The sequence below is a fragment of the Salmo salar genome, chromosome 01 (assembly GCF_965601325.2).
Source record: "Salmo salar chromosome 01, fSalSal1, whole genome shotgun sequence".
Lineage (NCBI taxonomy): Eukaryota > Metazoa > Chordata > Actinopteri > Salmoniformes > Salmonidae > Salmo > Salmo salar.
The window spans coordinates 24702695-24774783 of NC_138291.1; positions in this window are offsets into that span (position 1 = coordinate 24702695).

Sequence of the window (72089 nt, forward strand, 5' to 3'; positions counted from 1 at the left end):
CCTCCACTGTTACTAAAGGGTAGATGAACCCCCCCCCCCTCCACTGCTACTAAAGGGTAGATGAACCCCCCTCCCCTCCACTGCTACTAAAGGGTAGATGAACCCTCCCCCCTCCCCTCCACTGTTACTAAAGTGTAGATGAACCCCCCCTCCACTGCTACTAAAGGGTAGATGAACCCCCTTCCCCTCCACTGCTACTAAAGGGTAGATGAACCCCCCCCTCCCCTCCACTGTTACTAAAGGGTAGATGAACCCCCCCTCCCCTCCACTGCTACTAAATGGTAGATGAACCCCCCCTCCCCTCCACTGATACTAAAGGGTAGATGACCCCCCCCCCCTCCACTGCTACTAAAGGGTAGATGAACCCCCCCTCCTCCACTGCTACTAAAGGGTAGATGACCCCCCCTCCCCTCTACTGCTCCTAAAGGGTAGATAAACCCCCCCCCCCTCCACTGCTACTAAAGGGTAGATGAACCCCCCCTCCTCCACTGCTACTAAATGGTAGATGAACCCCCCCTCCCCTTCACTGTTACTAAAGTGTAGATGAACCCCCCCCCCTCCACTGCTACTAAAGGGTAGATGAACCCCCCTCCCCTCCACTGCTACTAAAGGGTAGATGAACCCCCCCCCCCTCCACTGCTACTAAAGGGTAGATGAACCCCCCTCCCCTCCACTGCTACTGAAGGGTAGATGAACCCCCTCCCCTCCACTGCTACTAAAGGGTAGATGAACCCCCCCCCCTCTACTGCTACTAAAGGGTAGATGAACCCCCCCCCCTCCCCTCCACTGCTACTAAAGGGTCGATGAACCCCCCTCCTCCCCTCCACTGCTACCAAATGAAACCCCCCCTCCACTGCTCCTAAAGGGTGGATGAACCCCCCTCCCCTCCACAGCTACTAAAGGGTAGATGAACCCCCCCTCTACTGCTACTAAAGGGTAGATGAACCCCCCCCTCCCCTCCACTGCTACTAAAGGGTAGATGAACCCCCCCCTCCCCTCCACTGTTACTAAAGGGTAGATGAACCCCCCCTCCCCTCCACTGCTACTAAATGGTAGATGAACCCCCCCCTCCCCTCCACTGATACTAAAGGGTAGATGAACCCCCCCCCTCCACTGCTACTAAAGGGTAGATGAACCCCCCCTCCTCCACTGCTACTAAAGGGTAGATGACCCCCCCTCCCCTCTACTGCTCCTAAAGGGTAGATAAACCCCCCCTCCCCTCCACTGCTACTAAAGGGTAGATGAACCCCCCTCCCCTCCACAGCTACTAAAGGGTAGATGAACCCCCCTCCCCTCCACTGTTACTAAAGGGTAGATGAACCCTCCCCCCTCCCCTCCACTGTTACTAAAGTGTACATGAACCCCCCCGCCACTGATAGTAAAGGGTAGATGAACCCCCCTCCCCTCCACTGTTACTAAAGGGTAGATGAACCCCCCCTCCCCTCCACTGTTACTAAATGGTAGATGAACCCCCCCTCCCCTCCACTGATACTAAAGGGTAGATAAACCCCCCCTCCCCTTCACTGTTACTAAAGTGTAGATGAACCCCCCCCCCCTCCACTGCTACTAAAGGGTAGATGAACCCTCCTCCCCTCCACTGCTACTAAAGGGTAGATGAACCCCCCTCCCCTCCACTGTTACTAAAGGGTAGATGAACCCCCCCTCCCCTCCACTGCTACTAAAGGGTAGATGAACCCCCCCCCCCCTCCACTGCTACTAAAGGGTAGATGAACCCCCCTCCCCTCCACTGCTACTGAAGGGTAGATGAACCCCCTCCCCTCCACTGCTACTAAAGGGTAGATGAACCCCCCCCCCTCTACTGCTACTAAAGGGTAGATGAACCCCCCCCTCCCCTCCACTGCTACTAAAGGGTCGATGAACCCCCCTCCTCCCCTCCACTGCTACCAAATGAAACCCCCCCTCCACTGCTCCTAAAGGGTGGATGAACCCCCCTCCCCTCCACAGCTACTAAAGGGTAGATGAACCCCCTCTCCACTGCTACTAAAGGGAATATGAAACCCCCCTCCCCTCCACTGCTCCTAAAGGGTAGATGAACCCCCCTCCCCTCCACAGCTACTAAAGGGTAGATGAACCCCCTCTCCACTGCTACTAAAGGGAATATGAAACCCCCCTCCCCTCCACTGCTCCTAAAGGGTAGATGAACCCCCCCCCCCCCCACTGCTACTTAAGGGTAGATGAACCCCCCTTCACCCCACTGCTACTAAAGGGTAGATGAACCCCCCCTCCCCCCCACAGCTACTAAAGGGTAGATGAAACACCCCTTCCCCTGCTACTAAAGGGTAGATGAACCCCCCCTGCTACTAAAGGGTAGATGAACACCCCCCCCCCCCCTCTACTGCTACTAAAGGGTAGATGAACCCCCCCCCTCCCCTCCACTGCTACTAAAGGGTCGATGAACCCCCCTCCTCCCCTCCACTGCTACCAAATGAAACCCCCCCTCCACTGCTCCTAAAGGGTGGATGAACCCCCCTCCCCTCCACAGCTACTAAAGGGTAGATGAACCCCCTCTCCACTGCTACTAAAGGGAATATGAAACCCCCCTCCCCTCCACTGCTCCTAAAGGGTAGATGAACCCCCCCTCCTCCACTGCTACTAAAGGGTAGATGACCCCCCTCTCCACTGCTACTAAAGGGAATATGAAACCCCCCTCCCCTCTACTGCTCCTAAAGGGTAGATAAACCCCCCCTCCCCTTCACTGTTACTAAAGTGTAGATGAACCCCCCCCCCCCCTCCACTGCTACTAAAGGGTAGATGAACCCCCCTCCACTCCACTGCTACTAACGGGTAGATGAACCCCCCTCCACTCCACTGTTACTAAAGGGTAGATGAACCCCCCCTCCCCTCCACTGCTACTAAAGGGTAGATGAACCACCCCCCCCTCCACTGCTACTAAAGGGTAGATGAACCCCCCTCCCCTCCACTGCTACTGAAGGGTAGATGAACCCCCTCCCCTCCACTGCTACTAAAGGGTAGATGAACCCCCCCCCCTCTACTGCTACTAAAGGGTAGATGAACCCCCCCCTCCCCTCCACTGCTACTAAAGGGTCGATGAACCCCCCTCCTCCCCTCCACTGCTACCAAATGAAACCCCCCCTCCACTGCTCCTAAAGGGTGGATGAACCCCCCTCCCCTCCACAGCTACTAAAGGGTAGATGAACCCCCTCTCCACTGCTACTAAAGGGAATATGAACCCCCCTCCTCCCCTCCACTGCTACCAAATGAAACCCCCCCTCCACTGCTCCTAAAGGGTAGATGAACCCCCCTCCCCTCCACTGCTCCTAAAGGGTAGATGAACCCCCCTCCCCTCCACAGCTACTAAAGGGTAGATGAACCCCCTCTCCACTGCTACTCAAGGGAATATGAAACCCCCCTCCCCTCCACTGCTCCTAAAGGGTAGATGAACCCCCCTCCCCTCCACAGCTACTAAAGGGTAGATGAACCCCCCTCCCCTCCACTGTTACTAAAGGGTAGATGAACCCCCCCCCCCTCCACTGCTACTAAAGGGTAGATGAACCCCCCTCCCCTCCACTGCTACTAAAGGGTAGATGAACCCCCCTCCCCTCCACAGCTACTAAAGGGTAGATGAACCCCCTCTCCACTGCTACTAAAGGGTAGATGAACACCCCCCCCCCCCCCCCCCCCCACTGCTACTTAAGGGTAGATGAACCCCCCTTCACCCCACTGCTACTAAAGGGTAGATGAACCCCTCCTCCCCCCCACAGCTACTAAAGGGTAGATGAAACACCCCTTCCCCTGCTACTAAAGGGTAGATGAACCCCCCCCTGCTACTAAAGGGTAGATGAACACCCCCCCCCCCCCCCCTCTACTGCTACTAAAGGGTAGATGAACCCCCCCCCTCCCCTCCACTGCTACTAAAGGGTCGATGAACCCCCCTCCTCCCCTCCACTGCTACCAAATGAAACCCCCCCTCCACTGCTCCTAAAGGGTGGATGAACCCCCCTCCCCTGCACTGCTCCTAAAGGGTGGATGAACCCCCCTCCCCTCCACAGCTACTAAAGGGTAGATGAACCCCCTCTCCACTGCTACTAAAGGGAATATGAAACCCCCCTCCCCTCCACTGCTCCTAAAGGGTAGATGAACCCCCCCTCCTCCACTGCTACTAAAGGGTAGATGACCCCCCTCTCCACTGCTACTAAAGGGAATATGAAACCCCCCTCCCCTCTACTGCTCCTAAAGGGTAGATGAACCCCCTCTCCACTGCTACTAAAGGGAATATGAAACCCCCCTCCCCTCTACTGCTCCTAAAGGGTAGATAAACCCCCCCTCCCCTTCACTGTTACTAAAGTGTAGATGAACCCCCCCCCCCCCTCCACTGCTACTAAAGGGTAGATGAACCCCCCTCCCCTCCACTGTTACTAAAGGGTAGATGAACCCCCCCTCCCCTCCACTGCTACTAAAGGGTAGATGAACCCCCCCCCCCCTCCACTGCTACTAAAGGGTAGATGAACCCCCCTCCCCTCCACTGCTACTGAAGGGTAGATGAACCCCCTCCACCTCAACTGCTACTAAAGGGTAGATGAACCCCCTCCCCTCCACTGCTACTAAAGGGTAGATGAACCCCCCCCTCCCCTCCACTGCTACTAAAGGGTCGATGAACCCCCCTCCTCCCCTCCACTGCTACCAAATGAAACCCCCCCTCCACTGCTACTAAAGGGTAGATGAACCCCCCCCCCCTCCACTGCTACTAAAGGGTAGATGAACCCCCCTCCCCTCCACAGCTACTAAAGGGTAGATGAACCCCCTCTCCACTGCTACTAAAGGGAATATGAAACCCCCCTCCCCTCCACTGCTCCTAAAGGGTAGATGAACCCCCCTCCCCTCCACAGCTACTAAAGGGTAGGTGAACCCCCCTCCCCTCCACTGTTACTAAAGGGTAGATGAACCCCCCCCCCCCCTCCACTGCTACTAAAGGGTAGATGAACCCCCCTCCCCTCCACTGCTACTAAAGGGTAGATGAACCCTCCCCCGTCCCCTCCACTGTTACTAAAGTGTAGATGAACCCCCCCTCCACTGCTACTAAAGGGTAGATGAACCCCCCTCCCCTCCACTGCTACTAAAGGGTAGATGAACCCCCCCCTCCCCTCCACTGTTACTAAAGGGTAGATAAACCCCCCCTCCCCTCCACTGCTACTAAATGGTAGATGAACCCCCCCTCCCCTCCACTGATACTAAAGGGTAGATGACCCCCCCCCTCCACTGCTACTAAAGGGTAGATGAACCCCCCCTCCTCCACTGCTACTAAAGGGTAGATGACCCCCCCTCCCCTCTACTGCTCCTAAAGGGTAGATAAACCCCCCCTCCCCTTCACTGTTACTAAAGGGTAGATGAACCCCCCCCCCCTCCACTGCTACTAAAGGGTAGATGAACCCCCCTCCCCTCCACTGCTACTAAAGGGTAGATGAACCCCCCTCCCCTCCACTGTTACTAAAGGGTAGATGAACCCCCCCTCCCCTCCACTGCTACTAAAGGGTAGATGAACCCCCCCCCTCCACTGCTACTAAAGGGTAGATGAACCCCCCTCCCCTCCACTGCTACTGAAGGGTAGATGAACCCCCTCCCCTCCACTGCTACTAAAGGGTAGATGAACCCCCCCCCCCCTCTACTGCTACTAAAGGGTAGATGAACCCCCCCCCTCCCCTCCACTGCTACTAAAGGGTCGATGAACCCCCCTCCTCCCCTCCACTGCTACCAAATGAAACCCCCCCTCCACTGCTCCTAAAGGGTGGATGAACCCCCCTCCCCTCCACAGCTACTAAAGGGTAGATGAACCCCCTCTCCACTGCTACTAACGGGAATATGACCCCCCCTCCCCTCTACTGCTCCTAAAGGGTAGATAAACCCCCCCTCCCCTTCACTGTTACTAAAGGGTAGATGAACCCCCCCCCCCCCCTCCACTGCTACTAAAGGGTAGATGAACCCCCCCCCTCCACTGCTACTAAAGGGTAGATGAACCCCCCTCCCCTCCACTGCTACTAAATGGTAGATGAACCCCCCTCCCCTCCACTGCTACTAAAGGGTAGATGAACCCCCCTCCCCTCCACTGTTACTAAAGGGTAGATGAACCCCCCCTCCCCTCCACTGCTACTAAAGGGTAGATGAACCCCCCCCCTCCACTGCTACTAAAGGGTAGATGAACCCCCCTCCCCTCCACTGCTACTGAAGGGTAGATGAACCCCCTCCCCTCCACTGCTACTAAAGGGTAGATGAACCCCCCCCCCCCCTCTACTGCTACTAAAGGGTAGATGAACCCCCCCCCCCCCTCCCCTCCACTGCTACTAAAGGGTCGATGAACCCCCCTCCTCCCCTCCACTGCTACCAAATGAAACCCCCCCTCCACTGCTCCTAAAGGGTGGATGAACCCCCCTCCCCTCCACAGCTACTAAAGGGTAGATGAACCCCCTCTCCACTGCTACTAACAGGAATATGAAACCCCCCTCCCCTCCACTGCTCCTAAAGGGTCGATGAACCCCCCTCCTCCCCTCCACTGCTACCAAATGAAACCCCCCCTCCACTGCTCCTAAAGGGTGGATGAACCCCCCTCCCCTCCCCTGCTACTAAAGGGTAGATGAACCCCCTCTCCACTGCTACTAACGGGAATATGAAACCCCCCTCCCCTCCACTGCTCCTAAAGGGTCGATGAACCCCCCTCCTCCCCTCCACTGCTACCAAATGAAACCCCCCCTCCACTGCTCCTAAAGGGTGGATGAACCCCCCTCCCCTCCACAGCTACTAAAGGGTAGATGAACCCCCTCTCCACTGCTACTAACGGGAATATGAACACCCCCCCCCCCCCCCCCCCCCCCCCCACTGCTACTTAAGGGTAGATGAACCCCCCTTCCCCCCACTGCTACTAAAGGGTAGATGAACCCCCCCTCCCCCCCCCTGCTACTAAAGGGTAGATGAACACCCCCCCCCCCTCCACTGTTACTAAAGTGTAGATGAACCCCCCCTCCACTGCTACTAAAGGGTAGATGAACCCCCCTCCCCTCCACTGCTACTAAAGGGTAGATGAACCCCCCCTCCCCTCCACTGTTACTAAAGGGTAGATGAACCCCCCCTCCCCTCCACTGCTACTAAATGGTAGATGAACCCCCCCTCCCCTCCACTGATACTAAAGGGTAGATGACCCCCCCCCCCTCCACTGCTACTAAAGGGTAGATGAACCCCCCCTCCTCCACTGCTACTAAAGGGTAGATGACCCCCCCTCCCCTCTACTGCTCCTAAAGGGTAGATAAACCCCCCCTCCCCTCCACTGCTACTAAAGGGTAGATGAACCCCCCTCCCCTCCACTGCTACTAAAGGGTAGATGAACCTCCCCTCCACTGCTACTAAAGGGTAGATGAACCCCCCCCCCCCCTCTACTGCTACTAAAGGGTAGATGAACCCCCCTCCTCCCCTCCACTGCTACTAAAGGGTCGATGAACCCCCCTCCTCCCCTCCACTGCTACCAAATGAAACCCCCCCTCCACTGCTCCTAAAGGGTGGATGAACCCCCTCCCCTCCACAGCTACTAAAGTGTAGATGAACCCCCTCTCCACTGCTACTAAAGGGAATATGAAACCCCCCCTCCCCTCCCCTGCTACTAAAGGGTAGATGAACACCCCCCCCCCCCACTGCTACTTAAGGGTAGATGAACCCCCCTTCACCCCACTGCTACTAAAGGGTAGATGAACCCCCCCTCCACCCCATAGCTACTAAAGGGTAGATGAAACACCCCTTCCCCTGCTACTAAAGGGTAGATGAACCCCCCCCCTGCTACTAAAGGGTAGATTAACCCCCCCCCCCCCCCCCCTCTACTGCTACTAAAGGGTAGATGAACACCCCCCCTCCCCTCCACTGCTACTAAAGGGTCGATGAACCCCCCTCCTCCCCTCCACTGCTACCAAATGAAACCCCCCCTCCACTGCTCCTAAAGGGTGGATGAACCCCCCTCCCCTCCACAGCTACTAAAGGGTAGATGAACCCCCCTCCCCTCCACAGCTACTAAAGTGTAGATGAACCCCCTCTCCACTGCTACTAAAGGGAATATGAAACCCCCCCTCCCCTCCCCTGCTACTAAAGGGTAGATGAACACCCCCCCCCCCCCCCCCACTGCTACTTAAGGGTAGATGAACCCCCCTTCACCCCACTGCTACTAAAGGGTAGATGAACCCCCCCTCCACCCCACAGCTACTAAAGGGTAGATGAAACACCCCTTCACCTGCTACTAAAGGGTAGATGAACCCCCCCCTGCTACTAAAGGGTAGATGACCCCCCCTCCCCTCTACTGCTCCTAAAGGGTAGATAAACCCCCCCTCCCCTCCACTGCTACTAAAGGGTAGATGAACCCCCCTCCCCTCCACTGCTACTAAAGGGTAGATGAACCTCCCCTCCACTGCTACTAAAGGGTAGATGAACCCCCCCCCCCCCTCTACTGCTACTAAAGGGTAGATGAACCCCCCTCCTCCCCTCCACTGCTACTAAAGGGTCGATGAACCCCCCTCCTCCCCTCCACTGCTACCAAATGAAACCCCCCCTCCACTGCTCCTAAAGGGTGGATGAACCCCCTCCCCTCCACAGCTACTAAAGTGTAGATGAACCCCCTCTCCACTGCTACTAAAGGGAATATGAAACCCCCCCTCCCCTCCCCTGCTACTAAAGGGTAGATGAACACCCCCCCCCCCCCCCCCCCCCACTGCTACTTAAGGGTAGATGAACCCCCCTTCACCCCACTGCTACTAAAGGGTAGATGAACCCCCCCTCCACCCCATAGCTACTAAAGGGTAGATGAAACACCCCTTCCCCTGCTACTAAAGGGTAGATGAACCCCCCCCCTGCTACTAAAGGGTAGATTAACCCCCCCCCCCCCCCCCCCCCCCTCTACTGCTACTAAAGGGTAGATGAACCCCCCCCTCCCCTCCACTGCTACTAAAGGGTCGATGAACCCCCCTCCTCCCCTCCACTGCTACCAAATGAAACCCCCCCTCCACTGCTCCTAAAGGGTGGATGAACCCCCCTCCCCTCCACAGCTACTAAAGGGTAGATGAACCCCCCTCCCCTCCACAGCTACTAAAGTGTAGATGAACCCCCTCTCCACTGCTACTAAAGGGAATATGAAACCCCCCCTCCCCTCCCCTGCTACTAAAGGGTAGATGAACACCCCCCCCCCCCCCCCCCCCACTGCTACTTAAGGGTAGATGAACCCCCCTTCACCCCACTGCTACTAAAGGGTAGATGAACCCCCCCTCCACCCCACAGCTACTAAAGGGTAGATGAAACACCCCTTCCCCTGCTACTAAAGGGTAGATGAACCCCCCCCTGCTACTAAAGGGTAGATTAACCCCCCCCCCCCCCCCCCCTCTACTGCTACTAAAGGGTAGATGAACCCCCCCCTCCCCTCCACTGCTACTAAAGGGTCGATGAACCCCCCTCCTCCCCTCCACTGCTACCAAATGAAACCCCCCCTCCACAGCTACTAAAGGGTAGATGAACCCCCTCTCCACTGCTACTAAAGGGAATATGAAACCCCCCCTCCCCTCCCCAGCTACTAAAGGGTAGATGAACCCCCCCTCCCCTCCACAGCTACTAAAGGGTAGATGAACCCCCTCTCCACTGCTACTAAAGGGAATATGAAACCCCCCCTCCCCTCCCCTGCTACTAAAGGGTAGATGAACACCCCCCCCCCCCCCCCCCCCCCCCACTGCTACTTAAGGGTAGATGAACCCCCCTTCACCCCACTGCTACTAAAGGGTAGATGAACCCCCCCTCCCCCCCACAGCTACTAAAGGGTAGATGAAACACCCCTTCCCCTGCTACTAAAGGGTAGATGAACCCCCCCCTGCTACTAAAGGGTAGATGAACACCCCCCCCCCCCTCCACTGCTACTAAAGGGTAGATGAACCACCCCTCCCCTCCACTGCTACTAAAGGGTAGATGAACCCCCCTCCCCTCCACTGTTACTAAAGGGTAGATGAACCCCCCCTCCCCTCCACTGCTACTAAAGGGTAGATGAACCCCCCCTCCCCTCCACTGCTACTAAAGGGTAGATGAACCCCCCCCCTCCACTGCTACTAAAGGGTAGATGAACCCCCCTCCCCTCCACTGCTACTGAAGGGTAGATGAACCCCCCCCCCTCTACTTCTACTAAAGGGTAGATGAACCCCCCCCCTCCCCTCCACTGCTACTAAAGGGTCGATGAACCCCCCTCCTCCCCTCCACTGCTACCAAATGAAACCCCCCCCTCCACTGCTCCTAAAGGGTGGATGAACCCCCCTCCCCTCCACAGCTACTAAAGGGTAGATGAACCCCCCTCCCCTCCACTGCTACTAAAGGGTAGATGAACCCCCCCCTCCCCTCCACAGCTACTAAAGGGTAGATGAACCCCCCTCCCCTCCACTGCTACTAAAGGGAATATGAAACCCCCCCTCCCCTCCCCTGCTACTAAAGGGTAGATGAACACCCCCCCCCCCCCCCCCCCCCACTGCTACTTAAGGGTAGATGAACCCCCCTTCACCCCACTGCTACTAAAGGGTAGATGAACCCCCCCTCCCCCCCACAGCTACTAAAGGGTAGATGAAACACCCCTTCCCCTGCTACTAAAGGGTAGATGAACCCCCCCCTGCTACTAAAGGGTAGATTAACCCTCCCCCCCCCCCTCTACTGCTACTAAAGGGTAGATGAACCCCCCCTCTACTTCTACTAAAGGGTAGATGAACCCCCCCCTCCCCTCCACTGCTACTAAAGGGTCGATGAACCCCCCTCCTCCCCTCCACTGCTGCCAAATGAAACCCCCCCTCCACTGCTCCTAAAGGGTGGATGAACCCCCCTCCCCTCCACAGCTACTAAAGGGTAGATGAACCCCCTCTCCACTGCTACTAAAGGGAATATGAAACCCCCCCTCCCCTCCCCTGCTACTAAAGGGAATATGAAACCCCCCTCCCCTCCACTGCTCCTAAAGGGTAGATGAACCCCCTCCCCTCCACTGCTACTAAAGGGTAGATGAACCCCCCCCCCCCTCTACTGCTACTAAAGGGTAGATGAACCCCCCCCTCCCCTCCACTGCTACTAAAGGGTCGATGAACCCCCCTCCTCCCCTCCACTGCTACCAAATGAAACCCCCCCTCCACTGCTCCTAAAGGGTGGATGAACCCCCCTCCCCTCCACAGCTACTAAAGGGTAGATGAACCCCCTCTCCACTGCTACTAACGGGAATATGACCCCCCCTCCCCTCTCCTGCTCCTAAAGGGTAGATAAACCCCCCCTCCCCTTCACTGTTACTAAAGGGTAGATGAACCCCCCCCCCCCCCCTCCACTGCTACTAAAGGGTAGATGAACCCCCCCCCCTCCACTGCTACTAAAGGGTAGATGAACCCCCCTCCCCTCCACTGCTACTAAATGGTAGATGAATCCCCCTCCCCTCCACTGCTACTAAAGGGTAGATGAACCCCCCTCCCCTCCACTGTTACTAAAGGGTAGATGAACCCCCCCTCCCCTCCACTGCTACTAAAGTGTAGATGAACCCCCCCCCCTCCACTGCTACTAAAGGGTAGATGAACCCCCCTCCCCTCCACTGCTACTAAAGGGTAGATGAACCCCCCCCCCCCCCTCTACTGCTACTAAAGGGTAGATGAACCCCCCCCCCTCCCCTCCACTGCTACTAAAGGGTCGATGAACCCCCCTCCTCCCCTCCACTGCTACCAAATGAAACCCCCCCTCCACTGCTCCTAAAGGGTGGATGAACCCCCCTCCCCTCCACAGCTACTAAAGGGTAGATGAACCCCCTCTCCACTGCTACTAACGGGAATATGAAACCCCCCTCCCCTCCACTGCTCCTAAAGGGTCGATGAACCCCCCTCCTCCCCTCCACTGCTACCAAATGAAACCCCCCCTCCACTGCTCCTAAAGGGTGGATGAACCCCCCTCCCCTCCACAGCTACTAAAGGGTAGATGAACCCCCTCTCCACTGCTACTAACGGGAATATGAAACCCCCCCTCCCCTCCCCTGCTACTAAAGGGTAGATGAACACCCCCCCCCCCCCCCCCACTGCTACTTAAGGGTAGATGAACCCCCCTTCACCCCACTGCTACTAAAGGGTAGATGAACCCCCCCTCCCCCCCACAGCTACTAAAGGGTAGATGAAACACCCCTTCCCCTGCTACTAAAGGGTAGATGAACCCCCCCTGCTACTAAAGGGTAGATGAACACCCCCCCCCCCTCCACTGTTACTAAAGTGTAGATGAACCCCCCCTCCACTGCTACTAAAGGGTAGATGAACCCCCCTCCCCTCCACTGCTACTAAAGGGTAGATGAACCCCCCCCCTCCCCTCCACTGTTACTAAAGGGTAGATGAACCCCCCCTCCCCTCCACTGCTACTAAATGGTAGATGAACCCCCCCTCCCCTCCACTGATACTAAAGGGTAGATGACCCCCCCCCCCTCCACTGCTACTAAAGGGTAGATGAACCCCCCCTCCTCCACTGCTACTAAAGGGTAGATGACCCCCCCTCCCCTCTACTGCTCCTAAAGGGTAGATAAACCCCCCCTCCCCTCCACTGCTACTAAAGGGTAGATGAACCCCCCTCCCCTCCACTGCTACTAAAGGGTAGATGAACCTCCCCTCCACTGCTACTAAAGGGTAGATGAACCCCCCCCCCCCCTCTACTGCTACTAAAGGGTCGATGAACCCCCCTCCTCCCCTCCACTGCTACCAAATGAAACCCCCCCTCCACTGCTCCTAAAGGGTGGATGAACCCCCTCCCCTCCACAGCTACTAAAGGGTAGATGAACCCCCTCTCCACTGCTACTAAAGGGAATATGAAACCCCCCCTCCCCTCCCCTGCTACTAAAGGGTAGATGAACACCCCCCCCCCCCCCCCCCCCACTGCTACTTAAGGGTAGATGAACCCCCCTTCACCCCACTGCTACTAAAGGGTAGATGAACCCCCCCTCCCCCCCACAGCTACTAAAGGGTAGATGAAACACCCCTTCCCCTGCTACTAAAGGGTAGATGAACCCCCCCCTGCTACTAAAGGGTAGATTAACCCCCCCCCCCCCCCCTCTACTGCTACTAAAGGGTAGATGAACCCCCCCCTCCCCTCCACTGCTACTAAAGGGTAGATGAACCCCCTCTCCCCTCCACTGCTACTAAAGGGTAGATGAGCCCCCCTCCACTGCTACTAAAGGGTAGATGAACCCCCCTCCCCTCCACTGCTACCAAATGAAACCCCCCCTCCACTGCTACTAAAGGGAATATGAAACCCCCCCTCCCCTCCCCTGCTACTAAAGGGTAGATGAACCCCCCTCCCCTCCACAGCTACTAAAGGGTAGATGAACCCCCTCTCCACTGCTACTAAAGGGAATATGAAACCCCCCCTCCCCTCCCCTGCTACTAAAGGGTAGATGAACACCCCCCCCCCCCCCCCCCCCACTGCTACTTAAGGGTAGATGAACCCCCCTTCACCCCACTGCTACTAAAGGGTAGATGAACCCCCCCTCCCCCCCACAGCTACTAAAGGGTAGATGAAACACCCCTTCCCCTGCTACTAAAGGGTAGATGAACCCCCCCCTGCTACTAAAGGGTAGATGAACACCCCCCCCCCCCTCCACTGCTACTAAAGGGTAGATGAACCACCCCTCCCCTCCACTGCTACTAAAGGGTAGATGAACCCCCCTCCCCTCCACTGTTACTAAAGGGTAGATGAACCCCCCCTCCCCTCCACTGCTACTAAAGGGTAGATGAACCCCCCCCCTCCACTGCTACTAAAGGGTAGATGAACCCCCCTCCCCTCCACTGCTACTGAAGGGTAGATGAACCCCCTCCCCTCCACTGCTACTAAAGGGTATATGAACCCCCCCCCCTCTACTTCTACTAAAGGGTAGATGAACCCCCCCCCTCCCCTCCACTGCTACTAAAGGGTCGATGAACCCCCCTCCTCCCCTCCACTGCTACCAAATGAAACCCCCCCTCCACTGCTCCTAAAGGGTGGATGAACCCCCCTCCCCTCCACAGCTACTAAAGGGTAGATGAACCCCCCTCCCCTCCACTGCTACTAAAGGGTAGATGAACCCCCCCCTCCCCTCCACTGCTACTAAAGGGAATATGAAACCCCCCTCCCCTCCACTGCTCCTAAAGGGTAGATGAACCCCCCTCCCCTCCACAGCTACTAAAGGGTAGATGAACCCCCCTCCCCTCCACTGCTACTAAAGGGAATATGAAACCCCCCCTCCCCTCCCCTGCTACTAAAGGGTAGATGAACACCCTCCCCCCCCCCCCCCCCCCCACTTCTACTTAAGGGTAGATGAACCCCCCTTCACCCCACTGCTACTAAAGGGTAGATGAACCCCCCCTCCCCCCCACAGCTACTAAAGGGTAGATGAAACACCCCTTCCCCTGCTACTAAAGGGTAGATGAACCCCCCCCTGCTACTAAAGGGTAGATTAACCCCCCCCCCCCCCTCTACTGCTACTAAAGGGTAGATGAACCCCCCCCTCCCCTCCACTGCTACTAAAGGGTCGATGAACCCCCCTCCTCCCCTCCACTGCTACCAAATGAAACCCCCCCTCCACTGCTCCTAAAGGGTGGATGAACCCCCCTCCCCTCCACAGCTACTAAAGGGTAGATGAACCCCCTCTCCACTGCTACTAAAGGGAATATGAAACCCCCCCTCCCCTCCCCTGCTACTAAAGGGAATATGAAACCCCCCTCCCCTCCACTGCTCCTAAAGGGTAGATGAACCCCCCTCCCCTCCACAGCTACTAAAGGGTAGATTAACCCCCTCTCCACTGCTACTAAAGGGAATATGAAACCCCCCCTCCCCTCCCCTGCTACTAAAGGGTAGATGAACCCCCCTCCCCTCCACAGCTACTAAAGGGTAGATGAACCCCCTCTCCACTGCTACTAAAGGGAATATGAAACCCCCCCTCCCCTCCCCTGCTACTAAAGGGTAGATGAACACCCCCCCCCCCCCCCCCCACTGCTACTTAAGGGTAGATGAACCCCCCTTCACCCCACTGCTACTAAAGGGTAGATGAACCCCCCCTCCCCCCCACAGCTACTAAAGGGTAGATGAAACACCCCTTCCCCTGCTACTAAAGGGTAGATGAACCCCCCCCTGCTACTAAAGGGTAGATGAACACCCCCCCCCCCCCCCCCCCCCCCCACTGCTACTAAAGGGTAGATGAACCCCTCTTCACCCCACTGCTACTAATGGGTAGATGAAACCCCCCCTCCTTTCGAATGCTATGAAAGGGTAGATGAACCCCCTCCCCACTGCTACTAAAGGGAATATGAACCCCCCCTCCCCTCCATTGCAACTGAAGGGTAGACTTTAATAAATGTCACATCGTTCCAGGCGGAGCAAGTTCCGTGGATAAGACACTGGTGCAGAGGAGGAGACGGGAGGCAGAGATGATCTCTTCCTAGGCTCATCTCTCCCTAACCTCAATAGAAAGGTACAGCAGAGGGGACCCAGAGAGCAGTAAAGTTAGCTTGGTTTGTCTCCTCTTTGTCTTTACCTTGTACTCCCCTGTCACAGATCAGACTCTTTATCAATCCATTTTCTTCTTTCTTTTTTGTATTTCACTGTATGTCCCTTCCTCCCTTTCTCTGTTCTGGTGTGGGTCTGTTGAAGGGGAGGCGATGAGAGTGAGGTTAAAGTTGAGTTGAGGTATAGAGCAAGGAGACCTTGGAGAGTGGGATGTATCAAAAAGACAGAGATGGATGTAGGCAGAGTAGTGCTGACATAGATGGCTTTAAAAGGTGTGGCTGGGGATGTAGAGTTCTCAAAGGAGTATGTGTTTAGGTCCTTTTTTCCCCCCAAGATGGCGTAGCAGTGCAGACGTGGTGTGTCGTCCTCTCGTGTACTTTTTGTATTTTTCGTCTTTTTTGTATATATTTCAATTTATTTTCAATCTCTTTTCCATTTTTAAATTAAATATACCTTCCGGCAACCCGCCTCACCCAATGTGACACGGATCCGCACATTTTTAGACCTTATAGCCAGAACCTCCATCAGCAGCTAGCCATCAGAAGCTAACTAGCTAATTAGCTACTAGCTATTTAGTCATTGTTAGCCACTGCTAGCGGCCTTTACCTTCTGCACAGACACCAGACATTTTTAATTTAAAAAAATTTTTTGGCCTTGATAATACTCGCCAGCCTGCCAGTATTGGACTGTTTTCTCCACTACAACGCAGGATTCCTGCCGTAAATCCTGGACCATTACTCCTGATTATCACAGCTAGCTAGCTGCCACGAGTGACCCAGCCCCGAAGCTAGCCCTGAGCCATGCCCGCCTCCCGGCCTACTCTGTGATCACTCGGCCACACATCCGATGCCTCCCGGACTCTACCCCAACACGGCTAGAATCCACTACTCCACCGGATTCTTGCCGTAAGATCTGGACCTTTGCATTGGATCATCGCTGCTAGCTAGCTGCTATCTAGTGGCTATAGTGGCTAACGCCCCTGCTCCGAAGCTAGCACCAGTTAGCCGTGAGCCAGGTACATCTCCCGGCTAGCAAACGAAATTACTACAACTACAATACCTCTTACTCCATCTGGCCAGGACCCTTTGTCGACACGGCACCCCGCCGTACCACCACGACTGGTCCGCCGACGTAACGCCATCCGCTGTGCCCTCAACCCGCCTCGGACAACGGAGCACACGCTTCTACTTACCCCGGTCCGCTAACTTTAGCCGCCGTGTCTCCCGCATGCTAGCATAGTAACGACTACCCCGCGGCTTTCCTGTTCCATCTATTGCTGTTCACTGGACTCTCCGATCACTTGGCTACATAGCTGATGCCTGCTGGACTGTTCATTAATCACGGTACTTCATTTTGTTTATTTTTTGTTTATCTGTCGGCCCCAGCCTCGAGCTCAGGCCCTGTGTGTAGCTAACTGACCCTCTCTGCCCATTCATCGCATTTTACCTGTTGTTGTTGTCTTAGCTGATTAGCTGTTGTTGTCTTACCCGTTGTTGTCCCACTCAACACGCCTCAGATACCTCCTTTGTACCACCTCCCACACATACAGTACAGTGACCTCACCCAGCATAACTAGCGCGTCCAGAGATGCAAATTCTCTTATCATCACTCAGCGCCTGGGTTTAACGCCACTGTACCTGCACCCCACCATACCCTTGTCTGTACATTATGCCCTGAATCTATTCTACCACGCCCAGAAATCTGCTCCTTTAATTCTCTGTCCCCAGCGCACTAAACAACCAGTTTTGATAGGCTTTAGCCGTACCCTCATCCTACTCCTCCTCTGTTCCTCGGGTGATGTAGAGGTTAACCCAGGCCCTGCATGTCCCCAGGCGCTCTCATTTGTTGACTTCTGTAACCAAAAAAGCCTTGGTTTCATGCATGTTAATATCAGAAGCCTCCTTACTAAGTTTGTTTTATTCACTGCTTAAGCACACTCCGCAAACGCTGATGTCCTTGCCATGTTTGAATCCTGGCTTAGGAAGGCCACCAAAAATTCTGAGATTTCCATACCCAACTACAACATTTTCCGACAAGACAGAACTGCCAAAGCGGGCGGTGTTGCAATCTATTCCAGAGATAGCCTGCAAAGTTCGGTCATACATTCCAGGTCTATGCCCAAACAGTCCGAACTTCTAATTAAAAAAATTAATCTCTCTAAAAATAAGTCTCTCACTGTTGCCACCTGTTATAGACCCCCCTCAGCTCCCAGCTGTGCCCTGGACACCATATGTGAATTGATTATCCCCCATCTATCTTCAGAGTTCTTTCTGTTAGGTGACCTTTGAGGATACCCTAGGATAGGGGGCGCCACAGTGCATTTTGAAAAAAAATCGTTCCCATTTTCAATGGCCTACTAATCAAACTCAGAAGCTAGGGCATGCATATACTTATTATATATGGATAGAAAACACCCTAAAGTTTCTAAAACTGTTTGAATGGTGTCTGTGAGTATAACAGAACTCAAATGGCAGTCAAAACCCCGAGACCGATTGAAACAGGAAGTGGAATTCAGAATTGTGGACTCGACTTCTCATCTTTCCCTATAAATCACACCGTTAACCATGGTTCAGTGAGCACTTCCTATTGCTTCCACTAGATGTCGCCAGTCTTTTCACAGTGGTTTGAGCCTTATACAGTCGAAACTCAGTGAATGAGAGTCATTGGAAATTGGTCACAGGGGATGGGCCATCACCATTATGACGCCGGCGGCCATGTCTACCCCCACCTTTGGAAACGGTTTTAAAGGCAATGAAATCATCCCCCTCGAATCTTATTGGCTCTCTTGGTGTTACAGGTCCTGAAGATTAATGTTTTACAACGTTTGACATGTTTGAACGAACCTACAGGCGGGAGAATCTCATTTTATCCGGAACTTCAGCCCTGCGCTTGGAGAGAGCCCTAGGACGCGCTACCAACAGCAGGCTAATGGAACGTGAAGTATGGACTTTTTCGACCGAAAATACATCTGTTGTGGACCTGGGATGCTTTCTGATGAAGACAACTAAAGGTAGGCGATTATTGACAATATTATACAAGATGAGATGTGACATGCGATTGTTCCAAGATGGCGCCGAGCTCTGTATATTAGCTCATTTTCTGAGTATCGCATCTCCTTTTATCGCAAAGTGTGATTACCCAGTAAAGTTAATTTAAAATCTGGTATGACAGGTGTTCTCAAGAGATATTCATCTATAAATGTTAGATTGACAATATAAATTTAAAAAATCGTTATCCGATAGTAATTTCGGGAATTGTAGCATTGTTTACCGGGACGCATTTGAGGGGAAATGATTTAGTCAACGTCAGACGCCAATGTAAAATGCCGTTTTTATATATAAATATGACCTTTATTGAACAAAAGAATCCATGCATTGTATAACATGATGTCCTAGGTGTGTCATCTGATGAAGTTTGTAAAAGGTTAGTGCTGCATTTAGCTGTTTTTTGATTATTTGTGATGCAAGTGGTTGGTCGGAAAATGGCTCTGTTGCTGCTTTTTACGATGGACTCATCTAACATAATCTAATGATTTGCTTTTCCTGTAAAACCTTTTTGAAATCGGACGACGTGGGTCGATTCAGGAGAGGTGTATCTATAAAAAAAAAAATATATATATAAAAAAATGTTTGTTGAAATTATGATTTTTTTTTAATGCTAATTGGCGATATGATTTTTCGCTGGATTTTGATCCCGCTGACGGGATGAGACGCTGAAGAGGTTCCGGCAGTCCTACAATCTAAGGTAGATGCCCTCAAATTCACACAAATTATCTAGGAACCCACCAGGTACAACCCTAAATTCGTAAACATGGGCACCCTCATAGATATTATCCTGACCAACTTGCCCTCCAAATACACCTCTGCTGTTTTCAATCAGGATCTCAGAGATCACTGCCTCATTGCCTGCATCCGTAATGGGTCCGCGGTCAAACGACCACCCCTCATCACTGTCAAACGCTCCCTAAAACACTTCTGCGAGCAAGCCTTTCTAATCGACCTGGCCCGGGTATTCTGGAAGGATATCGACCTCATCCCGTCAGTCAAGGATGCCTGGTCGTTCTTTAAAAGTAATTTCCTCCCCATCATAAATAAGCATGCCCCTTTCAAGAAATGTAGAACAAAGAACAGATATAGCCCTTGGTTCACTCCAGACCTGATTGCCCTCGACCAGCACAAACACATCCTGGGGCGTACTGCACTAGCATCGAATATTCCCTTCGATATGCAACTTTTCAGGGAAGTCAGGAACCAATACATGCAGTCAGTCAGTAAAGCAAAGGCTAGCTTTTTCAAACAGAAATGTGCATCCTATAGCTCTAAATCCCCAAAGTTCTGGGACACTGTAAAGTCCATGGAGAATAAGAGCACCTCCTCCCAGCTGCCCACTGCACTGAGGCTAGGTAACACTGTCACCACCGATAAATCCACGATAATTGAGAATTTCAATAAGCATTTCTCTACGGCTTGGCATGCTTTCCTCCTGGCTACCCCAACCCCGGTCAACAGCTCTGCACCCCCCGCATCTACTTGCCCAAGCCTCCCCAGCTTCTCCTTCACCCAAATCCAGATAGCAGATGTTCTGAAAGAGCTGCAAACCCTGGATCCGTTCAAATCAGCTGGGCTAGACAATCTGGACCCTCCCTTTCTTAAATTATCCACCGCCATTGTTGCAGCCCCTGTTACCAATTTGTTCAACCTCTCTTTCGTATCGTCCGAGATACCTAACGATTGGAAAGCTGCCGTGGTCACCCCCCTCTTCAAAGTGGGTGACACTCTAGACCCAAACTGTTATAGACCTATATCCATCCTGCCCTGCCTTTCTAAAGTCTATGAAAGGCAAGTTAATAAACAGATTACTGACCATTTCGAATCCCACCGTACCTTCTCTGCTGTGCAATCCGGTTTTCGAGCTGGTCACAGGTGCACTTCAGCCACGCTCAAGATACTAAACAATATCATAACCGCCATCGATGAAAGACAGTACTGTGCAGCTGTCTTCATCGACCTGGCCAAGGCTTTCGACTCTGTCAATCACCATATTCTTATCGGCAGACTCAACAGCCTTGGTTTCTCAAATGACCACCTCGCTTGGTTCACCAACTACTTCTCAGACAAAGTTCAGTGTGTCAAATCGGAGGGCCTGTTGTCCAGACCTCTGGCAGTCTCTATGGGGGCACCACAGGGTTCAATTCTCGGGCCAACTCTTTTCTCTGTATATGTCAACGATGTCGCTCTTGCTGCGGGTGATTCCCTGAGCCACCTCTACGCAGACGACACCATTCTGTATACATATGGCTCTTCTTTGGACACTGTGTTAACTAACCTCCAAACGAGCTTCAATGCCATACAACACTCCTTCCGTGACCTCCAACTGCTCTTAAACGAAAGGAAAACCAAATGCATGCTTTTCAACCGTTTGCTGCCTGCACTCACCCGCCCGACTAGCATCATTACTCTGGACGGTTCTGACTTATAATATGTGGACAACTACAAATACCTAGGTGTCTGGCTAGACTGTAAACTCTCCTTCCAGACTCATATTAAACATCTCCAATCCAAAATTAAATATAGAATCGGCTTCCTATTTCGCAACAAAGCCTCCTTCATTCACGCCGCCAAACATACCCTCGTAAAACTGACTATCCTACCGATCCTCGACTTCGGCGATGTCATTTACAAAATAGCTTCCAATACTCTACTCAGCAAACTGGATGCAGTCTATCACAGTGCCAACCGTTTTGTCACCAAAGCCCCTTATACCACCCACCACTGCGACCTGAATGCTCTAGTCAGCCCTCGCTACATATTCATCGCCAGACCCACTGGCTCCAGGTCATCTATAAGTCTGTGCTAGGTAAAGCTCCGCCTTATCTCAGCTAACTGGTCACGATATCAACACCCACCCGTAGCACTCGCTCCAGCAGGTATATCTCACTGGTCATCCCCAAAGCCAACACCTCCTTTGGCCATCTTTCCTTCCAGTTCTCTGCTGCCAATGACTGGAACGAATTGCAAAAATCGCTGAAGCTGGAGACTTATATATTCCCTCACTAATTTTAAACATCAGCTATCTGAGCAGTTAACCGATCGCTGCAGCTGTACATAGCCCATCTGTAAATAGCCCACCCAATCTACCTAACTCACCTCTGTATTGTTTTTATTTTAATTTTCTGCTCTTTTGCACACCAGTATTTCTACTTGCACATCATCATCTGCACATCTATCACTCCAGTGTTAATGCTAAATTGTAATTACCTCGCTACTATGGCCTATTTATTGCCTTACCTCCTCACGCCATTTGCACACACTGTACAGTGGGGGAAAAAAGTATTTGATCCCCTGCTGATTTTGTACGTTTGCCCACTTACAAAGAAATGATCAGTCTATAATTGTAATAGTAGGTTTATTTGAACAGTGAGAGACAGAACAACAAAAAAATCCAGAAAAACGCATGTCAAAAATGTTATAAAATGATTTGAATTTTAATGAGGGAAATAAATATTTGACCCCTCTGCAAAACATGACTTAGTACTTGGTGGCAAAACCCTTGTTGGCAATCACAGAGGTCAGACGTTTCTTGTAGTTGGCCACCAGGTTTGCACACATCTCAGGAGGGATTTTGTCCCACTCCTCTTTGCTGATCTTCTCCAAATCATTAAGGTTTCGAGGCTGACGTTTGGTAACTCGAACCTTCAGCTCCCTCCACAGATTTTCAATGGGATTAAAGCCTCGAGACTGGCTAGGCCACTCCAGGACCTTAATGGGCTTCTTCTTGAGCCACTCCTTTGTTGCCTTGGCCGTGTGTTTTGGGTCATTGTCATGCTGGAATATCCATCCACGACCCATTTTCAATGCCCTGGCTGAGGGAAGGAGGTTCTCACCCGAGATTTGACAGTACATGGCCCCGTCCATCGTCCCTTTGATGCGGTGAAGTTGTCCTGTCCCCTTAGCAGAAAAACACCCCCAAAGCATAATGTTTCCACCTCCATGTTTGATGGTGGAGATGGTATTCTTGGGGTCATGGGCAGCATTCCTCCTCCTCCAAACACGGCGAGTTGAGTTGATGCCAAAGAGCTTCATTTTGGTCTCATCTGACCACAACACTTTCACCAGTTGTCCTCTGAGTCATTCAGATGTTCATTGGCAAACTTCAGACAGGCATGTATATGTATTCTTGAGCAGGGGGACCTTGCGGGCGCTGCAGGATTTCAGTCCTTCACGGCGCAGTGTGCTACCAATTGTTTTCTTGGTGACTATGGTCCCAGCTGCCTTGAGATCATTGACAAGATCCTCCCGTGTAGTTCTGGGCTGATTCCTCACCGTTCTCATGATTATTGCAACTCCACGAGGTGAGATCTTGCATGGAGCCCCAGGCCGAGGGATATTGACAGTTCTTTTGTGTTTCTTCCATTTGCGAATAATCGCACCAACTGTTGTCACCTTCTCACCAAGCTGCTTGGCGATGGTCTTGTAGCCCATTCCAGCCTTGTGTAGGTCTACAATCTTGTCCCTGACATCCTTGGAGAGCTCTTTGGTCTTGGCCATGGTGGAGAGTTTGGAATCTGATTGATTGCTTCTGTGGACAGGTGTCTTTTTTACAGGTAACAAGCTGCGGTTAGGAGCACTCCCTTTAAGACTGTGTTCTTAATCTCAGCTCATTACCTGTATAAAAGACACCTGGGAGCCAGAAATCTTTCTGATTGAGAGGGGGTCAAATACTTATTTCCCTCATTAAAATGCAAATCAATTTATAAAATTTTTGACATGCGTTTTCCTGGATTTTTTTGTTGTTATTCTGTCTCTCACTGTTCAAATAAACCTACCATTAAAATTATAGACTGATCCTTTCTTTGTCAGTGGGCAAACGTACAAAATCAGCAGGGGATCAAATACTTTTTTCCCCCACTGTATATAGACTTTATTTTTTCTGTTGTGTTATTGACTGTACACTTGTTTATTCCATGTGTTCCTCTTTTTTGTTGTTTGTGTCGCACTGCTTTGCTTTATCTTGGCCAGGTCGCAGTTGTAAATGAGTACTTGTTCTCAACCATCTTACCTGGTTAAATAAAGGTGAAATAAATAAAAAATGTAATAGAAATCTTCATAATCATACATCAGGGCATCACATGTATCTGTCGTTGGAGCTTGTACTGCAAACATGTTCAAATGTATAGACAGTGCTGTGTGTATGTGTCTATGTATGTTTGATTGTCAGCATGTGTGTGCGTGTTGCAGTGTTTTCGAAACTTGGTTGCGTGCCTGAGCCCCTGACTCTCCTAGCGCTCTCCTCACACAAAAACAGAGAAGCAATTTTACCCACATGCATCAGCGGATTCTATCCACTCCACTGAGCCAGGTAAAGGTTTTCATGTTTGTAGTTATTTCAAAGTGATCCTTTAAAACTGACTCATGCATTGGTAATTGTCCGTCCTCATAGGAGAGTTGCATCGCAGTAGCGTAGCTTGCTTGACCTGTTCGCCCCATATAATGTGCTGCCTGTCAAGGCTATGTCTGATGCTACAGGAGTTGAATGTGCAACTTTACGATGGAAAACATTTTACCCTTCCGTGCTGCACTGCCTTTGTAGAGAACATGAATAGGCTTTGTATTCAGATCAAACACCCAGTGCTATAGCTACAAACATTGTCAATACATAGAGAATAACCACTCAGAGAATAACTACTCAGAAAACAACCACTCGGAGAATAACTACTCAGAAAACAACCACTCGGAGAATAACCACTCAGAGAATAACCACTCAGAGAAATAACCACTCAGAGAATAACCACTCAGAGAATAACCACTCAGAGAAATAACCACTCAGAGAAATAACCACTCAGAGAATAACCACTCAGAGAATAACCACTCAGAGAATAACCACTCAGAGAATAACCACTCAGAAAACAACCACTCAGAGAATAACTACTCAGAGAATAACCACTCAGAGAATAACCACTCAGAAAACAACCACTCAGAGAATAACTACTCAGAGAATAACCACTCAGAGAATAACCACTCAGAGAAATAGCCACCACAGTCACTTACATAATTACATCCAGGACAAAGTTTTGACATGATACATAGCTAGACTAATATTTCACATTAAATATTGCCAGATGTCATCCCCATTCAGATGATATGAATGACACAGACCTGGGAAAGGACAGTGCTTGGAAAAGTACATTTTACTCTTTATTGGATGTTCTTCAGACTCCACATGTTCCTGTATGGAGGCAGACAGCCAGGGTGGAGTGGGTCAGATGAAGGCGGCAGCTTTTAATTAGGCTGTCTCTGTGACAAGTGAATATCCAGGACAGCGCTCCGCTGCCACGCCACGCCACGGGCTTAACTGAGCCAGTAATAGGCACCCAGAGATAGAGTTGCAACCTGCCACCCCGCGGCTCGCTGCTAAATGAGGGACTGCTGGGTAATGGCTGTGTGTTTGTTTATCTGGGTGTTGATTGGGGCCAGGCCCTTGCCACCTGCTCATGAACAGTTTTCAGGGTTGTGTGTCAAACGAGGACGCAAGACGCTATGATAGAATGCATCACGGTCAACAGGCAGTCCACAGGGGCTGAACATCACTGCAGAAGTCCATGAATCCATACTTACTCTATTATAGGCTAAATGTACGTTGTCAAAGACTGTGTTTCCTCTGTCAGGTGGGGTTATTTCGGCTTCCATCGTTATCGCCTCTCTATCGACTGACTCTGTCATCACTCTGTCACGTGTTCATATTGTACCCATCAGACCCCTCTGCACACACACCTATACCCACCCCTCCTTATGGATTTGCTCATGGGCACAGGAGATAAGCAACACCTCTGAACACACACAGCTTCCCGGCTGCACCCCTCAGCAGCTAAGTAGCTAAGCAGGGTGCTTAGCAGAACCAACACCAGGGGAAGGGAAACAAACAGAGGGGCAATGAGTAAATCACCTCCATCTGCAGCGGCTCACTGGGGATAGGATGGCACTGGGAGGCCTGGGAGAAACTGTAGGCTCCCAACCCAGGGGACCCACCGCCGGCCCCAGAGCCCCAAAGTCCCAGAGCTCCAAGACCCACAGCCTAGGGTCCAGACACTAAGCCCCAGAGGAGATGAAAGCATTGATGCTATGTGCCCCTGTGAGGGTTGCATGGACAGGTGAGAGGGATCGCTGGCACTTAAACAGAAAGAGGAGACGAGCTAATGTTCCACGAGGGAAAAACGGGCAGGATGGGGCTGTTGGAGGGGACTGAGGGGAAGGGCACATTCACCATTGCACCAAACAACAGCAGTCCCCCTCCCAGCTTCCCCTTCACTCCCCCCTCTACTCCCCTCACCCGGACAGCAGGAAGTTGAATGTTTGACCTCTCACCTCCAATGCGTATTTCCCCGTCTGTGCCGACAGCAGCTGTGGGCTCACGCAGCTGATAGTGGCCAAGTCACGCAGCTGATAGTGGAGCCTGTGAAAGGCTCAGCGCTCGACACACAGGCTCCTCTGTGACCCCCTGGCCTGCAGCGCCCAGGCAAACATCAGGAGAGAGAGAATGGTGACAGGTCACAGAGACAGACGTGAGAGGCAGAGGCATGCCAATAAGTATGTAACAAGCCATTATATGGTATTTAAACTGTTGCTTGATGTAATCCCTACTCTTGGGTAAAGAAAATATGTTCTAGTGGATGTCACAGAACATACCCCCTTCCTGGTCTGACAGGTTCAGATAGAGGTCTCTCCATTTCTCACACAGATGCTAGAGGAGAGGTAGAGTGGTTTCTCCTACTTATTCCCCATGCAGTATGTGGCTTTGTGCCAGTATTGAGCGGTGAGGCTGGGCTGCCCGTGGTGATGAGTGTCCATTACTCCATGGACCCAGGCACAACACTGCCCAACAGCAGCACTGTGATGCAGACAGATATAGGTGAACTTTTGGGTTGACACTGATGAGGCTTTCAGCAGTACCCTTCCCTATACTACAACACACTTATTTTGGTCCATTCTGTCTGAATGGCTAACTCTGGGCCTCTCTCACTGGGCTATTACTAAACAAATTGGCCAATATAATGTCTTACTTACTTAGCCTATCCAGTAACATCCGTTGGACCAATAACCATCAACTGAACATATAATGGAGATTTGGCATTGTTGATATTTTCTACATATTATTTTGTCCATCCTCTCCCTGTTGAATGGTCTGCCACCCCATGAGAAGGACAGGTAAGGGCCTGTCTAGAGACAGTGTAGCTACCAATTCTATTCTGAGACCTATGGTTGGAGTATGTGGATGTTTTTAGTAATATTGTTTCCGGTGGTAATCTCGTCACTTACGAGATGAGCAGAGGACAATATGATAAGAATGGAAGACTCCAGTGATTTGCTGATGTTGTTGCTTAAGCCGACAACACCGGGGATTATGAAGCCTTACAATCATGACGGGGTGTGATGTTACGAATCACATCGCAGCACAGCATTGTCTCTCCAAAATGTACCTTACGTAACCTAGCCCTCATGTAACAGTCATAACTCAGTGTTATGTGAAGGTGAGATGTCTCCCTCCGTGACCAATCTGGCTGTGGGCCTTCAGGGTTCCAGGGCGGCTCAGTTTCCTCTCATCACCTATTAGAACCAGATGAGCCCCCAGCCCCAGTTCTCAGCCCTCAGCCCCCCTTGGCCCCTAGCCCCCAGCTCCAGCCCTCAGCCCCAGCCTCCCTTAGCCCCCAGCCCCCTGCTCCAGTCCTCAGTCCCAGCCCCCCTTAACCCCTAGCCCTCAGCCCTGGCTCCAACCCTCAGCCCCCCTTAGCCCCCGGCCCTGGCTCCAGCTTAATCATTTGGAGCTTGTGGAACTCAAACCAGATGTGAGCGAGCTACTTTCACCAATGAGGTAGAGCCAACTGGAGGAGCACTCTAACGTGCCTGTGGTGTGTTTGTCATGACTGGGGCATGTTGTGCTTGCTAACACACATTTCCCATTATTAAGTCAGCGTGATTGCATGTCTCTGGTCGTAAAGGAGAGCAGAGGCTCATATACCGGCATTATAGTTTGATATAAAAACATGGATCCGAGTGCTGTTTTCATTATTTTTGCGTAGCGGAGCCTATCACTCACGATTAGACTGGGATCTATAGCCCAGGAGTGATCTCATAAAGATACTGCTGTAATGAGAAACAGAACAGGGAGGACCACACCCGGAGGACACACACACTGGCCCTGGGTGTAAACATGACATAAGACCCCAGACCTCCATCTCCCAATGATAATGACTATTGAAAGCTTTCCTCCTTTCAAAATAAAGATGCATCTGAACACACAAGGCACACTTGTCCCCCCCCCTCTCACTCTATCTCCCTCTCTCTCTCTCTGTGCGTGTCTCTCTCTCTTTGACTCTATGTCTGTCTCTCTGTCTCTCTGTCTCTCTGTCTCTCTCTCAGTCTCTGTCTCTGTCTCTATCTCTGTCTCATTCTCTCTCTGTCTCTCTCTCTCTGTCTCTCTCTTCTGTTTTCTCCCTTTGCATCCCGCTTGACACCCCTGTCCCCTCTCCCAGGCATCCTGTTTGTCTGTGTCTGTGCTGGCGGGCCTGTTACTGACAGGCCAGGGGTCTCAAGTCTCTAATCTCTTTTTGCGTTGCCTAATCTCACCGGGCAGTTCCAGCCCCATGATATCGTGAGCAAAACTTCCTCTGACCTTGGTGACCGAACAACCTTTGACCCCTCATCCGTCACCCAAAAATACAGCCGTTGTTATGTAGTCCAAGGTTGGCTGTGTATATTTTTGGGGAAGAGTTAAACAGTTAAGCTTTTGTAATGGGAGCTATATAGAGCTGTTGTAATTAGTCTATATCCACCCTGCTGATTATTACATAATCAAAGTGTGGAAGTGAGCCCTCTGCCATTAGGGCCTCTTTATAATATCTCCATCCTCAACGACATCGTAACAGTCCTGTTTTATAAATGACCAGTCAATGGTATGTTCAATGGTATGTTCTTTTCCCTTAGAGCTGAAATACATCTGTCCAGTTGTTATGATATAGCTAGGACTATTGACATCTCTTCTCTCCTCTCTGAACAGCTCTCTCATCTCTCTTGGTTTTTCTTCTCTGTTACTCTCTTTCTGTCTCACTCACATAGCCCTCTGTACACAATCTCTACACCCTGCATCAGTTTCCAATGAAGATTATCCCCTACAATGGAAGATGGCCAAACCTTTAGTCTGGTTGAGGGGACCTGCGCCGCGATAAATGAATAAGATTAAAGAGGCTGTAATAAATAAAAAGTAATGAGGACAATAAATAAGATAGCATATCGCATGTTTCCATATAGGCCTCCTGGGCTTATGCAATAACCAATTCCAAATTGATCTTGATAGAAGTCCATTTTCTTCCATTTACAGATTAATTTTGTGGTCAGTTTACAAAAAGGTCCAGCGCTGTGACCACTTTATTTATTACCTCACAAACCTTGTAAATTACCCTGTGATTTTGTCTTGTGTGTGCATGCTTGTATGTATTCCTCTACATTTCTTTGTTTCTGCATGTGTCTGTGTGTGTGCTTGTGCATAAATATGAAAGTGTATATCTGTATTCTGAATACATTACTGTGTTGTTCTCAGCAGTCTGAATTCCAATGTGGCATATTCTACTAAATGAAAGCATTCCGAAGCTTAGCTGTGAGAATGCATTTCCATGGACCAGGGATATGGTCCTGTCCTCCTCTAGATTGATATGATACACTTAGAAAAAAAGGGTTCTTCAGCTGTCCCCATAGTAAAACCCTTTTTGGTTCCAGAAGAGCCCTTTTTGGTTCCAGGTTGTCACGTCCTGACCATAGTGAGCTCGTATTTTTCTATGATAGAGTAGGTCAGGGCGTGACTGGGGGGTTTTGTCTAGTTTATTTATTTCTATGTTTGGTTCTAGTTTCTTTTTTCTATGTTGGGGGTTTTGTCTAGTTTACATTTTCTATGTTGTGTTCTAGGTTCTTTTTTCTAGGTTGGGGTTTTTGTATGATTCCCAATTAGATGCAGCTGGTCATCGTTGTCTCTAATTGGGGATCATATTTAAATTGTTGTTTTTCCCACTAGTGTTTGTGGGAGATTATTTTGAGTTTATGCATGTAGCACCGCTGTCATTGTTTGTTGTTTTTGTTTATAGTTTATTGTCTGTCTTGCATAGTTTCACATAGAAATAAAGATGTGGAACGATACGCACGCTGTGCCTTGGTCTCTTTCATACGACAGCCGTGACACAGGTAGAACTATTTTGGGTTCCATGTAGAACCCTCTGCGTAAAGGGTTCTACATGAAACTCAAAAGAGTTCTACCTGGAACCAAAACGTTTCTACCTCAAACCAAAAAGTGTTCTTCAAAGGGTTCTCATATGGCAACAGCCGAAGAACCCTTTTAGGTTCTAGATAACACGTATTTTTGTAAGAGTGTAGGGGTTTGTTGGTCTCTGACGCTCAGCATTTCAACAAATAGATGTTGCACTCTAATTTGGTGTGAATATCAGAACACATCCATATTCATTCATTTTGCCCTGTCATTTTCAATTTGTACATCTTTTTTTCTAAACAGTTGCATGAAGAGAAACTAAGACAGAGACTATGGTGTCCATTAATAAACTGTGTAGTAATTCTCGCTCCCTGCCCGGCGGCTGCGCCTTTCAGTCATCAGAATGGACTTTGTCATCAGAATGGACTCCCTCAAACTCCCCCACTCAGAGGCAGCACTATTCATCGTGCCGTCAGTCGGAGACAGAGTTATTCATTCCATCACAGACAGAGAGAGTCGAGTTTATATCGACGGCGGAGCTGGACAAAACTGAGTTTCAAGAGACATCGCTGCTCTCTCACGAACTGCAGACCAAAGGAGGTCAGACGTATCATATCTGCTCATTTGTGGGGGAGACATCAGAAGCCGACCTGCCTGAGTATGCAGTCTGTGTACGTGCCAGACTCCTGCATTGAGACTCCTGCATTGATTGTGTCCTAAGCGATGTGGCCTGTAGCTGATGGATGTCTAGTGTTATCTGAACTCCCTGACCTATGTGTGGCTGACTGACGGGAGGAGAGAGGATCAGAGAGGAGATATAAGGAGCTAGACCATCGCCCCAGAGCCCATGGCCACCCTATGGCTTTTCCTCACAACTTAGGGAGACATGGAGATCGGATTCCATTGTTCTCAGACACAGATGTGGCTGGGATCTAGGAGAGAGGGATCTGATTAGTCTGAAGGAGTGATTGAGGATGAAGGGAATCCCCATATTGTAATTTTTTTTTATACATATTATATATATATTTAAAAAATTGCTCTTTTGCACCACGGTATCTCAACTTGCACATCATCATCTGCACATCTATCACTCCAGTGTTAATGCTAAATTGTCATTATTTCGCCACTATGGCCTATTTATTGCCTTACCTCCCTAATCTTACTACATTTGCACACACTGTATACAGAGTAATCTATTGTGTTATTGTCTGTATGTTTGTTTATCCTATGTATAACTCTATGTTGTTGTTTTTGTCGCACTGCTTTGCTTTATCTTGGCCAGGTCGCAGTTGTAAATGAGAACTTGTTCTCAGCTGGCCTACCTGGTTAAATAAAAGTGAAATAAAAAAATACAAAAAATGAGAAGGAGAGACATAGAAGGAGGATGGTGATGAGTAGGAGACAGACAAGGGTTGGATTTGATGTATGAAATGGGGCATGATAGCTTTAGATTTGTGGAGCATAATGCTATTAAATTTGTTGTAATGGACTACATTTCATATTCTGCTCATGCACTGTACATTGTGTAATATGCTGACTAATAGAATGTGGTTTACCTTCATTTCAAACACTGACCAAAATGTTCTGGTTATGTGGAAGTCTATTTACTTTATAGGAGTGTTTATGTTTCCATGTGTTTAAGCAGGGAGCAGCCTTCCCAGCAGAAACATGAAGGCAGCTTATGTTTCTGTGTGTTTATTCTTCGTTCCCACTGTGGCAGACCACAGAGACAGTCCCCTGGTGGCCTCACTCCGTCTGAGACACCATCTTACATTCCACAACAATGCATGATGGGAAGGGATATCAGCCGAGGGAAGAGAAACAAACTGAGTCACTCTCATATGGTACCTCACTGCCAGCCCTTCCAACCACCCACCGTGAGAAATTTCCCATGGAATTCCCCCCCTTCCGACATGACCATTTGCACACTCCACCACCACAAAGAATGAGATCCATATGTCGGGCCCTCCATGTTCACATTGCTCAGCTGTTTCCAATGATTCATGGTCATGGTGTACACATTATGTCCGTATGATTGCATCTGGCCCCAACATCTCACTCCCTTTCATGACCAAGACTTCCCACAATGCCGCTGAAACAGCCGTATAAGCAGCGACATACACCATACACGGTTTGGTAAGTGAAAAGGCAGCCAGTGGGCCACCTAATGAAACCGCTTTTATTGCTCACATTTCCTTTCTTAATCATTTCTGTGAAAGCGGTAGGTGGGTTTTAAGTCATAAAATAAGCTCTGGTGTAATATCAAGTTTCCATTTATAGATGTTCATTTCTGTCTACTGTATGTTTGTACTGTACAACATTTGGTATGCATCTGCCCTCTAGGGAGTGCTTCAGTACTATGTCTTTTCATGAAATCTCCATCACAGTAAGACAGTCACAGTATCCAAACTCTATCACCAGTCCCATCCCACTCCGCTGGTGGAGCCAATCTCTCTGAGGAAATGAGAATACCACATTTAGTTTTTTCTGAGTTTCGATTTTCTTAAATTACCCCAAAATAAAGAAACGTGTATTCATGACAAAAAGGGAAGTGAGGACAGTGATCTTTGCTCCAGTCAACTTCCTTGCCTGTAATCAGCTTCTGACATTATAATAACAGTGTATTTCCTGTTGTGTGTTTCATCAAGACACTATTGACTGGGTCTGTGGTGTTGGTCGGTTTATGGTTGAGTCAATACGGGAAAGAAAACACTTTTCCTGTAATCGATCTCAGGCTGCAGTTTCCTCAAACAATCCCTTATGCCGGGGAAAAACAACAACACAGCGTGTAAACAACTGCAAAATATTTTATCTGTATGTGTTATGTGGGTCGTTCCAAGAAATGAGGGCCTTTTGCATCCCTTTGATATTTTAGGTAGAAAGTGTGCACCAATATTATTATTTATATTTTTTAAGCCTGTTATATTCAATGAAGTGCCCTTTAATACACTGCTCAAAAAAATAAAGGGAACACTAAAATAACACATCCTAGATCTGAATGAATGAAATAATCTTATTAAATACTTTTTTCTTTACATAGTTGAATGTGCTGACAACAAAATCACACAAAAATAATCAATGGAAATCCAATTTATCAACCCATGGAGGTCTGGATTTGGAGTCACACTCAAAATTAAAGTGGAAAACCACACTACAGGCTGATCCAACTTTGATGTAATGTCCTTAAAACAAGTCACAATGAGGCTCAGTAGTGTGTGTGGCCTCCACGTGCCTGTATGACCTCCCTACAATACCTGGGCATGCTCCTGATGAGGTGGCGGATGGTCTCCTGAGGGATCTCCTCCCAGACCTGGACTAAAGCATCTGCCAACTCCTGGACAGTCTGTGGTGCAACGTGGCATTGGTGGATGGAGCGAGACATGATGTCCCAGATGTGCTCAATTGGATTCAGGTCTGGGGAACGCGCGGGCCAGTCCATAGCATCAATGCCTTCCTCTTGCAGGAACTGCTGACACACTCCAGCCACATGAGGTTTAGCATTGTCTTGCATTAGGAGGAACCCAGGGCCAACCGCACCAGCATATGGTCTCACAAGGGGTCTGAGGATCTCATCTCGGTACCTAATGGCAGTCAGGCTACCTCTGGCGAGCACATGGAGGGCTGTGCGGCCCCCAAAAGAAATGCCACCCCACACCATGACTGACCCACCGCCAAACCGGTCATGCTGGAGGATGTTGCAGGCAGCAGAACGTTCTCCACGGCGTCTCCAGACTCTGTCACGTCTGTCACATGTGCTCAGTGTGAACCTGCTTTCATCTGTGAAGAGCACAGGGCGCCAGTGGCGAATTTGCCAATCTTGGTGTTCTCTGGCAAATGCCAAACGTCCTGCACGGTGTTGGGCTGTAAGCACAACCCCCACCTGTGGACGTCGGGCCCTCATACCACCCTCATGGAGTCTGTTTCTGACCGTTTGAGCAGACACATGCACATTTGTGGCCTGCTAGAGGTCATTTTGCAGGGCTCTGGCAGTGCTCCTCCTGCTCCTCCTTGCACAAAGGCGGAGGTAGCGGTCCTGCTGCTGGGTTGTTGCCCTCCTACTGCCTCCTCCACGTTTCCTGATGTACTGGCCTGTCTCCTGGTAGCGCCTCCATGCTCTGGACACTACGCTGACAGACACAGCAAACCTTCTTGCCACAGCTCGCATTGATGTGCCATCCTGAATGAGCTGCACTACCTGAGCCACTTGTGTGGGTTGTAGACTCCGTCTCATGCTACCACTAGAGTGAAAGCACCGCCAGCATTCAAAAGTGACCAAAACATCAGCCAGGAAGCATAGGAACTGAGAAGTGGTCCCCACCTGCAGAACCACTCCTTTATTGGGGGTGTCTTGCTAATTGCCTATAATTTCCACCTGTTGTCTATTCCATTTGCACAACAGCATGTGAAATTTATTGCCAATCAGTGTTGCTTCCTAAGTGGACAGTTTGATTTCACAGAAGTGTGATTGACTTGGAGTTACATTGTGTTGTTTAAGTGTTCCCTATATTTTTTGGAGCAGTGTATATACACCACATGGAGAATTCAATAAATCAGATTTTTTAAAGTTGACTCGTGCAATGACGTGCAATGACATTGCACGAGCAGCACTGCAATGCAAGACTTCGCTCTCACACAGTCACCCACAGTATCTGCGCATGTGCACTGGTTTGCTTCACACTGTTCAAAGCGTGGTAGCCAGGACACCAAAATGGAGAAGTGGAGCCTTGCGTTTCAACACTCGTAGTTGTTGTGAAAATTGACCCACTATGCTGTTTACTTTCTGCATCCACATCATATCACTGAGTCTACATTTAATATGAATAAAGACTTGCTAAAGTGCCATAATTTTGGGCATGCTCTGATTTCCAGGATGATTTGTACCCACTTAACCCCAAAATGTCTCAACATTTTCATCATAATTAACCATGTTTCTATCCACAGTTTTTATGCCAGTAGTCATACCGTATAAAACAAATCACGACAGCTGCGATAGAAAAATTACGTCTCAGTAAAATTTCATGAACGCTGACTATCATTTGTTCGTTCGAGATGGTGGGATCTTTTTGTGTCTGTAAAGTTAATTATGGAAGAAATGTGCAAATATTGATAGAATAACCATCATATCCAAGTAAACTTGGAGTCACGCTACGACTTGGGAAATCATGCAGTTTATTTGGCTACAGGGTGGTGAAAAGGCACACTGATGAGCTTCATACTCCTTTTCAATAAATATTGGGGTTCTTTTTCTGGTGACATGAAGATCGTTGCTTGACTGCCGTTTAACAAATAAAAAAATTCTCGCTCTTATCCATAATAATCTCATCATGTAGACGAGCCTACCCACGAAACCTACCGCACTGTATCTGCGAGTTGTTGGCTAGAAGGCACGTGCCAAGACCAGAGTATAGGCACATTTGGTAGAGTGGGCACTATTGGTACATAAAAACAAAAGCGAAAAAGTACATGTCATCACACACTGATTTTTATCCTCAACAAATCAGTTTGGTGGAGACACCACTAGTACTTTTTCCGGATTTTAGAATTTTGCATGAAAATTTGTTACCAATTGGCTGGAAACCTAGCCGTTGTAAAGCCCTAGTTATTTTGTTGCTTTAATAGTCATTTCTGAAGATAATTATTTATTTAATGTAATTAGTGATTCAAGGTCAACCCTGTTATGTGAAGTGAACTCTCAATTTAATATGGTGAAACTATTCCTTTTTAAATATTTTTTTCAAAAGAAACATTGAACATCTAATAGTCAAATTATAGTGTAAAAGCAGGCTCTACTCTTTTTTTTGCTATTTTTAGGCGTTTTGTGGTGGAAACTGAGAGGATCAAGCACGCCAACCCTGTTACCCATAGATAGGCTAGAAATGTAAAAACATATATACACTGCTCAACAAAATAAAGGGAACACTTAAACAACACAATGTAACTCCAAGTCAATCACACTTCTGTGAAATCAAACTGTCCACTTAGGAAGCAACACTGATTTGCAATACATTTCACATGCTGTTGTGCAAATAGAATAGACAACAGATGGAAATTATAGGCAATTAGCAAGACACCCCCAATAAAGGAGTGGTTCTGCAGGTGGGGACCACAGACCACTTCTCAGTTCTTATCTTTCCTGGCTGATGTTTTGCTCAGGTAGTGCAGCTCATCCAGGATGGCACATCAATGCGAGCTGTGGCAAGAAGGTTTGCTGTGTCTGTCAGCGTAGTGTCCAGAGCATGGAGGCGCTACCAGGAGACAGGCCAGTACATCAGGAGACGTGGAGGAGGCCGTAGGAGGGCAACAACCCAGAAGCAGGACCGCTACCTCCGCCTTTGTGCAAGGAGGAGCAGGAGGAGCACTGCCAGAGCCCTGCAAAATGACCTCCAGCAGGCCACAAATGTGCATGTGTCTGCTCAAATGGTCAGAAACAGACTTCATGAGGGTGGTATGAGGGCCCGACGTCCACAGGTGGGGGTTGTGCTTACAGCCCAACACCGTGCAGGACGTTTGGCATTTGCCAGAGAACACCAAGATTGGCAAATTCGCCACTGGCGCCCTGTGCTCTTCACAGATGAAAGCAGGTTCACACTGAGCACATGTGACAGACATGACAGAGTCTGGAGACGCCGTGGAGAACGTTCTGCTGCCTGCAACATCCTCCAGCATGACCGGTTTGGCGGTGGGTCAGTCATGGTGTGGGGTGGCATTTCTTTGGGGGGCCGCACAGCCCTCCATGTGCTCGCCAGAGGTAGCCTGACTGCCATTAGGTACCGAGATGAGATCCTCAGACCCCTTGTGAGACCATATGCTGGTGCGGTTGGCCCTGGGTTCCTCCTAATGCAAGACAATGCTAGACCTCATGTGGCTGGAGTGTGTCAGCAGTTCCTGCAAGAGGAAGGCATTGATGCTATGGACTGGCCCGCCCATTCCCCAGACCTGAATCCAATTGAGCACATCTGGGACATCATGTCTCGCTCCATCCACCAACGCCACGTTGCACCACAGACTGTCCAGGAGTTGGCGGATGCTTTAGTCCAGGTCTGGGAGGAGATCCCTCAGGAGACCATCCGCCACCTCATCAGGAGCATGCCCAGGCGTTGTAGGGAGGTCATATAGGCACATGGAGGCCACACACACTACTGAGCCTCATTTTGACTTGTTTTAAGGACATTACATCAAAGTTGGATCGGGCTGTAGTGTGGTTTTCCACTTTAATTTTGAGTGTGACTCCCAATCCAGACCTCCATGGGTTGATAAATTGGATTTCCATTGATTATTTTTGTGTGATTTTGTTGTCAGCACATTCAACTATGTAAAGAAAAAAGTATTTAATAAGATTATTTCATTCATTCAGATCTAGGATGTGTTGTTTAAGTGTTCCCTTTATTTTTTTGAGCAGTATATATACAGTGCATTCGGAAAGTATTCAGACCTCTTGACTTTTTTCACATCTTGTTCTGTTATTCTAAAATGGATCAAATACAAAAAAAATCTCAACAGTCTACACCCAATACCCCATAATGACAAAGGAAAAACTTGTTTTTAGAAAATGTTGAAAACATTTAGAAAACAGAAATACCTTATTTACATAAGTATTCAGACCCTTTTCTATGAGACTCGAAATAGAGCTCAGGTGCATCCTGTTTACATTGAGATGTTTCTACAACTTGATTGGAGTCCACCTGTGATAAATTCACTTGATTGGACATGATTTGGAAAGGCACACACGTGTCTATATAAGGTCCCACAGTTGACAGTGTGTCAGAGCAAATACGAAGCCATGAGGTGGAAGCAATTGTCCATAGATCTCTGAGACAGGATTGTGTTGAGGTCCGTTGAAGGTCCGGGGGAGAAGGGCCTTGGTCAGGGAGGTGACCAAGAACCCAATGGTCACTCTGACAGAGCACCAGAGTTCCTCTGTGTAGATTGGAGATCGTTCCAGAAGTCAATCATCTCTGCAGCACTCCCCACCAATCGGGCCTTTATGGTAGAGTGGCCAGACGGAAGCCACTCCTCAGTAAAAGGCACAAGACAGCCCGCTTGGAGTTTGTCAAAAGGCACCTAAAAATTCTCAGAGCATGAGAAACAAGATGGTCTGATGAAACCAAGATTGAGCTCTTTGGCCTGAATGCCAAGTGTCACGTCTGGAGGAAACCTGGCACCATCCCTACGGTGAAGCATGGTGGTGGTAGCATCATGATGTGGGATGTTTTTCAGCGGCAGGGACTGGGAGACTAGTGAGGATCGAGGGAAAGATGAAGGGAGCAAAGTATAGAGAGATACTTGATGAAAACCTGCTCCAGAGCGCTCAAGACCTCCGACTGGGTTGAAGGTTCACCTTCCAACAGGACAACAACCCTAAGCACACAGTCAAGACAACGCAGGAGTGGCTTTGGGACAAGTCTCTGAATGTCCTTGAGTGACCCAGCCAGAGCCCGGACTTGAACCTGATCAAACATCTCTGGAGAGACCTGAAAATAGCTTTGCAGAGACAGTTTTTGCTTTGTCATTATGGGGTATTGTTTGTAGGTTGATGAGGGGGAAAAAACTATTTAACCCATTTTAGAATAAGACTGTAATGTAACAACATTTTGAAAAAGTCAAGGGGTCTGAATACTTTCCGAATGCACTGTATATATATATATATATATCTATATATATCATCGAACCAGGGTCGGTAGTAGGCACTGAGATGCAGTGCCTTAGACCGCTCCGCCACTCGGGTGCCACATAACAAAAGGCACTTACTACAGTCATTTTTTATGTAACCTCGAGATGGGAAAACTTGTTTTTTATTAAGTTGATCATGTGCTCTTTATGACAGGATGTTAAAATTAGGTGAAATCAACAACAAAAAAATTCATCAAGTTACATATCTCAAAAGACATTTCCGTTATGTGGCCAGTGATGTAGGCCTATAACGTAATTATTAAAATTCAAGATGGAGTGCTAAGTCCGTAAGGAATGAGTTGGACAGTGGTCAGTGGTGATAATTATTTGTTTCTCTAATGAGAAGAATGTCTTGCTCTTGGAAAATCTCTGTGGAAAAAACAGGGGCAAGTCCTTTCTCTCCATGGAATTCTCCAAGGTGCAGTATTAAGCATTTCACTACACCTGCAATAACATCTGCTAAATATGTGTATGTGAACAATAAAATTAGATTTTGATTTGATTTGATTTAATCCCTAGGGATTTCGGAAACCCAAACTCTTTCAGCGTCTCTGTCTTGGCACATCTTCACTGCAGTTTATTATTGTTTGTTAAGATATTGTTGTCATTAAAACTTCATATTCATGGGAAGTGGAGGACCGGATATTGGTAAATCAACACATCCCAGCAATGTCGTTTCAACTATTTCCTGGAGTTTATTTACACTTAATCTAATGGTGAGACTGAACAGAGGTTGGGAGTTTATTACAGCTATAACTAAGGCCTCCTAAACCTGACTGGCCTCATTGCAGTGAAATAAACTTGTGGATTATCCTAGATTGCAAGTTGAAATTGGATACCATGAAAGGCAAAAGAATGTTATAAAGACAGATCTAACAGGCTAGTTTTCCTGCTTCTTTGAGAACACATTTATATCTTTACAGAGATTTGTAAAGAGAGAAAAAAAGCACAAGAGATGTTGCATAGCTTGCTACAATCATGTAGTCCACTTATTTTCTGCCGGCAGTCAGCCGTTTATAAATTGTTTACAGTAAGCTTTGAATAACGGGCTCGGCACTCACAGTGAAAGTCCCTTGGCGTGGCTTCAGATTTGTGTGCGCATCACTGGCTGCATTGAGCACTCATTGGTAACTGTGTCAGATCTCTGACCTGTGTACTCTCTCAGCCTTGGTGACAGTAAGCAGGCAATGCTGTGTTTACAGGAGCCAGGCGAGGTGTTGCTGCCAGACTCAAGGCGGACTTTCAGAACTTACCCAAGCGACAAATAGGACACAGGCCAGAGATGAGTGCACACATACAGGCAAACACAGAGCTATGTGGACCTTTCAGTTCATGCAGGTCAGCTTGCAGACATGAATGCATGCACAAATGTTTACCAGACGTACCCTATTCAGACATGCAAACAGACATCGACAACACATACACACAAACAGAGGAAATGAAAATATGCCAATTTGGAGCAGACAAGTACAGGCATGCAACACACACTCACATAGAAGTGTCTTCTCGTAAGAGTCACGTGTTTCACAGCTCTTAATGTGAGAGGGTAAACAAACACTTGTTTTTACTGCTCTGTTGTCTCTCTCCATTCTCAGATACTAGCAGCAGGGAACATGGCAAGGGCAAGTAAGGTTATCATTTACAGTAGAAGGGAATAATTAGAGTATTAGCTAATTGATGTAATAATCACCTACTGTACATATATCTAGTGTTGATACGTAGGCTACTGTGTGTGATAATTGTGTGTTAACAAGCAGCTAATGTGTTTTTTAATGCAGTAAGTCAGTTATCCACACCCCGCGCTTTAGCAGTCTCCTACATGGGTTTCTTGAACACCACGGTATAGCATATATAATAGATTAATTAGTTGATTTAGTTTATGGGCAGGCACTCCTAAAATGGCCTAGGACATGAGGGAAGGACAGCGTTCAACCTTTCCCCCAGCTGACTTGATGTGGCTCTTGATAAAAATATGTTAACAAAGCATTTTACATAAACAGGCAAATACGCTGGATTAAGACCAGTGTTGGGATTAGTTACTTTGAAAAGTAATATATTATATACATTTAATAAAAGTAACATGCTACTTTACAATGTTACTTTGTGTGGAAAGTAACACCTTATATTTAAGCAATAAGCCCCGAGGGGTTGTGGTATATGGCCTATATACCACACCTATATACCACAAGGGCTGTTCTTATGCACGATGCAATGCAGAGTTCCTGAATATGTATTTATTTTATTTTAGCTAACCTTTATTTAACTAAGCAAGTCAGTTAAGAACAAATTCTTATTTACAATGACGGCCTACCAAAAGGCGAAAGGCCTCCTGCAGGGACGGGGCCTGGGATTGAAATAAAAATATATACAATATAAATAAATACAAAACACACATCACAATGAGAGACAACACAACACTACATAAAGAGAGACCTAAGACAACAACATAGCAAGGCAGCAACACATGACAACACAGCATGGTAGCAACACAACATAACAACAACATGGTAGCAAAACAACATGGTAGCAGGACAAAACCTGGTACAAACATTATTGGGTACAGACAACAGCACAAAGGGCAAGAAGGTAGAGACAACAATACATCACGCAAAGCAGCCACAACTGTCAGTAAGAGTGTCCATGATTGAGTCTTTGAATGAAGAGATTGAGAATATAGCCGTTAGCCGTGGTATATTGGCCACATACCACAAACCCCCGATGTTCCGGTTATAGACCGCACATACATGGACCCATAGAGATGTAAACAGGGCACACTTGCCACTAGACAGGAAAGCCCTCTATGCGGGCTTTGCTATCACAGAAGCGATCAATGGCAAAGAGTAGATGTGTGTCCTCTATACATTTTTATGGACAGCAGCTGTCATGACATTTCTCCAAACAGCGTTTCTCCGCTCGCTCATAAACTAAATGAGGAAACATGTCGAGATCGGATCATGGAAACATCTTACCTTAGCCCTATGGTTTGTGAGCTAACACACTCATCAATATCGAGAGAGAGAGAGAGAGAGAGAGAGAGAAAGAGAGAGAAAAAAACTGAAAGGAAGAGTCTGCGAGACAGACTTGGTTTTCTCTGGTAGGGAGGAGGAAGTGGTGTGGGAACGCCAAGCCCAGCAGTCGGGGCTCAGCAGGAGGCCCAAGGCCTCCTTGGCAGGATGCAGGCAAAGGGGATTGTGGGAAATTACAGGGGATTAGAACAGGGCGTCTAATGGTCCTCATCAAGCGCAACATTTTCATCAAGGAGTAGGCCGCCTGACAGACAGAGAGAAAAAACCCCAGCAGACCCTCTTTTCCAGTTCCCTGGATTAGACCTTGCAGAACTTCATTTTCTCCTTTGTGTGGCTCTGGCAAGCTTGCGCCTCTCAAAGCAATTGTCCGTGCACACAGAGAGAATGAAAGAAAGAGGGAAAAAAGCTTGATGGTGGTGGGTGGGGAGAAAATCCTGCTCTTTAAATTGTGATTAGATTGAATGCCCACCGTCCGTCCTCTCCTCTTCTCCTCTCCCCATACACTCAGAGGTTCTCCTGGCGGAGTGGAAAGGAGAGAGAGCACAGAGCAGTGGAGAGCAGAGGCCTTTGTGGTGTGTGGCCCCACCATGCAGACAAAGCAGCAAGAGCCCAATCACTGGACCCAGAGGTACTTCCCTGTTGAGAGAACTGTGTCTATGGCCATTTTTATTGGAATGTTTTCACATGTTTAGTCTATAGCTCCATCTCACATGTCTTTACATCAAGATGAGGAGGATTCCCTCAGTTTAATTCCATGGTAAAGAGATTGCACTGAGACTCAGATGTTTCACTTCAAATGTATGCCAGTCAAAAACCATTGATTTCAAAGTTTAACAAACCAAACTCTATGCAAAAGGACTACTTTTAACAATTTACACTGATCATTTTCCAAAAACACATTTACTGGAAGAACTGTGCAGATGTAAAGGTAGAAATATGCAATATCCTCCTTTGCATATTTGGGTATTATTGTACACACTGGCTATTATTCTAATGAGCTCCGCCACCAAACAAAACCTCAAAGATGTCTATGTTTCACAAGTTTGAACATCAAAGTAGAGTACATTAGAGTACAGCTCAGTAGAGTACAGTAGAGTTCAGTACAGTACAGTACAGTACAGTACAATACAGTACAGTACAGTACAGTAGAGTTCAGTACTGTACATCACAGTAAAGTAGAGTATAGTTCAGTACAGTACAATATATTATAGTGTACTCAACTCGTGTACTCTACTGTGTACTGTACTGAACTCTACTCCTCTCTATTCTACTCTACTGTACAGTACAGGGCTGTACAGTACTGTACAGTACTGAACTATACTATACTATTGTTTTCTGTACTGTACTGCACTTTAGTCTACTTTTCTTTACTGTACTGTACTGAACTATAGTGTACTTTTCTTTACTGCACTGTACTGTAATGTACTGTACTGTGCTGTCTAACCTAATGTAGCAGGAGTAGAATGATGCCTGAGTGGAGTCCCAGCTTCCGTTTTTCAGGGGAAATGGAAGTTAGGTTCAAAATACTGTATCCCTGAGAAACAGAAACATCCGCTTTCTGCCAATGCCACTAAGGGTGTGTGCTGTCCAAATTTGTGAAACATAGAAGTCTATGGTTGGTTCAGATTTGGTCCAGACCAGACCAAATTGGAAGCAATCATGGATGTCTATGTTTGGGCCAAATGAAGGTCGGTCCAAACGTCTGTGGATGTTGAAATCAAGGCCAGGGCAGACTGGAACAAATATCAACTAGTTTACAACAGAAAGAGAAAGAAAACAGTTCCAAATTCCATATGTGTATTTTGAAATTCTGTTACCGATTTGGTTTTAATCACTTAATAATTCATAAACAAAACTGATATCAGTAAAGTCACTATAACTCATTGATAGGTCTACCTTTACTTGTTACATTTGTGAACTTTCTTTATCGTTAGAAATTAGAAAATATCTTTCCTTGAAACAGAATTTCAAGGAACAAGGCAATATTTCTTAAACTGACAGAAGGCAGAAAAATGATTCTAAATGTATGTGTTGATATTAGTTGGAAGGGGTCTTTACTTCAACATTATTGTGTTTTGATATATTTCTAATACCTTTTAAGACTTTTGCTGGTAGATGTTTTCTAAAACGCCTTTTCCATCTGTTTGACAAGAAATCAAAGCCTCCGCTTATTCCTAATTTTTAGGATGGAAAATGGTTGGAAATGAATACTATATATGTCTTAATGTGGTGATATGTTACTTTTTAGGCGACTCGCCAAATTCACATAGGTATGTGAGTTATAAATCTATCATTCACCTTGAAAGCAAGTCCAAGAAGCGGTAGATCTGTTCTATGTGTGCTATTTCTATGCTTCCTGTTCTTAAGTTTTGTTTTGGCGTCTTTTACTTTCGGTTTTGTACACCAGCTTCAAACAGCTAAAACAACATGTTGTGATGCAAAAAATTCTAGCAAAATGTATAGCGCATTGAATTAAAAAGGTATTGTTGGTTATTATTAATTCTAATCAGACAGGTTTTTTACATGGACGATACATTGAGATAATATAAGACAAGTACAGGAAACAATAGAACACTATGAAAAATCTGTGAAACTAGGCCTGCTATTCAAAGCTGACATTGAAAAGGCTTTTGATAAAGTATGACTGGAGATTATACAGTTTTGTCAAAAATGTCTCCGGACATACTCACTGCCACAGTCATACTCTGGACATAGTTTTGTCCCGTGGAATAAATGTTGTGGATCTTAATGTTTTCCTCATAATCCTGGTCTAACAAACCACCATTTTATTACGTTTGCAATCGCAACAAATAATCTGCTCAGACCCCAACCAAGGATCATCAAAAGTCGTGCTATAAATTCTCAGACAACCCAAAGATTCCTAGATGCCCTTCCAGACTCCCTTAGCCTACCCAAGGACGTCAGAGTACAAAAATCAGTTAACCACCTAACTGAGGAACTCTATTTAACCTTGCACAATACCCTAGATGCAGTCGCACCCCTAAAAACAAAAAACATTTGTCATAAGAAACTAGCTTCCTGGTATACAGAAAATACCCGAGCTCTGAAGCAAGCTTCCAGAAAATTGGAACGGAAATGGCGCTACACCAAACTGAAAGTCTTCCGACTAGCTTGGAAAGACAGTACCGTGCAGTATTGAAGAGCCCTCACTGCTGCTCGATCATCCTATTTTTCCTACTTAATTGAGGAAAATAATCCAAAATGTATTTTTGATACTGTCGCATAGCTAACTAAAAAGCAGCATTCACCAAGAGAGGATGGCTTTCACTTCAGCAGTGATAAATTCATGAACTTCTTTGAGGAAAAGATTAGAAAGCAAATTACAGACTCCTCTTTAAATCTGTGTATTCCTCCAAAGCTCAGTTGTCCTGAGTCTGCACAACTCTGCCAGGACCTAGGATCACTAGGTCTCTTGATACTATATCTCTTGATACAATGATGAAAATAATCATGGCCTCTAAACCTTCAAGCTGTATACTGGACCCTATTCCAACTAAACTACTGAAAGAGCTGCTTCCTGTGCTTGGCCCTCCTATGTTGAAATCGGAAGTTTACATACACCTTAGCCAAATACATTTAAACTCAGTTTTTCACAATTCCTGACATTTAATCCTAGTAAAAATTCCCTGTCTTAGGTCAGTTAGGATCACCACTTTATTTTAAGAATGTGAAATGTCAGAATAATAGTAGAGAGAATGATTTATTTAAGCTTTTATTTCTTTCATCACATTCCCAGTGGGTCAGAAGTTTACACTCAATTAGTATTTTGTAGCATCGCCTTTAACTTGGGTCAAACGTTTCGGGTAGCCTTCCACAAGCTTCCCACAATAAGTTGGGTGAATTTTGGCCCATTCCTCCAGACAGAGCTGGTGTAACTGAGTCAGGTTTGTAGGTCTCCTTGCTCGCACACACTTTTTCAGTTCTGGCCACAAATTTTCTATGGGATTGAGGTCAGGGCTTTGTGACGGCCACTGCAATACCTTGACTTTGTTGTCCTTAAGCCATTTTGCCACAACTTTGGAAGTATGCTTGGGGTCATTGTCCATTTGGAAGACCCATTTGCGACCAAGCTTTAACTTCCTGACTGATGTCTTGAGATGTTGCTTGAATATATTCACATAATTTTCCATCCTCATGATGCCGTCTACGTTGTGAAGTGCACCAGTCACTCCTGCAGCAAAGCACCCCCACAACATGATGCTGCCACCACCCGTGCTTCACGGTTGGGATGGTGTTCTTCGGCTTGCAAGCATCCCCCTTTTTCCTTACAACATAACAATGGTAATTATGGCCAAACAGTTATTTTTTTCTTTCATCAGACCAGAGGACATTTCTCTAAAAAGTACGATCTTTGTCCCCATGTGCAAACCGTAGTCTGGCTTTTTTATGGCGGTTTTGGAGCAGTGGCTTCTTCCTTGCTGAGCGGCCTTTCAGGTTATGTCGATATAGGACTTGTTTTACTGTGGATGTAGATACGTTTGTACCTGTTTCCTCCAGCATCTTCACAAGGTCCTTTGCTGTTGTTCTGGGATTGATTTCCACTTTTCGCACCAAAGTACGTTCATCTCTAGGAGACAGAACGCGTATCCTTCCTGAGTGGTGTGACAGCTGCGTGGTCCCATGGTGTTTATACTTGCGTACTATTGTTTGTACAGATGAACGTGGTACCTTAGGCATTTGGAAATTGCTCCCAAGGATGAACCAGACTTGCGGAGGTCTACAATATTTTTTCTGAGGTCTTGGCTGATTTCTTTGAAGGTAGGTCTTGAAATACATCCACAGGTACCTTTCCAATTGACTCAAATGATGTCAGAAGCTTCTAAAGCCATAACATAATTTTCTGTAATTTTCCAAGCTGTTTAAAGGCACAGTCAACTTAGTATATGTAAACTTCTGACCCACTGGAATTGTGATACAGTGAATTATAAGTGAAATAATCTGTCTGTAAACAATTGTTGGAAAAATGACTTGTCATGCACAAAGTAGATGTCCTAACTGACTTGCCAAAACTATAGTTTGTTAAACCAAAAATTTGTGGAGTGGTTGAAAAACAAGTTTTAATGACTCCAACCTAAGTGTGTGTAAACTTCCGACTTCAACTGTATATGTATGTATGTGTATATGTATGTATTTATGTGTGTGTGTATGTATATGTATTGTATGTATATACACTGCTCAAAAAAATAAAGGGAACACTTAAACAACACAATGTAACTCCAAGTCAATCACACTTCTGTGAAATCAAACTGTCCACTTAGGAAGCAACACTGATTGACAATACATTTCACATGCTGTTGTTCAAATGGAATAGACAACAGGTGGAAATTATAGGCAATTAGCAAGACACCCCCAATAAAGGAGTGGTTCTGCAGGTGGGGACCACAGACCACTTCTCAGTTCCTATGCTTCCTGGCTGATGTTTTGGTCACTTTTGAATGCTGGCGGTGCTTTCACTCTAGTGGTAGCATGAGACGGATTCTACAACCCACACAAGTGGCTCAGGTAGTGCAGCTCATCCAGGATGGCACATCAATACGAGCTGTGGCAAGAAGGTTTGCTGTGTCTGTCAGCGTAGTGTCCAGAGCATGGAGGCGCTACCAGGAGACAGGCCAGTACATCAGGAGACGTGGAGGAGGCCGTAGGAGGGCAACAACCCAGCAGCAGGACCGCTACCTCCGCCTTTGTGCAAGGAGGAGCAGGAGGAGCACTGCCAGAGCCCTGCAAAATGACCTCCAGCAGGCCACAAATGTGCATGTGTCTGCTCAAATGGTCAGAAACAGACTCCATGAGGGTGGTATGAGGGCCCGACGTCCACAGGTGGGGGTTGTGCTTACAGCCCAACACCGTGCAGGACGTTTGGCATTTGCCAGAGAACACCAAGATTGGCAAATTCGCCACTGGCACCCTGTGCTCTTCACAGATGAAAGCAGGTTCACACTGAGCACGTGACAGACGTGACAGAGTCTGGAGACGCCGTGGAGAACGTTCTGCTGCCTGCAACATCCTCCAGCATGACCGGTTTGGCGGTGGGTCAGTCATGGTGTGGGGTGGCATTTCTTTGGGGGGCCGCACAGCCCTCCATGTGCTCGCCAGAGGTAGCCTGACTGCCATTAGGTACCGAGATGAGATCCTCAGACCCCTTGTGAGACCATATGCTGGTGCGGTTGGCCCTGGGTTCCTCCTAATGCAAGACAATGCTAGACCTCATGTGGCTGGAGTGTGTCAGCAGTTCCTGCAAGAGGAAGGCATTGATGCTATGGACTGGCCCGCCCGTTCCCCAGACCTGAATCCAATTGAGCACATCTGGGACATCATGTCTCGCTCCATCCACCAACGCCACGTTGCACCACAGACTGTCCAGGAGTTGGCGGATGCTTTAGTCCAGGTCTGGGAGGAGATCCCTCAGGAGACCATCCGCCACCTCATCAGGAGCATGCCCAGGCGTTGTAGGGAGGTCATACAGGCACGTGGAGGCCACACACACTACTGAGCCTCATTTTGACTTGTTTTAAGGACATTACATCAAAGTTGGATCAGCCTGTAGTGTGGTTTTCCACTTTAATTTTGAGTGTGACTCCAAATCCAGACCTCCATAGGTTGATAAATTGGATTTCCATTGATTATTTTTGTGTGATTTTGTTGTCAGCACATTCAACTATGTAAAGAAAAAAGTATTTAATAAGATTATTTCTTTCATTCAGATCTAGGATGTGTTGTTTAAGTGTTCCCTTTATTTTTTTGAGCAGTATATTATATTGTTTTTGGGATATAGAAAATATATTCCACAGTGATTTAGATAGTATTGTGGAGAGAGTATTGTGGAGAGAATCATTGTTACTATCTTATTTTGTCACATAAACTGAAATTAGGCCAACTATTAGAGTTTTAGCAACTAGGAAATGGCGAAGCAATTTCTGCATAGTGCAACTTTAATTTCTCAACAATATAGACTTAGCTTTGACATGTTCCAATGAGCTTCACATGCTTGTGATCCTTTTACACGGAAATCCCCTACAGTAAAGAGGACAGGGAACGGCTGAACAAGGAGCCAGGCACATCTCCTCTGGCCAGCAAATTGTTTGTACAGGCTGGCCGTAACTGATGTCCATGTTAGTGATCCCTGAAGATGATTGTATACATTCTATATGTTCAATGTGACCATAGAGCTCTTGATTGTTGTGGATCCATCCTCAGTGGATGATCAGTTGGAAGCCAGTGGGCACTTCACCACATTTGGTAAGTGTGGAGGGGACTCCATAAAAAAGACAAGAGTGCAGTTCTGCTGCTTTTAAACACAGGTTATAAAAACAGATGGCTTTACTGCCACTCCGCTCATCCTAACGATTGATAGCGTTTTTAACACACTGAGACAAAAAAACAGCCCTCCTTGGCTTACAGTACGTATCTCTGAGTTTCCTGAAAAACAGGAAGCCTGCGTCTTTATAAGCCCAAATAAAAAGTGAACGGTCTTTTTAATATTTCTGTTGCCAGGTGCTGCCTACTCTGGCATGCATTTTTCCCACGACATGTAGAGTCCTGTTCTCCAGGGTCTGTGTGGGGCTATTGAATGAATCCATGAAGGAGCCTTTCTCTAACCTTGTGATGGTTTACATGGCCATTAAATCAGGCTTAAACAGTGCCTATATAGACATGACTGCTTTGTGTAATTAGTCGTGGAGAGATGATTGCACGGTCACTGAGTCTTATTGTAAAAATTGCTTAAAATGAACTAATTTATTGTGGACCACTAACTAATAAGCTGTTAAACCTTGAGAGAGAGAAACATAGCCTCTCTTTGAATTACAGTTAGGTGGAGAACTATTATTTAAATGTAACTTGTGTGGCATGATGTGATAAATGAAGATAATAAAGCCCACACAGTCCAGATTTGATAAGCCTCATAAGTTTAATGAGTTCAAGTGTTTACACTTTTATGGGGATGTGCAGTCATGACTGGGGGCTTTTGTGTGACATAAAGCAACCATGAAAAAGTCTTATTGGACATCTTTTTAAATTATAGGAAATATCTGTTATCCCTTTTCAATGGCAAATGGGTATCTCCCCATGACTAGATACACTTCTGCTTTTGCTTTTGGTTAGCTAGCTTCCTCTCTCTCTTGCTCTCTCTTATCCATTCTGTGGGTTTTTTAAATGGTGTCATTTGTGGCGCAGAGGGAACTCCTGTGAGGACAATGACCTCAGGGGTTTTTACTAGACCTGGTCACATGCTGGCCTCTCCCTGGGTTTTTTTTTTCTCAACAGAGAGGGGTGTAATTTGAATATTCCATTTTGTGAAAGGGCTAACTGTACTGTATGTGGGTGGGGGCAGGCACAGTTAGTGATTCATTTAAATGTAACAGTATCGAAATATTCTGCTAAATGGCAGTGGAGTATTTTCTTTCTGTGACAGAATATCATTCACAAACAGAGCACATGCCTTGGCATCCTACTTCCAGAGAAAGCTCAGGACCCAATTTCTCCTGAGAGGAGATTGTCATATCTGCTGTATAGTTAATGTGCATTTCATATCATATATTTCTTCTGAAGAAGGGGTTTCCCCCTCAGGTACTGTAGGTATTTCCCTAAACCTCTCTCTGTTTGTCCTCCTCCATGTGTTTGTGTGTATCTGCGGTGTCAGTTCATTACCACAGCATTTATAGAGGCGTCTTTCACACCATCTTAAACGTGTTTTGTCTGCATTTCACCCATTTCCCTGCAGAGAGAAAGTCAAGGGCTGGATGAAAAGTAAATGGGCATAATATAAACAGTGAAATACGAGACACTGAGTGTGTGAAGTACAGAATGACAGGCTCTGGTACTATCCAGGTATGAACAACAGTGGAAAACCATCTTATCTTTATCATAACTCTCCTACAACCTCCATCAGTCACTCAACCTCTGACATTAAAGGTGTTCCACATAGAGTAGTCACCCGCCCGCAGCCCATGACACAGAGACAATCTGCTGCCTGTCATGAGTGCTGAGAGGTTGAGTCACTGCCGTGTGTGCAGTAACATGGGCAAGAGAGACAGGAAGTGACACATTCTGCAAAGCTAAAAACAGAAGGAGAGGAAGAAAATGCCAAACACTTGAGTTGCCCCTCTTGTGAAATTAACAGGAGTAAGCATTTTAGTTGCTCCTCTTGTGAAATTCTTGGTATTTTTGAGTGTGATTGCTTAAAACTTAAAACTGTGATGAGGGAGCCAAGGGAGACCTGCATTACTATAATGTTGTCTTGTCTCATCCAAATGTCTCTATGGTATTGTGTAGGCACTGTTGAAATAAAGTGAACTGAAAGGGTAAAGTGTTACACATTGTCTATCACAAAACAGCACTAGAATACAATGAATATAGAATGGATAAGGTAGTGGACGTGTTAAATGTTCACACCAACACACATATTCACACACCGACTGGCCAAAACACACACTTGTCCATTCACAGCTGGCTGGATGTTTACATTGCATTACAACAGACAATCTCTTTAAACAATGTGAAAGTTTGGCAGCTGCCCCCCCCGCCACCTCCCTCTCTCCACTTGTTTGCATTCCCTACTGTATGACATCACCACCCCTGGTCAAATCCCTGCGAGCTCACTCATTGGTTGCCTGCAATGGAACTGCTGATCAGGTCCAAAGATCACAAAGTCTTTCCAAGAGGTGACGTAGTGTGTGGAGCTTAGCCAACCAATGGCTGAGAGATGCCTGAATGGCTCTAAAGCAATATCCCATTGACACACACACGCCCAGTGTCCCAAAGCATACACCCGCACCATGCACAGTGATCTTTCCAGTAACAACACATTCAGCCATGTGTCCCTCATCTCCTCTACTCTCTCGTCCAACTGCTATGAGGATGTGAGACAGCTGAGATGGATTCCTCGTAAATAAAAGATGTGCTTAGGTTATGATTTGGCCCTCTGTTTTTCTTGGAGTCACTCTAACCTTAGTGTCTTTGATGGGTTTGGCAAAATTTGACATGGTTCCCCAGATCCTCAAAAAGTTTGACAGCTGCACCATCGAGAGCATCCTGACCGGTTGCATCACCGCCTGGTATGGCAAATGCTCGGCATCCGACCCTAAGGCTCTACAGAGGGTAGTGTGAACAGCCCAGTACAGCACTGGGGCCAAGCTTCCTGCCATCCAGGACCTATATACTAGGCGGTGTCAGAGGAAGGCCCAAAGAATTGTCAAAGAATTCAGTCTCCAAAGTCATAGACTGTTCTCTCTGCTACTGCACAGCAAGCAGTACCGGAGTGCCAAGTATAGGTCCAAAAGGCTCCTTAACAGCTTCTACCCCCAAGCCATAAGACTGCTGAACTATTAATCAAATGTCTACCCAGACTATTTGCATTGACACTCCTGCCCCTTTTTTTTACACAGCTGCTACTCACTGTTTATTATCTATACATAGTCACTTTACTCCTACCTACATGTACAAATTACCTCGACTAACCTATACCCCTGCACATTGACTCGGTACCAGTCCCCCCTGTGTATAGCCTCATTATTGTTATTTTATTGTGTTACTTTTTGAATTTTTTTGCTTTAGTTTATTAGTAAATATTTTCTTAACTCTATTTTCTTAAAACTGCACTGTTTGTAAGCATTTCACGGTAAGGTCTACACCTGTTGTATTTAGTGCATGTGACAAATACAATTTTATTTGATGCGATTTGAGTTGACAGTATGATAACGTGGCAGGCTCCCAGTCCACCCCTAAAGAGGTAGGGACATGAGAGCGTGTGCATCTGCGTGTCCATTTCTGTTTTTCATAGGAAACTTCTCTGTTCTCTGTTACTCGGTAGCTTTGTGAATAAACTCACTTACCGGTGAGTCCCCTTTGATGGACAGCTTTCCTCATAAGTCTATCAGTTCCTGGAACAGCTTTTGATTTAGGCAATATGTTTCTGCTTCACTCTTCAAATCTCTAGAGGTGATTTCCATTAGCTATTGAAAATTCTGAATTCTTACATTGCGATAATGAATTTTCTCTCATGGAAAACTGACTGTGATATACTCTGACCACTTAGCCCCCTAGAGAGGCCTGCCTGCAGGTTCCCAGGGTGCACAGCAGGAGGTTATGTTTACCCTGTTGTGGGCTGGTGTGGTGGTGTTGTGAAGGGGTGAGGGAGGGGGTCTTAAGGCCCTGGTTGTCCTTAGGGGATGGAGAGTAAAACGCAGTGGGGCTTGGGTCTTAGAATATTAGCCCAGTGGTTCCAGAATGTTTGTAGAATGTCTCCTAAACCTTCTACACAATACTAACACCCTGACCCTGATACCATGGTCACTCCCCAACATGTCCCTCTTCTCGCCTCATATCCCCAGACTGTTAGAACAGTGAGAGTGGTTGTGAAGTGATTATGGTCATGGTTCTGTGAGAATCAATGGCTTCTAGAGGATGTGCATGCTTATGTTACTATCTAGAACTTATGTTATTATCTAGAGCTTATGTTATTATCTAGAGCTTATGTTACTATCTAGAGCTTATGTTACTATCTAGATCTTATCTTACTATCTAGAGCTTATATTACTATCTAGAGCTTATGTTACTATCAAGAGGTTATGTTACTATCAAGAGCTTATTTTACTATCTAGAGCTTATTTTACTATCTAGAGCTTATTTTACTATCTAGAGCTTATCTTACTATCTAGAGGTTATGTTACTATCAAGAGCTTATGTTACTATCAAGACCTTATCTTACTATCTAGATCTTATGTTACTATCTAGAGCGTATGTTACTATCTAGAGCTTATGTTACTATCTAGAGCTTATATTACTATCTAGAGCTTATATTACTATCTAGAACTTATGTTACTATCTAGAGCTTATTTTACTATCTAGAGCTTATCTTACTATCTAGAGGTTATGTTACTATCTAGAGCTTATTTTACTATCTAGATCTTATGTCACTATCTAGAGCTTATGTTACTATCTAGAGCTTATGTTACTATCTAGAGCTTATGTTACTATCTAGAGCTTACCATTTTGCCATTTTTGTCAAGTAAAGTGATGAAATCCATAATTCCAGTAGTCTGTGTCATAATTTTTTCTTGAAACAAGTGTTTATAAATCTGTATCACATCCGGCAGTGATTTGGAGTCCCATAGGGCGGCGCACAATTGGTCCAGCGTCGTCCGGGTTAGGCCGGGGTAGGCCGTTATTGTAAATAAGAATTTATTCTTAACTGACTTGCCTAGTTAAATAAAGGTTAAATAAAATAAATAAAGGTTACATTTTTTTTTAAGTATAAAAATAAAAGCGGCATTTGGGATTAAGGGATTTTGGTAAACCAGCAGACTGTCAGGAGCAGGGAGGGCATATTAAACTGTCTGTAAACCTCTGTCTGTTTGGGGATTTCTACTGCTGGCTTTGTCTCACTGAGCATTCCCAGAGAACAAGGCAATCCAGCGGGAATCCAGCATCTACAACAGAAAGTCTTGCTCCACTAGCTTCTGCTTTTTGTTTTCTACTTTTCCCACATTTCATAAGGGAAGCTACTGTTAAAATGTCATGGCTGCAAAGTATGTGGGAATGCCATAATTTCTGGGTGACAGACAGTGGCTGAATAATAGCCTTGTATTAGACATTACTGGGGGTTTACAGTGTGTCTGGCTGGCTTAAATTCCACTGTACATTAAAGAGCATCAAATCCCTTCAGACAGCGTTGTCATGTCATCCCTCCCCTGCCCTGCCCTCGGCACTCTCAGCCCCAGCCTACTGCCCCCTACCAGACTGGTTTGACTGGGGATGTGTGGTTTGGGTGGCAGCGCTCACTGTGTAAAGGGCTTCCATGCCCGCTGGCTGCCTGGCCAATAGGCATTGACTCAGCTGTTTGGCTGGCCAATAAGCTTTGACTCAGCTGTCTGACTGGCCAATAAGCTTGGACTCAGCTTTCTGGCTGAGGGTGGTGGTGAGGGGATAAGGGAGATGGGGCTCATTAATGCAGTGTTACAGTAAGTCTTAGGGGCTGGTTTCCCAGACCCAGATTTAGCCTATAGTCCTAGATTTAAAATCATTCTCAATAAAGAATCTCCATTGAAAGTGTTTTTATTCCAGGAGTAAGAGCTTCACATGGGTCTGGGAAAATGGTCCCAGAAGTATCCTGACCAATAGGGTGTTGTTGGAGCATGACTGCCATTAAAATATAACTTTATGAATGTTCTCAAGTGCATATGAATATCCTGGTCATTGTCATAATTATGGCTTCTCTGATAGTTGGCTAAATTGTGAGTCTAGGCCCCATTGGGGACGGTATCAGGAAAAGTATGAGGATGTACAGTACATTGTCCCTTCATCTCCAGACATCTTTGGTGGTTTAATCACACCTGGTCTGCCTTGTTTCTGTTGAGTCACTTGTGGTCATCTCTGTCTGTATCAGTGCTGAATCATTTGCAGTATGTTGGCTGTGTTCTATTCAGTCGGCGGATGGGTTGTTTTTCTGTTCAAACGGTGAGAAAACGCCTGCAGCTCTGTAGGTTGCTGCCAATCTGGGAAAAGCTTGTGTTTGAAACCGTGGCCAAAGCTGGAGCCTGACTGTTCACAAGCACAGAGCATGAAAGTTAGACTGGTGGGTTTCAAGGTGCCTGAGGACTCCTGAAGGCGTTCAAGAGAGTATGAAGGCTTTGATTTGTGACCCTTTCAGTTGCGTACATACATGTATGAGTGTTGGTCAGCTTTTCACTGCCACCTGAGGTGGTTCGTTGGTTGGCATGATGTGCCCTTGCTTCCCCATGCAGAGACATCTCTGAGCAGTTGGGTATGTTCCACAGACTCAGCTCTGAGCAAGAGAGAGGCAGAGGGGTTTGGCAGGGAAGGAATCCCGTACTGCTCAATGTCACACTGAGGAGGATTCCGCTACAAGGGGGGTGGGAGAGGCAGGTGTGTGTGAAGATAACGGTACGAACAGCGGTCGCTTCAGCCACAACAGGAAGGAGAGAAGTGAGCTGAGGGAGAATACACACAGAGGATCCTATTCATGCATCATCAAGAACAAACTTACACACACAATCACACACAGATACACTCCCCTACTAACAGGTACACTATTGTACTGTATCGGTGGAAGAGAGGTATGTGTCGATGTTTAATGAAACACCCTCCTCCTCCCCTCCTCTTCCTCCTTTCCTCCTTCCCCTACTCCTCCTCCCAGCACTCCTCCCTCTCCTTCTCCCCTACCTCCTCCTCCTCCTCCTCCAAATATGCTCACTAGCATGGAAGTCCAATACAACTGAGAAGAGAAAGTAGGGCACATCTGCAGATTTAATGAGGTAAAAAAGTAGTGTATGACAAGCTTATGTTTTCTGTTCCGCTCAGAATTCAGAGTCGGTACACCTTTTGACATCTTAATTGAAAAGCATGGAAATATACATTATTCCCAGAGTATCATATACTTTTTGAACCATACAGAACACAGCTCAGGGAACTGAAACAAAACAGGCCCCATATACTGTAGATGTACAGCCAATACGGTCAATGATTGAGTCCCGCTGATTGTGATATGTGGCCAACTACATCCTGAGGTAGGCTACAGTACAGTGTGTTTCATGATGTGGATGGTTGTATTGTGGATTATTCTTATGACATATCAGAAAAATATCTTCCTCAGAGGATGATGTGTTCAAATCTGTAACGCCCTGGCCATAGAGAGGGGTTTTTGTTCTTTATTTGGTTAGGCCAGGGTGTTACATTGGGTGGGCGTTCTATGTTCTTTTTTCTAGGTTGGTTTGTTTCGTTGATTTTGGCCGTGTGGCTTCCAATTAGGCACAGCTGTAGTTTGTTGTTGCTGATTGGGAGTCACACATAAGTAGCCTGTTTTTCCTTTGGGTTTTTGTGGGTGATTGTTTCTGTCTAGTGCTTTCTGTTTAGAGTATTTCCTGACAGGACTGTTTTGCTGTCGTCTTTTGTTTATTTTTGAAGTGTTCTCTTTTCCAATTAAATTTCAAGATGAACACACGTCCTCCGCTGCACCTTGGTTTCATTACTACGACAGCCGTTACAAAATCACAGCCATGTTCTCTCTCAGTTGGCTCTGTAATGAGTGTAACTATAACTGAATACATGAAGTCACAAAAGGACATACTCATTCAGTGATATCATGTCACAACACGACAGTAACTCTGACGCCTGCCGTGTTTGTTAGCGAACTGGCAGTGTTAAATGTTTCATGAGCAGGTGTAAAGTTGTTTACATAGAAATAGATTAGGGATTTTTTTCTATGGTTGTATTTTCCCATTGTGGTTCACACTTCTCTGATGAGATCCAATGTGGTTGTTGTATTCTTCATTAAGACTAGTGGTGTTTTTCAGGTATTTTCAGTACCGGTAGTTTGAAAAGTGTGGGCACAACCCCGACAACAGACTGTGTTCACTAGCCTCTGGATTATCTGTCAGCTTTGAAGATAAAACAGAAACAGCATGGAATAGAAACATACTCAGAATAACAGAATTGAAAAATAACACAGTGGTATTCTTTAGTAAGGAGAACACATGTAATATAATTCATTTATTTTTGCCTAAGTAGCAAAAGAGAGGGCCCTGTCAATAAATAGAGTTGTTCCACTATCTGAGTATATATGTAACAAACAACCCTTCATCCAATATCACTGAGACTCACTGTCTGTCATTTCTCTCTGGGTGTCTGAGAGGGAAAGGTAACGCGTGCTGTGCTGTTTTCAGACTGGCTTCTGATTGCTGTTTGGTTACTGCTGCTCCTCAGGCACCGAGGGCTTATGAAACAGGTTCATATGCATCCTCTCCACACACACACACACAAAAAGACAAGCAGGATGTCTCTCTCACACAGAGCAGCCAGAGGAGAGGGAGATATAGAGAGAGAAATAGAGAGAGATCAAGTGAAGGGAGTAGGGAGAGGGGGCGTGATTAGGTGTGGCCCTAAGGATAAAGGGGGGTATCTGGGGGGTATGCGGGTAGCTGGTGTGCCATCCTATCCTGGAGTGTTCCGCTAGAGTTACCCCCTGTCTCTCAGCCGCACCCACTGAGCATCACATCACAGCCTTCAATAAAGCCCTACCAGCCGAATCCAGAGAGCCTCAGCCAGAGTCAGATCCGATCTGCTGGACACATCACACATACTCCTGTTATGGCCTCCAGACAAGGGATAGCACCCACCTCCTGTATCGCTCCTCCCCCCTACCTCGCAATGTCTTCTCCATCCTCCCCTCACTACATAAGGCCTGCCCACAACCCAATAGCTTCCTCTCCTTCCTCCCCTCACTACATAAGGCCTGCCCACTACCCAATAGCTTCCTCTCCTTCCTCCCTTTACTATGCTTAGAGCCAGGAGGCTTTCCTGGTCAGGCAATGTGGTCAGGAAAAACTCCAGGGCCAAACTGTGCCCTACCCCCTCCTTTCCTCCAGCCTGCCGATGGAGGGCTCAACTAAGTTAACGTGTGGAGCCAGGGTAAATCCCTTGTCACCCTGTCTAGTTGGCACAGTGCCAGCATGCTGCTAATATTTGTGTGTAGGTGAGGACAGGTTTACTACTGTACAGAGAAAGAGAGAAAGAGTCAGAGAGAGAGAGAGAGAGAGGGGGAAAGAGAGGGAGGAGAGATAAGGAAAAGTTTGACACTCTTAGTCTTCGCAGGCATAATTGATAGTGTGAAATACCAGAGGCGTCATAGCTTCCTCCAGTCATACACATGTACATACGCACATGCATAGTGCGCATTCTTTGGCGTTGTTAAAATACAATCTTAGAAAAAAAGTAGGAAAACCCTTTTTAGTTCCAGGTAGAACTCTTTTGGGTTCCATGTAGAACCTTCTGTGGAAAGAGTTCTACAAGGAACCGAAAGGGGTTCTTCAAAGGGTTCTCCTATGGGGACAGCCGAAGAACAGTAATGAACAGTATGAAAGTAAGGCCAAGCTGTTGGCAGAGAGCTGCTCATGTACAGGAATGTGGTGTTTCAATAGGAGTACAAAACAAGGAAATGAGTCCACAGAATCATCTAGTGTATATATAGATTGTCCTCTCCTCTCTCCTCATGGTTCAGAAAACCTCTCCTCAGTCTGTACAAGCCCCTGTATCTGAAGCGTTACAGGCACGTGGAGATAGACAGCTTCTGCTGCCCCACCAGGGGGAAGGGAGTGGGGTACTGGAAGAGCCCCCAGAGGTACCACCCCTCGGGGTCCACCTGGAAGAACCCTCACCGGCAGCTGGTGGTCTTCCCCGGGAACACAGGCTTCTCTGACATGGCTTCCAGCAAGAACGTAGGCTTCTGCCATGTCCACAACACCCCTGTGTGTGTGTGTGTGTGTGTGTGTGTGTGTGTGTGTGTGTGTGTGTGTGTGTGTGTGTGTGTGTGTGTGTGTGTGTGTGTGTGTGTGTGTGTGTGTGTGTGTGTGTGTGTGTGTGTGTGTGTGTGTGTGTGTGTGTGTGTGTGTACTTGTGTGTACTTGTGGGTGTGTACTTGTGGGTGTGTACTTGTAGGTGTGCACACGTGTTCCTGAGAGCACAAATCTTGAAAGCTGTCATGAAGTGGCCTGGGTTGTCATCACCACTCTAGAGAAGGAGATCACAGAAAGGCCAGGTGTCAGTCACCACTCAGCTACCTTATCAAGCCAGAGGCCCACAGCAGGCCCACAGCAGACCCACAGCAGGCCCACAGCAGGCCCACAGCAGGCCCACAGCAGACCCACAGCAGACCCACAGCAGACCCACAGCAGGCCCACAGCAGGCCCACAGCAGACCCACAGCAGACCCACAGCAGACCCACAGCAGGCCCACAGCAGGCCCACAGCAGGCCCACAGCAGGCCCACAGCAGACCCACAGCAGGCCCACAGCAGACCCACAGCAGACCCACAGCAGGCCCACAGCAGGCCCACAGCAGGCCCACAGCAGACCCACAGTAGGCCCACAGCAGGCCCACAGCAGACCCACAGCAGACCCACAGCAGGCCCACAGCAGGCCCACAGCAGACCCACAGCAGGCCCACAGCAGGCCCACAGCAGGCCCACAGCCTCTCATTTATCACCCTCTCTGTCAGCTAGGACACACTTTGTCATTGACTTACCATTAGGTCTGTCATCTACATGTAGGGCGGACACTCACATTCTGACCCTTTGACCACTCTACCCCCTACCCTTACCGTGCCACTACTACCACTACCCCTATCTACAACCCCTGCTCTCCCTCTACGCCCTCTCCATCCCCCACCATGACGCCCACATCCCCGTCCCCTGCCCTATCCACCATCCCAACACATTATCATTACCCCCAGGGCGTTTTTCTCCTCCCTGGACACATTGACTTATATGTATGGGCGGTAATGGTCTCTATTCCTGATGCATCACTTTGTCACCATGGTTGAATGGTCAATCAAATCAAAATCAAATCAATCAAAGTGACTATGAGGGCCGTTTCCAACCAGCTACAGATGTGAACATCACTACTTAAAAGGACCTTTCATTACTGCGCCGTCCAACAAGCGTATCCTTGCAGGAGGATGGCAGGGCTGTTGCCTAGTCTCTTTATTCCTACCTATATGTACATATCTACTACGACCACCTCATACCCCTGCACATCAACTCAGTACTAGTACCCCGTGTATATAGCCAAGTTATTGTTACTCATGTATTTGAATTGAATGTCGGCCCAGTTCCATCTCGCTCCATACACTCCCACTGCCTGCCACTGGTATTCCTCTCCTCACCATATTTCTATTTGTTCCTTGTGTTCTTTTTTAATATTTCTCTTTTTTTCTATCTGCATTGATGGGAAGGGCCCGTAACTAAGCATTTCACTGTTAGTTTAAGAAGCATGTGACAAATAAAATTGGATTGTAGGAGTGAAATGAAAACCGATGGAGCAGAGATCCTACTGCTCTAAGACCGCTTCGCCCCTGCCAGCCACGAAGAGCCTCCATGGGGGGAGGCAAGGATGGAGGGAGAGAAGGAAAGCCAAGGATAGAGGTAGTGAGAGGGAAAGATGGAGAGTGAAGCAAAGAGCCAGGGGGGAAATCCAGGGAGAGAGGGAGGGAGAGAAAAAGAGAGAGGCAAATGGGATGAAGAGAGAGAGAGGGAAAAAGGTGGATAGAAAGAGACGGAGTGTCCGGAGAGGCGAGCTGAAGAGAGCCAGGGGGCTAATGGCCCTGGTCCAATCAATCGTGTGTGATGGCCACTTTAGACAGGGCTGGCTGACAGACAGAGCCCATCTCTGCTTTAGCTCTCCCCTGACTCCCACTTTGGAGCTTCCAGCCCTCTGACCACTCCACTGGCGGATTTAACATTAGGCAGAAGAGGAAATTGCCTCAGGCCTCAAATCATCAATGGGCCTCATGAGCTGGGCTTAAAAAAAGCTAGAGAGACAGTGCCTTTAGAAAGCATTCATACCTCAACGTATTATACCCCTCTGACGTCACTTATAGAATGCTAGAATGCTACTGTACAGCTACTACATTCCAATTTAGGCGCTTGTGTCCAAATCTGCCATTTTCAACCCGTATACAGGTAGGAGTGTAAATTGCTACAGCAGGTGCAGCGAAAACGCTTTTGTTCCTTGCTCCAGCAGTGCAGTAAATGTCACACAGACCATCACTGCCTGGCTGACCGGTTGGCTAATAAGCTCTCCTCACATCCTTTTAGGGTTTAAGAAAAAAATCCCAGCGTGGCCGGGGGTCTACGTGTGGCTATAATAACTGACATGGATGACTTTCAATGAGTGTGCAGCATTAGTTGTGGATTGATTCTCCATATAAATTTATTTGACTAAATGAGAGCCGGGATTCATTTTATTTGGTCTTCATCTGACTGCCAAAGGGCTGGGTGAATTAAATACTACTCATACAATCACCTCCACCCTGTCGTCCCTATAAACGTTAAGCCTTTTAGAGGAAATCAGTGGGTTGGTATCTAAGAGCACCATCAGGCCTGCCCAGCAGCTTGGATTAGCTGACAGAAGCTAGATACACAGAGTGGTAGGAGATTGGTAGAGTGAGTATGGGGCTGGGTTGAAGTGGCCAATACATCATTGACAGTCCAGGCCTGTTGTCCTCTATGTGGGGGGCTGTTATCAGAGTCTCCGGCCAGCGGGGGATGACAGTGGTGAGGGCTCGCTGACAGATGGATACTCAGCAGACCATCATTCCGTCCCCAGGGCTCCTGTCTCTAACTGTCTCAATACTCCACACACACAACCTGTTATTAAGCCTGTGTGTTAACAGCTGCAGGACTCAGGTTGTTACAGTGCTGCTGGTGTGTGTGTGTGTGTGTGTGTGTGTGTGTGTGTGTGTGTGTGTGTGTGTGTGTGTGTGTGTGTGTGTGTGTGTGTGTGTGTGTGTGTGTGTGTGTGTGTGTGTGTGTGTGTGTGTGTGTGTGTGTGTGTGTGTGTGTGTGTGTGAGTCTGTGTGTGCACACATGCGTTTGTAAAGATCTATACATCTTTCTTAGTATTCCAGCCACATTTACAGTATAATGTACAGCTGATCCTTTCCAAGTCCAACAACTGTTTGGCCACCGAGCTGTCATGTAAGGAGAAAGTCAGGGTGGAATTCTGCGGCAGACGCTGCTGTGTCTTAAATCCCTTATTTCCTGATCCATGGAAAAAGGGTCAAAGCACAAGCACAGATGGCGGAGGCACGGTCGAGCTTTGGAGAAATCTAACTCTGCCCAGGGGTGGATAAACATAAGGCTAAAAAGGCAAAGTGGAAAAACACATGAATCTGGCTGGAAGTGAAAGAGGAAACATACAGGTCGTTCATGTACACTTCTCACACAGCTCTCGCACTGAAATACTAAGACCTTGACTTGGGTTATAACTTTTTGTCTCTCTTTATGTGGGTCACTTCTAAAACTATTCTGCCATAGTAGTACTTAATAGGAAACCCTATTCAAAATGTATTCAAAAGAGAAACTACAACTATTAATTATCAGTTTAAATCAGTATTTATCTGTCTTTTTCCATATGTTAAAAAGCAGGTTGTGAGTGAAAGCCTGGTCATGAATAACCCCCTATGTCTCCATGACTTTGCCTAAGATGTTCAAGTATTGTATAAGTAGTTCATCACATGTCAAGGAAGAGGCTTATACTCTGACATTATATTATGAAGGTAAAGTGTGGATCCCAGGCAGAGCAGGTGAGAATCACTTACTGAGCCTGCTAATTGAATGGCGCTGTTCTGACATCATTATCCCAGTTCAACTCAGCAAGGCCCAGGACACGCTCAATAACCATGTCTTTTGTAATTAACTCTGCTGATTAAAGGGATGATATCTAATTAAATTTGCCCTGAACAGTCGTGAGAATCACTGACGTTCCGCCGTTTGCCTTTTGGCTGCTCGAGATGAGAAACCTGGATTCTGAGCTCTCGTTCTCTCAATGAGATGGATGTAGTATGGTTTTTTGTTGGTCCACGTTGATTCCAAATGGGCATTTGGCTATGCAGTAATCCTGAAAACCTGAATACCAGATGTGATTGAATATTTCCCTAGGTGTGTGTGGGTGTGAGGCTAAGTAGACCCTCTGGTGAACTTCAAAGTGTTGTATCTTTCTGATGGATTAGTCCTCATCGTTTGTAGAGATCCAGTAGAGTACAGGATGATCTCAGAGGTATGAGACCCTCCCTCCTTTCCTCTGTGTGTAACAGGTGAGCCCTGTAATTACACAAAATATACACATCAATGCAATATGGAAAGAAAAACAGAGATACAAAACACAATCACAGAAAACAAACACATTCTTCTGTAAAAAGGTCCTCAATCAGCAGTCTGAACTGTTCTAGAGCAGGTATTCCCAAACTGGGGTACGCGCAATGCTGTCGGGGGTATGCCAAATAAAAATGTGATTCACATTTAAAAAGTTAAAAAATAAATCAAATAAATCCTCACATTTTCAAACAGTCCATGTAGCTACGTTTGGCTACATACTGACCGTTAGTAGAATTCCCACGAGAGAGTAACGGTTAATGTGATTGGATTGTGTACATTGGATTTAGACTATTGCTATAATTTCTAAAACCTCTGTCCTCCACGATCGAAAATGCAATATCAATTTGGCCTTGTTTTGCTACAGACTTTGGCATAAACTGGTCCATAGAAGACTGCGTTGCTGTGGGTCGCAGAGTAGGCCTACTTGACTGAGTGGATACATCTCTGGCTCCACCACTATCACTAGCAGGCCCGTTAGTTTGTCGAAGCTCCGGAACAGCTAGCTTCACAGTTGGGTGCACAGTTCGCATATGCCGGTGTAGGTTGTGCATAGAACTGGATTTATATTAGATTTTGTTTTGGAAAATTCTACACTGTCTCTAACATTGTCTACATTATTAAAATGCATCTAAATGCTACTGTGCTTCCGACTCCTTTTCCAGCTGTTGTTTTCACAGCTGTTATTCCTCTCTCTCCTCGGCTGCTAAGTGTGTGACTGTGAGTGAGTTTGCTCGGCCCTCCGTCAAACATATTTGGTTCATTGGTTGACACTGCGTGTCTGATTGACAGGAACAACAGGTGAGGATGTTAGTCTGAGCAGACAGTCAGAATGAATGTGTGTGTGCTTGAGCATTTAGGCCTATATTATTTTATTTATTTTTTCGTTCGGCGGAGAGGGTGAACCAGGAGGTGGGCAGGTTTCTGCGGTCGTATTGCCAGGACCGGCCAGGGGAGTGGGCGAGGTACATTCCATGGGCGGAGTTGGCCCAGAACTCACTTCGTCACTCCTCCACTAACCTGTCACCCTTTCAGTGTGTTTTGGGTTTCCAGCCGGTCCTGGCACCATGGCACCAGAGCCAGACCGAGGCTCCTGCGGTGGAGGAATGGGTGCAGTGCTCCAAGGAGACCTGGAGAGCAGCTCAGAGGAATCCCTAAAGCAAGCCAGTGGACGGCAGTAGAGGAGTGCTGACCGCCACCGCAGTGAGGCCCCCATGTTCGTACCGGGGGACAGGGTCTGGCTCTCGACCTGCCCCTCCGTTTGCCCTGCCGGAAGCTGGGGCCACAGTGTGTGGGGCCCTTCAAAGTCCTGAGGAGGATAAACGAGGTGTGTTATAGGTTACAACTCCCTTCCTATTACCGTATTAACCCCTCGTTTCATGTGTCTCTCCTCAGGTCGGTGGTAGCTGGTCCCCTGCAGGAAGGCGAGGTGCCGGATGTCCCTCCGCCCCCTCTGGACATCGGGGGGTCCCCGGCGTACAGCATACGGGCCATTCTGGACTTGAGACGCCGGGTGAGGGGCCTGCAGTACCTCGTGGACTGGGAGGGGTACGGCCCGGAGGAGAGGTGCTGGGTACCGGTGGAGGACGTCTTGGACCCGTCCCTGTTGAGGGATTTCCATCGCCTCCACCCGGATCGCCCTGCGCCTCGCCCTCCGGGTCGCCCTTGAGGCCGGTGTTGGCGCGCTGCGGGAGCCGCGCGTCGGAGGGGGTACTGTCACAACTCCCACCGAAGGTGGCTCCCCCTCCTGCTCGGGTGGCGCTCGGCAGTCGTCGTCACCGGCCTACTAGCTGCCACTGATTCCCTTTTGTTTTCCCCCTTTCCCTTATTGTTTGCACCTGTTCTGTGTTGGGGTGATTAGCGGGGCTATATTAGCCAGTAGGCCCGCCTGCTCTTTGTGCGGGATTGTTTCTCTATTGTATTGCTTGTGTATACGCTGTTGGTGTTTTGCGCTAGTGCGTGTTTTTGCCCCGACTGTGTTTGTCCCCTGTGTTTGGGGCACTTTGTTTTGTGTGCGCTCAGATTTCTATTTGGGGTGGCTTGTGTTTTCGCCGTTGGGCTCATTAAAAGCCATTACCCGATATCGCTGCTTCCTGCGTCTGATTCCTCTCCCACAACGCTCAAGCCTTACAGATAGATCGCATGGTCTAATGAAATCAAATGTTATTTGTCACATGCACAGAATACAACAAGTGTAGACCTTACCGTGAAATGCTTACTTACAAGCCCTTAATCAACAATGCAGTTCAAGAAATAGAGTTAAGAGAATATTTACTAAATAAACTAAAGTAAAAAAAATATGAAATCACTCAAAAAGTAACACAAGAAATATACATAACAATAACGAGGCTATATGCAGGGGGTACCGGTACAGAGTCAATGTGTGGGGGTACAGGTTTATCAAGGTAATTGTAAAGTGACTATGCACAGATAATAAACAGCGAGTAGCAGCAGTGTATAAACAAAGGGGGGGGGGGCGTTGGGGGCCTGTTCAGCCCTCCTTTTCCTATAGTCCACGATCAGCTCCGGCCTCTACCTCAGGCGAGCAATACCTCGAGACTACCTTAATATTAGACACCACGCACCAGCTGTTATTCACAAATAGACACTCATCCCCACCACTCTTCTTACCGGACGTAGCTGTTCTGTCCTGCCGATGCACGGAAAACCTAGCCAACTGTATATTATCTGTGTCGTCGTTCAGCCACGACTTTGTGAAACATAAGATATTAGAGTTTTTAATGTCCCGTTGGTAGGATAGTCTCGAACGGAGATCATCCAGTTTATTCTCCAGTGATTGCATGTTGGCTAATAGAACGGATGGTGGAGGCGGATTACCCACTAGCCGACGAATTCTCACAAGGCAACCTGATCTCCACCCCCTCTATTTCCTTCTTTGACGGGTATTTGGGCCTTGTCTGGGAGCAACACTATATCCTTTGCGTCAGACTCATTAAAGAAAACATCTCTGTCCAGTTTGAGGTGAGTAATCACTGTTCTGATATCCAGAAGCTATTTTTGGTCATAAGAGAGAGTAGCATCAACATTATGTACAAAATAAGTTGCAAGCAATGCGAAAAAACACAAAATAGCACAATTGGTTAGGAGCCTGTAAAACAGCAGCCATCCCCTCTGGCGCATACTACTCATAAGGGTATTAAATGATTGATGTATTTTATGTTGGGACAAGATTGGGAAACAGCAATGGTTTGGTCAAGTTAATCAGTGTTGAAGAATGGTTTGTGGAAAGTTAATAATTTAGGCATAAATAACTTGAATAACATCACATAGATGTTATTCAAGTTGTATCAGCGATACAATCTCTTGAAATATTTGTTGGATCTCTTCCATATCAAATATGTCTTATCAACTTAATGTAATATTGTACTGACTGTACATTAGACTTCTGTTAATATAAATGTCAAAATAAAGTACTGTTGAAACTCAACACTTCAATGATGTACTATCTTGTTTTTCTATCTCTCTCTTTCTCTCTCGTTCACTACTTCCCCACCCTTCTATCCATGGCCCAGGACCTTGTCCCCTTTGACACAATGGGGAGTGCCAGCATTCTGTTACTTCACACTTTCCTCTGTCTTTCTCTTTCTTTCTGTCTCGCTTTCATTCTGTTCTTTTCTCCTCTTTGCCTCGCTGCTGCTGCGTCTGTCACTACCCGAGCGACCGGCGCCTATGTGGCACTCTGCCAATGCTGACAGCTGGCACAGAGAGAGAGACAGAGAGACAGAGAGAGGGAGAGAGACAAAGAGAGAGAGAGAGAGAGAGAGAAAGAGAGAGAGAGAGAGAGAGAGAGAGAGAGAGAGAGAGAGAGAGAGAGAGAGAGAGAGAGAGAGTAAAATGTACAGAATGAGAGAGAGATAGAGTAAAATGGACAGAATAAGAGAGAGAGAGAGAGAGAGAGAGAGAGAGAGAGAGTAAAATGGACAGAATGAGAGAGAGAATTAGAGGGGTCCGTCACTGTGGACAGCAGCAAAACTCAGACTAAAATTCCAATCACATTTGCCATTATTGTCTACAACCACAACAAAATACTGACAACAAGTAACAATTTTATGAACACTTTATATAAATGGCAATAATGAATGTACAAAGACAAATGTAATATCTTGCATTTCCCATTCTATCTTTTTATGTATCTACATTCTTTTGACTCTGGTAATACTGTGGCAGTCTCAGTATAAAGAAGTAATGCAGCCCCTCTCTCAGCCCCTCTCCCAATCCCTGCCTTTATTGGCTGTCATCCATCTTTCCTATACATTGTTTTCCTATAAATCCGTGGGTACGGTGGTGAGTCGACTCAGAGAGCTCCAACTCAACTCTTCTCTTTATTGACCTCTGTTTGTTTACAGGAAGAGATAAATAAACATCTGATGTCAAGCGTACCGGATGCTGAGGCACCCTTAAGGGTAGAATGCAGCTCATCAGTGGAGAGAGAAAGGGAGGGGTGTTGGAGTCTGTCAGAATGACATGGGCTACAGGGATCCCAGAGTGCACTCACTCCTTCACTCCATTTTGCTTCCATTGGGCTAAGGCTTGGAGGGTGGGGCACCAGAGGTCAAGAGTGTCTCCATGGAATAGTGTTAGAACAGGCAAAATGTGGAGAGTTATGGTTGAGAGTTAGGAGGTGAACGTTAGTGGCCGAGGTGTCTCACGCTGACTGGTATGAGGGATTGCGCTCTGAACTTTGTGTCCTGACAGTAAATCTCCTTCTCCTCATGTTGTACCGTCATCCCTGTGTTGTTACAATGTCGAGAAAACCGTTTAGGTGACCAATCATGCAACTATGTGATTTAGTTCTACAGCGTTTATTTGGCTGCATGAGACGTTTCACACTTTTCGGCCCCCTGGTTATAAAAACAACAGTGGCATGTTTTTTATGTATACATAAATATATGAAAGCTCCAGTGGAAAAATGTTTCTTAGTTAACAGGCTGGAATCTCAGGAATCACAAGGGTCCTTACGCTAACAGAGAGATGGAGAGTGGGAAGGGGTCAGGAGAAAGAGAGAAAGAGACAGAGCGAAGAAAAGAGTGAGTAGGAGCATGCATGAGAGAATCAGCTGTTCGGGACGACTGTGTGATCACGCTCTCCGTAGCGTCTCCTTCCTGAGCGGTATGACGGCTGCGTGGTCCCATGGTGTTTATACTTGCGTACTATTGTTTGTACAGATGAACGTGGTACCTTCAGGCGTTTGGAAATTGCTCTTAAGGATGAACCGGAGTTGTGGAGGTCTACAATTTTTCTTACGAGGTCTTGGCTGATTTCGTTTGATTTTTCCCATGATGTCAAGCAATGAGGCACTGAGTTTGAAGTGGATGATCCAGCCTACCTATGGAGGAGGAGCTGTGATGAAGAGCTCCGTGACCTGTCTGTCAGATGTCTCTACCTCCCTGCCTTGCTGTACCATCTATGCTAACCCCTCCTTACTGACTTTATTGTCCCCATGGGGACATTTTGTTGCAGTGTGATGTACATGTTTAAAGTGGCGTTTAAATAAAAAACAAATTGACAATACAACTTTCATAACAGTTACATACCAATAAAAGAGACTAGCCTGCTGGCCTTACTGGGTCAATAGGAACATTAGCCTGCTGGCCTTACTGGGTCAATAGGAACATTAGCCTGCTGGCCTTACTGGGTCAATAAGAACATTAGCCGAGCTATTTAGCAGGGATATCACACCTGGCATAAATGATTGTCTAGTTCTGTTTTTTCTGCCGAGGGGTGCCCTATACCTGCGCCCAGAGGGGAGTAGTCCAAAGTGAAGATACTACCCTTCTGAACTGGCTATCATCTAAAGCTGTGGAAGACTGTTGCCCAAGAGCTGTCCTATTCCAACATTTGTTTTATTAAATAGTTTTTTGTCTATTTTGTTTTTAAAGCGACTTTGAGATTCTACTTGTAATGAAAAGCGCTATATAAAATAAATCTATTATTATTAGTATTATTATAGTAGAAAGAATAACTTTGGTCCAGCGACGACTGACTCTTTACAATCGTTCATACTGATACCAAACCTTTCTCATCGTGATGATCCAAGGCTTCAACAAACACTAAACGACACAGATCCATTACCCAGGAATTTCTCTCATGTCCAGGAGCAAACATGCTGTTAATTAGATTCATGACAGATAAGGCAAATCTTATCAAAACAACTGTGTTTACAGGACACAGACAGTAATCCTCTGAAACGTTCATCCTTCACAAACACTCACACAATATGAGAAGGTGCCCTTAAAATACCATTACTAAGGGAGTATATACACACATACAAACACACAGACACACATTATTTTGAGAGAGAGAGAGCAGAGGGAGCAAAGTGCAGAGAACAAAGATCAGAGAGACAGAGAGAGAGAGTACATCTCTATTTTTCCATCTGGAGAATGTGTGTCAGTGCTGCTGCCGCTGCTGTGTATCCTGGCCTACATAGTATCTGTACTGTCTCACTGGGGTTGGATCACAGCAGTACAGTAGTCCATGCCAACGGAGCAAATTCATATTCACTAAGCATACACAATCATTCACACACGCACAGCACACCAAATGCTCCCACTGACTGCAGAAAATCATCCAGACACATGAGGAACAATGTCATCTGAGTTTCCTATAAACTTACTGTAGGATTCAAATCAGTTAATTCAATCACATTTCATATTTACATTGGCATTTTTTCATATTTACAGAAGGTGTGTTCACAGTAACATGTTACATACAATAGAGGTATGTGATACAGAGGGAGAAAGACACTGGCCTAACTGTTATGGATGTTAGATATTTGACGTAAGGGTTAGCATTAGTAGATATTCTGCCTCTCCCCCTCTCAGACGGTGGCTTAGTAATGCAGAGGCATGCAGAGTATTCAGCACAGCAGAGGTGAAGCACATTTCCTTATTAAACTGAATTATCCTCCTATCTAACCAATCAATAAGACCTTAGAACGTGTTTCCTCGAGTAATAATATCATTTAAATATTAATGGTTCTCCAGTGTTGGGAATCTCCCCGGGAAAAAAAAGCCTAGAATCAAACTAAAGAGTAAATGAATTAACTATTTACAGAGTCCTCTGTGTGTGAGGGGGGTAGCCTGGCGGGTAGGAGCTTTGGGCCAGTAACCGAAAGGCTGCTGGATCTAATCCCTGAGCTGACAAGGTAAAATTCTGTCATTCTGCCCATGAGCAAGGCAGTTAAGCCACTGTGCCATGGATGTCAATTAAGGCAGCCCTGCTCACCTGTCTCATTCAGAAGGGTTGGGTTAAATGCGGAAGACACATTTCAGTTGAATGCATTCAGTTGTACAACTGGTAGAAATTGCTGGTAGAAATTAGGTAAAACGGATTTAAGTTTCCCTGCATTAAAGTTCCCGGCCACTAGGAGCGCCGCTTATGGATGAGCATTTTCTTGTGTGCTTATGGCCTTATGCAGCTCGTTGAGTGCGGCCTGAGTGCCAGCGTCGGTTTGTGGTGGTAAATAGACAGCTACGAAAAATATAGACAAAAACTCTCTTGGCAGATAGTGTGGTCAAATCAAATGTTATTGGTCACATGTGCCGAATAAAACAGGTGTAGACCTTACCGTGAAGTCCTGAACCAACAATGCAGTTCAAGAAATAGAGTTAAGAAAATATTTACTAAATAAACTAAAGTAAAAAAAATATGAAATCAATCAAAAAGTAACACAAGAAATGTACACAACAATAACGAGGCTATATGCAGGGGGTACCGGTACAGAGTCAAAGTGTGGGGGTACAGTTTAATCGAGCAAAATGTAAAGTGACTATGCACAAATAATAAACAGCAAGTAGCAGCAGTGTCTAAACAAACTGGGGGGGAGACTCGCTCCACTTTTTTTTCCTTTTTTTTCACCTTTATTTAACCAGGTAGGTCAGTTGAGAACAAGTTCTCATTTACAACTGCGACCTGGCCAAGATAAAGCAAAGCAGTGCAACAAAAACAACAACACCGAGTTACGCATGGGATAAACAAACATACAGTCAATAACACAATAGAAAGATCTGTATACAGTGTGAGCAAATTAAGTAAGGAGGTAAGGCAATACATATGCCAATAGTGGCGAAGTAATTACAATTTATCAATTTACACTGGAGTGATATATGTGCAGAGGAGGATGTGCAAGTAGAAACACTGGTGTGCAAACGAGCAGAAAAACAAAAACAAATATGGGGATGAGGTAGGTAGTTGGTTGGATGGGCTATTTACAGATGGGCTGTGTACAGCTGCAGCGATTGGTAAGCTGCTCTGACAGCTGACGCTTAAAGTTAGTGAGGGAGATATAAGTCTCCAACTTCAGTGATTTCTGCAATTCGTTCCAGTCATTGGCAGCAGAGAAGTGGAAGGAAAGGCGGCCAAATGTGGTGTTGGCTTTGGGGATGACCAGTGAAATATACCTGCTGGAGCGTGTGCTACGGGTGGGTGTTGGTATGGTGACCAGTTAGCTGAGATAAGGTGGAGCTTAACCTAGCAAAGACTTACAGATGACCTGGAGCCAGTGAGTTTGGCGACAAATGTGTAGCGTGGGCCAGCCAATGAGAGCATACAGGTCGCAGTGGTGGGTTGTATATGGGGCTTTGGTGACAAAACGGACAGCACTGTGATAGACTACATCCAATTTTCTGAGTGTTGGAGGCTAATTTGTAAATGACATCGCCGAAGTCAAGGATTGTTAGCATAGTCAGTTTTACGAGGGTAAGTTTGGCAGCATGAGTGAAGGAGGCTTTTTTGCGAAATAGGAAGCCGATTCTGTATTTAATTTTGGATTGGAGATGCTTAATGTGAGTCTGGAAGGAGAGTTTACAGTCTAACCAGACACCTAGGTATTTACAGTTGTCCACATATTCTAAGTCAGAATCGTCCAGAGCAGTGATGCTAGTCGGGCGGGCGGGTGCGGGCACCGATCAGTTGAAGAGCATGCATTTAGTTTTA